The sequence below is a fragment of the Cajanus cajan genome, chromosome 10 (genome assembly GCF_000230855.2).
Source record: "Cajanus cajan strain Asha chromosome 10, NIPB_CcT2T_4, whole genome shotgun sequence".
NCBI classification, from domain to species: Eukaryota; Viridiplantae; Streptophyta; class Magnoliopsida; order Fabales; family Fabaceae; genus Cajanus; species Cajanus cajan.
The window spans coordinates 33,217,273-33,289,361 of NC_138526.1; the positions used below are offsets into that span (position 1 = coordinate 33,217,273).

The 72,089-nt window shown below is 33.8% G+C and overlaps 6 protein-coding genes and 1 pseudogene across 8 annotated transcripts in view; 5 read left to right on the forward strand and 2 right to left on the reverse strand.

Annotated features, from left to right (window-relative positions):
• The first annotated feature begins 12,295 nt into the window (after positions 1–12,295).
• On the forward strand, positions 12,296–29,201 carry LOC145952567 (uncharacterized). The gene is made up of 2 exons (XM_083065062.1): positions 12,296–15,198; positions 28,705–29,201. Exons 1-2 carry the CDS (start codon positions 14,145–14,147, stop codon positions 28,713–28,715), a joined length of 1,065 nt encoding a protein of 354 aa, XP_082921188.1. The 5' UTR covers positions 12,296–14,144; the 3' UTR covers positions 28,716–29,201.
• A 6,449-nt stretch (positions 29,202–35,650) lies between these two features.
• On the forward strand, positions 35,651–43,827 carry EMB1507 (U5 small nuclear ribonucleoprotein helicase). Of its 2 annotated transcripts, XM_029272984.2 has the most exons (7): positions 35,651–35,778; positions 35,875–38,891; positions 39,239–39,628; positions 39,744–42,937; positions 43,121–43,177; positions 43,279–43,339; positions 43,435–43,827. In XM_029272984.2, the coding sequence occupies exons 2-4, from the start codon at positions 35,910–35,912 to the stop codon at positions 42,918–42,920; spliced, it is 6,549 nt and encodes a 2,182-aa protein (XP_029128817.1). In that variant the 5' UTR covers positions 35,651–35,778; positions 35,875–35,909; the 3' UTR covers positions 42,921–42,937; positions 43,121–43,177; positions 43,279–43,339; positions 43,435–43,827. The 2 variants fall into 2 exon arrangements, with proteins under 2 accessions (XP_029128817.1, XP_029128816.1); XM_029272983.2 differs by lacking the exon at positions 43,121–43,177.
• Positions 43,828–44,794: 967 nt separating this feature from the next.
• On the reverse strand, positions 44,795–46,432 carry PSBR (photosystem II subunit R). Its single transcript, XM_020368048.2, has 5 exons — positions 46,218–46,432; positions 46,031–46,089; positions 45,412–45,467; positions 45,228–45,280; positions 44,795–45,009 (listed from the first exon to the last, which is right to left on the reverse strand). Exons 1-5 carry the CDS (start codon positions 46,372–46,374, stop codon positions 44,915–44,917), a joined length of 420 nt encoding a protein of 139 aa, XP_020223637.1. The 5' UTR covers positions 46,375–46,432; the 3' UTR covers positions 44,795–44,914.
• A 1,446-nt stretch (positions 46,433–47,878) lies between these two features.
• On the forward strand, positions 47,879–48,214 carry LOC145952442 (putative mitochondrial protein AtMg00860 pseudogene; annotated as a pseudogene).
• Positions 48,215–51,778: 3,564 nt separating this feature from the next.
• Positions 51,779–53,493, forward strand: LOC109806391 (Mitochondrial glycoprotein family protein). Its single transcript, XM_020368780.3, has 3 exons — positions 51,779–52,034; positions 52,115–52,443; positions 53,102–53,493. The coding sequence occupies exons 1-3, from the start codon at positions 51,810–51,812 to the stop codon at positions 53,259–53,261; spliced, it is 714 nt and encodes a 237-aa protein (XP_020224369.1). The 5' UTR covers positions 51,779–51,809; the 3' UTR covers positions 53,262–53,493.
• Positions 53,494–57,138: 3,645 nt separating this feature from the next.
• On the forward strand, positions 57,139–57,555 carry LOC109806168 (uncharacterized). The gene has a single exon (XM_020368549.2). It carries the CDS (start codon positions 57,139–57,141, stop codon positions 57,553–57,555), a length of 417 nt encoding a protein of 138 aa, XP_020224138.2.
• A 13,711-nt stretch (positions 57,556–71,266) lies between these two features.
• The window catches only part of LOC109806166 (uncharacterized), a 6,379-nt gene continuing 5,556 nt past the window's right edge, over positions 71,267–72,089 (reverse strand). For both annotated transcript variants that reach the window (XM_083065457.1, XM_083065456.1), the window contains exon 9: positions 71,267–71,633. In XM_083065457.1, the coding sequence (XP_082921583.1) occupies positions 71,462–71,633 (172 nt within the window). In that variant the 3' untranslated portion in view covers positions 71,267–71,461. The remainder of the gene's footprint in view (positions 71,634–72,089) is intronic.

Below are 72,089 nucleotides of genomic sequence, written 5' to 3' on the forward strand. Positions count from 1 at the left end.
TGTTCTATTAGTCCAATTATTGAAAACCCATCTTAAGAAGTTAATTCTTGAAATGAAGTATTGAGTCTTCTCTAAAAAGATTAGTTGATGTGATATATGGGCGAGATTGAATCATGTTTATAAGTGATCACAATATAGGGGTCAAGTCAAGTTACACTGATTATAAAGCGACCAATATAAATTCGTATGGGGAAAAATCGAGCCATACATGTATAAAGCGATTGAATGTTGATCCATACGAGAGCCAAGTTGAGCCATACTTGTGTAAAGTGACCAAACCGAATAAGATACATGGTATTTGGAAGATAGTCGACAAACTAATTCCATAGGAAGCTTAGTTATACATGCTATGGTTGTTTGTAGACTTATATCCAATTTGTTCTACCCTGATAGAAATATCAAATCTTCTTAGTTTAAGTAGTGAAATTCGAGAAACCATGTTGTGGTGAGAATTATATCCAAATTAACTATGGATTTAGCTAGCCCAAAAAGATTGAGTTATTAGTTGATTCAGTAAGGTCAAACTACTTAGACCGTTCATCTATGTTATAAGAGATCTCTTAGTTGAAATGTGTGATAATGCATTTAGTTGTTATGTTGTGCATATGATGTTTAGTTGATAAATTATATTGTGCATATGCTATAATGTTGTGTGGATAAGTTATGGTTTGGTTGTGTTTTTCAAGTTGAATTTTGAGTGGTTTAAGTTTTCGTACGACTAATTTAATATTTTTATGCCTTGTTATTTTTGAATGTTAACTTACCATTGCATATTTTTCGGTGGTTGAATTGCGATAATCATATTTTTATATGAAAATAGAGTAAGGATAAGCCTAAAGATGAGTTTGAATTGAAAATCATATTAGATGGCGATGTAGCTTAGTGTTACTTTTTAGCCATTTTAGTATAATTGCTTGATCGATAATCTATGTTTACTTTTCAATTTTAAGGTTACTATAAATATATATATCTATACAATATATATATCTATACATGATATGATGCAATTCCATCAAAGGACATTTATAAATTTCAGTTGATTTTTCATTACAAGGATATGTTAGTGGTTTAATTGTTTGCATGTTAATGTAGGTGGTTATATCTATATTTTTCATTATAAGTAGGTAAGTTGGTGGACAGTGGAAAGGAGTTTCGTCACCTTATTAAACCCAAAAAAATAGAATGAAAATATTTTTATTTCAAATTTGCTAATTAATATGATTGTATTTATTCTACAATAACAAAAACCACATATTTTTTCAACACATGCGTAATCCAAGTCTCATCATGCATGTACAAGTTAGCGAATGCCCCCAAGTGTTTTATTCTAAAGTTAGCGATTGTTAGAGCCTCTGTAATGGAGGTTGCATATAAGCAACTTCCATTACAGATGCTCTTATCAGATATACTGTACATAGTTTGAAAAACAAAAGGTAACATGCTCATACCTCCAAAAGAATAACATTATTTGAGATGTTCTGTGTCCATACAGGATAGAATAGACCAAGCAAAATGTTAATTATGTTTTTTTTTTCTTGAAAAAGATATTTGTCTAGTTTTGATCTTTCAAAAATCATTCTATTATGTTTTAAGTCTCATTTTTTTTTTACTGATATTAGCTTTTAAAAAATTATTTCATTATTTTTTAGTCTCTCATTCCTGTCAATTTTAATTTAGTCTCTCAAAAAACATTAGTCCATGTATTTTTTCTAATTGCTCTAAAATTTAGAATTTTTATTTTTAGTTTGTATTATTTTGTCATATTTTTAATTATTTATTTGTTTAAAAATTGTTATCTTATCCACAATTAACTACATTTAATTAATTAAACATTTTTTACTGACTAAAATGAATTTGAAGGAGTAAAACACAACTGAGATAAAAATAGCTGTTTTGTCGTACAGTGCCTAACTCCTAAGATCTAGGCACCTGTAAAAGACAACACACTGAAGTTAGGTCCGAATTTGTATGCCGCAGAAACTTTGGTTCTGCTGCGAAAATCAAAATACGATGAATCAAGTCACTTTGCTTTGTTGAGTTAGGACTTGAAATTTCATTCTCAATTATTAATTATTAAACACACTAAAATGAATGTGAGGGCCATTGTTGCTTTTGTTTGTACAGATCCATCATACATTGGTTCTTCCTTCAATTTGGTGATAAATCGAAATATCCATCATTTTATGAGCACATTTTCTAAGGTGTTGCATCTTACAGGGTCACGCATGGTGCCAATAATTGATGTTTGTCTTGCGTCATTGTTGGAATGATTGATTGCTCCATTTTGAACTTGCCTCCTCTTATAAAATTATAGATATATGTTTTTCTATCCATATTTAGAGATATACTTGCATTATCAAGTAGTTCATATCGGGGAAAATGGAAATCAAAACCAGGTATGTTCACAAGTGCTTTTATACTTTGTTTGGTTGATAAAAAAATTTTGAGGAAAAAAAAAAAAGAAGTAGTAGAGAAGAGAGAATTAGTAGAAAGTAAATAGATTTTTAAATTGGATGGACTGAGATAAGTAGAAAAGAAGTAAGAAAGAAATGTGTTAAAGATATATATTATATCAATATAAGTGATCTAGTTGATAAGGAAATATCTCATCTTAAAAAGGATATGTATTTGATATTTATGATGTGAGAACTAAGAATAATTTGATCTGATCTAACTCATCATGGGTTGGATAATAACTAATAAGTAGGTTAACCCAACTTGACTTACTTTTCGGTGAACTTTAAAAAAAATCAATTTGGCTTGGTGCATCATAAATTAGTGGGTTAAACGAATTGACTCACTTAAATTAAAAAAAATAATGAACTTTATAAAAAAAAATATAAGAATATATATTACAGTATTATATTTTAGAGTTACAATTATGTTAACAATAAGACAAAAAAATATTGAAAAAAAATAGACATCAACCATAATCAACTTATAATATTAAATAATATTAGTGTTGTTATAAAAAATATTAATAAATAATATCAAATTGATACTAATTAACATAATTCATAACTAGTATAATACAAAATTTAATCAATACTATACATATATAATCACAAAAATTAATATATTACTAGGTGGGTAACATGAGAGCCAACCCGACTCATCATGGATTGCCCTATGGGCTAGTCCAAATATTTCTAACTATAATCAGACTCAAACTTGTAATGGGTTGAATTGACTTACATGTCTCAACTCATTTTGATAATTCAAAGCAGGGTCAACCTAACTTTAAAGCCAATCAAACCCTTACTTTAGGCCTCACAAGAAATTATATAGAATTACTATTTATACAATTTTTACTATTAGTTAATTTAGTGTAATAATAATTAGGGTGTATTTTTTCTTGATAAATAATGTTTGAACATTCCCCAAACAAAAATTATTTTATTTTTTATAAGAGTCTAATTTTTTTTTATTACTTTGATTAATTTTATAAAGACTTCAGATCAAAATTTGTTTTAGGCCTAAAAATATGTTAGATCAATTAAGTTAGTGAGAATCTTATTAGTAGATAATTTATAAATACTTTTATAAGTTCTCGTAGAGTTTTTAAGCCTACCTCAACCTTAATAAATCTTTGAAACCCAATTCACCTAAATTTTTATTTTTATCACAAAAAAAAACATTTACCTTTAAAAATATTTATATAATCTAAAATAAAAGGGTAAACATATAATTTCACTGCTCTCACTCCAAATCTCTTCAATTTATGAGAGATTTTATTTAACATGGATCTCAAAAAAAAAAATTATCCCTTCTCCCAAATAAAAAAACATACTTTTCTCTCACACTTCTTCACCTACTTCTCTCATTCCAAAATCATCTAAAACAAACAATAGGTTAAATCTTTATTTTAAGTTTTAATAAATTTGAAATTTAAAACTGATTTTTAATTTATGTATTATTCAATTTTAAAATTTTAATATTAATTTTTTGCATTTGATTTCTATACATTTTTAGTATAAACAAAATTTACATCATCAGTCAATAAAAAATGAACAAGATATTATAAGAACAACAAAAAGTTGTAAAAAGATTTGGTCACTTAAATTTTGTTTAACTTTTGGTTTGAATTCAATAAAATTTGAGGATGAGTCATGATTTAATTTTTTTTCTTATTTCAGATATTTGATCCATCTATGATGATGTTTTTATTAAAAAAGTAATATTATATATACAATAAAAATTGTATAATAATTTATATAACATCACTTTTACATTTATCTCTCTATCATTTCATTTGTTATCAGAGGAATACTTATTAAGAATGGAGAGAGAGATTGAAAAGTAATGAGTGTTTGGAAGCCTAAACTTCGTCTCCATAAGGCATTTAGTATATGAAATTGGAAAGTGGTTCTTCCTGGTGGTGACTCCATGAAACTAAAAGGTTTTTTTTATATATTTTTTTTATGGTATTTGAGAGAAAGAACAAAGAAGTTACAACACTCTGAACCACAACATGAATATCATACTCCACGTATTTCTTGTGTGAAAAATCTAGCATGGAGTAACAAAACAAGTGAAACACGATTCATAATTGTGAAAAACACTTTATGACCATCAGATATGTTATCTAAAAATGTATAGCCTCAGATTTTTTATCGACTACATGGTCAAGATATAAAACAACAATGATATATTTTTACTCATAAAAATGTGAAAAATAATTCATTATCTTCTGAATATTGTTTTTTTTTTTTTATAATTATAAACCTGTTAAAAATAACACTTAATAATATTTTTTTTTCCAACTAATCTCCCATTGTTGGAAAACCCCCAATATTGGTGTTAACATCACTAAACTGACTTGAAAATCAGATTGAATCGGTGACTTTGATTCCAATCATACCAAATTGTGTTGACATTTGACAAAGCTGTTGTTTTCCCACAATCCAAGAGATGTAACAAATTAAGTTGTTTTTACATGGGCCAAGGTTTGTTGCTGGCAATTTTTGCTTAGCCCAAGAGATGTTACAAAGTTGTTTTGCATGGGTGACAAAGATGTTGCTGCTTTTGATTGTTCTGAGTAGTTGTGTGTTCCAAGGTGTTGTGGGTGGCATGAATATGTTGTGCATCGTTAAAAGGAATTTAAGCATAAAATGATATTACAAGGGATTGAAGACAGGCCTTTCCCTTATTTAGTCACTAATCCTTTGTTTGGTTCATTAGAAAATAAGAAGAGAGAAAATGAAAAAGAGAAAAACGAGTGAGAAAAAAGTTGTTTTTATGTTGTTTGTTTAGGGGGAAAAATAGGGAAGAGAGAAAAAAAAAAAATTTGGTGCGACCCTCTAAAAAATAAATCTCTTCTAATATGAAGAGAAAAAAAATATTTAAAAAAATATATAAAACTCAAAAAATTACAGTACTACCCTTATTATTATTTCTCTACAAAGTTGTCTTTTAAAGAAATTTCATTTTCTTTGTTTTCACTTTTCTATTCAACCAAACAAGTGAAAAGAAAATCTATTTTAGTTTTCTATTCTACTTCTTTCAATTAAAACATTCTCAATATTTAGCTTTTTTTTCTCATTTTCTATTCTCTTACTTTTTTTTGCTTCTTTATTTTTTTGTGTGTTCTTGGAATATTAATATTGTTGGATGTCCTAATCTTGTAGTGATACTTTATAGTGATACTTTACATGTCAATAGTTTCTATTAAAAAAAACCTTCTTTCTACCTTGCTTCTTTGTTTCTCATTTTCTTTTATTATCCAAACAAAACATAAAACTTAGTAAGATACCATTAAACTAAATGCACATAATATTATAAATTTCCAATACAATGTTTAATTACATTATTAGATAATTTTAGTATTCTCAATTTAGTTTTCTTATAACATTTTAGTAGATTAAATACATCTAAATAATATCTAATCATATTATTTTAATAATTTTAAACTATTTAAATTTTTTTGTTGTAAAAAAATATAAATAAAATAAATATATATATAAATTAACATCAATAATGATTAATCATTATGAAATATTAATATTGTTTTATAAATATATCAATATATAAGAATATATATAACTATTAAAATAGAAATTATTAATATAGTAATAATAACAACAATAATAATAATAATAATAGAATTCTATAGAAAAATTTATGCCACAAGATTGTTTCAGAAGAATAAGATAATGCTTATTCAAAGCATTTAATGTAGAGTAACTAACTCACGTAAATATGAAGTAATTAAACATATATAATTAAAATTCAACTAATGATAATCATTACAAAATTGCCTGTAAATAGACATGGGTGGAGGACCACCAAATAATAGAAATGAATGAATGAATAAGAAAACGTGAGAGAGAGTGAAAGAGAATTAAGAAAGAAGAGAGAGAAAGAACAAGGCGAAGAAAAAATGGGAAAAATTTTCTTTTACTTGGTTTCACTTTTCTATTAAGGTATTTGAGAAGAGGCTTTTATCTCTTTTAAAATTTTACATTATTTTAGTTGTTTACTTTAAGTCATTCTTATCTATATTTATTGGGTGAGGTGTCCCTAACCTCATCTTATTTGTTCAATATATGTTAATTTTAACTTTAATTAATTAATGAGGTGTTTATAATTTATTTTGTTTAATTGTTTTCTATTAATCTTAACTATCATTTATTTAGTTTAATTATCTTTCTAACTTTATTATCTAGTTACTATTATTTTTTTAGAGTACTATTATTTAATTGATTATATATATATATATATATATATATATATATATATATCTTTAAATAGTAGTAAATGTAAATTTTAATTCTTTATAATAAATTATCAATAAGTTTGAATTAATTTGTAGTTGAAAGTTTAATATTGGAAATTTAAATGAGTAAATACTTTGGGTGAAATATTCTTATATTATTTAGTACCATGATTAAGTTCATTTATCCTAACCAGTCATTACAAAAACAATTCAAATCCCTCCTCTAATATTCTGAAACTTTAATACAATATTATAAATTTTATTATCATTATCTTATTCTTAAAGTGATAGTCAAAATTTTTAGTTATCATATTTCTAAAATAATTACAGATTAAGTATAATGTTTTTATTTTTAATACTTTAAATTTTTTATATTTTTAGTAAACTAAAATGGAAATATATAATATTCAATTACATTATAATTACTTTTTTTAGAAGAACTCTATTTATAATATTTTTCAAAATAATACTTTAATTATATTATTATTATAAAGTCTATATATATATTTAAATTGTTACATTTTAAGTGTTTAATGAAATTATTTTAAATTTTTATATATATTTATGGTTAGAAAAAAAAAAATCTATAGCTGATTTTATCTATTGCGTACAGAAGCTTATCCTTTAATTAAGGAACCTTATTCCTTAGTAAAAAGAATTGCAATTGCAATTTGATTTCAACTAGCAATGAAATGAGAGAAAAAAAATAATCATTATAAACTTTCTTATAAATACGCAAAGGGGGAGGGGGACAGCAGGGAAGAGAGAAAAAGAAAAGAGAAAATGTGAAAAAAGAATTGAGAAGGAAGAGAAAGAAAGAGTAAGAAGAAGGAAAGTGAACAAAAATTCTTGTAGCTATTTTAGGTTATCTCCAAAACAATTTTACTTTTCTATTAAGGTAAGGGAGAGAAAACCTTTATCTTTTTAAATTTTATATATTATTATGTTTGTTTATTTTATGTTATATTTGTGTATATTTAATTAGTGAGGTGTCTCTAACGTCATTTACTTGCTTACTTTATAATACATTTTACTCTAAATAATTAATAAGGTGTTGCTTGTTTATGTTGTTTAATTATTTTATGATGTTTATTACTGTCATTTAATAAATTTATATTCTTTAATACATTTCATTTTTGCAAACTATATTATATTAATTTTAAATAATTAAAATATTTAAACTTATTTAGCTTAATCATTTTTATATTAATTCTAACTATAATATAGTTTGTTAAATATCCTAAGCTTGTTATTATTTCTTCATGCATTTATAAAGATAAATATTATTCTATGGTTATAAGAATAAAAATTTGAATTAATTTGTAGTTGGAGGTCTACCTTGGGAATTTAAATGAGTAAACCTTAAGGTGAAATAATCTTTAGTTATTTGTTATTATAATGCTCATTTATCCTGACTAGTCACTACAAGTATAATTCAAATTTTTATATCAAGAAGAATTAATATATATTTATTAGTATTAGTTAAAAATATTTCTATGCATATTGTTTAATTATTGATATTTATTGAATAATTGTTCTCAATACCTGACCCTTTTCTTTTTGTCATATCAGCAGTATTTTCTGGGACCAGTTGGAGTGTGGATGTCGTTGTTAATTCAATTACTTTCCATGGAGTGACATTGTCGACCTTCACATTTTCTCCGACCCAAGAAGTCCCTATAGTTATTGATGACCTTATAGTAGTTACCTTCTACCTATCCCGGCTAATCACGTCAATCCCATAGTTAATCTATATTAACCTAATATGTAAATACTATATAAGAAGTGTGAGAAATAAGTAGTTTATAATTATGTACGTTGTTGTAAATATTTTTAGAATAGTATGTAATGTAATTATAAGCTAACTATACGTAAACAAGTTCATAAAATCTTCCTTTATTTTTATGTACAATATTATTAATGATATACTTATGTTAAAAACCTATAAGATATATATATATATATATATATATATATATATATATATATATATAAATATATATAATATCATGCTTAATATTTTATAAATTGGGTGTTACACCTCCATGGAGTAAAAATATAAATTTGTGATTAATAATGATATGCAAATATTTATATATATTCTTAATTAATTGATTTTATTTGATAAATGTTCTCACTCTTTTCTTTTGGGTTTCTTGTTTATTAGTTCTTAATATATGTACGTATCTTTTAAAATATTAAAGAGATGGATCTACTAGATATACCTGGGCCTTTCACCACGCTTACTTCGGCTGTATTTCTTGGTACCAGTTGGACGGTAGATGTTGTTGAAAATTCAGTGACGTTCCAATGCATCAGATTATCTTCCTTTGTATTTGCACCAAATCAACAAGTTCCAATATATATTGATGGTCCTATAGTGGTCACATACTACCTACCTCCTACTAATCATATTAATCCTATAGTAACTCTATATCAACCTAGGATGTGTGTAACGCCCGATTTATATAAGAAAATATATAATTATTATTATATAAATCGGGCGTCTGGAGTACATTTTTACACGAATTGACCTTAATCGGAAGGCCCAGTTTCTAACTCAACTTTTTAGGCATTTTTAGAATTTCGAAACGGCCCGTTCCGGAAAAACCCAAATAGGCCATATTACACATTTGGAACGGCCCATTCCGCTTTTTGAAAACGGGCCGTTCCAATTTTGGAACGGGCTGTTCCAGTTGAAAAATTTGCATATATTCGAAGGATCCGGAACGGGCCGTTCCGAAATAAGTACGAGTCGTTCCGGGTACGCCTGAATGCCTATAAATAGGAGGCTTGGGCTGTGAAAAATTTATAACTTAGTGAGAAGGTGAAAATCTTAGAGAGAGAGAGAGAAAGAGAGAGAAAGAGAGAGAAAGAGAAAGAAAGAGAGGGAAAGAAAAAAGGAATCCAGAGGGGGAGGTCCTGCCCAAGTTTTAGCTCCTACTTATCCAGGTAAGGTGTAACATCCCAAATTTTTTTAAAGGGTATTGTTGTAATTAATGGCATTTTCGTAATTTTAATAAAGGAATAAGGTTATTTTTGTAATTTTATTATTAATGGCATTTTCGCAATTTTATTAAAGATTGAGGGGTAAATGGGTAACTTGGAACGGGTTGTTCCAAAATTGGAACGGGCCGTTCCAAGCAACAAAAAGATACTGAAATTTTAAGTTGGGAACGGGCCCAGAACGGGCAATTCTGGAAGGAGAACGGGCCGTTCCGGAAGGAGAACGGGTCGTTCCGTAGGGAGAACGGGCCGTTCCGTAGGGAGAACGGGCCGTTCTGCTGAGATTGAGAACGACCCGTTCTGATTTTAGAACGGGCCGTTCTGCTTTTTGGGAACGGGCCGTTCCGATTTTAGAACGGGTCGTTCCAGTTCAAAAATTTACGTGCATTTGAAGGATTCGGAACGGGCCGTTCCGAGTCCAGTACGGCCGTTCCGGGTGCGTCAGATTTCCTATAAATAGGAGGCAGGGGGTGAAAAATCATAACTTGGAGAAGAGGTCCTAGAGAGAGAAAGGGAGAGAGAGAGAAGAGGGGAAGGAAAAGAGGAGAGAGAAGAAGAAGAAGCCAGTAGAGGAGGTTGTGCCTAGGGAGAGAAAAGAGGAGGAAGATAGAGGAAGTTCTGCTCTAGTTCTTGTCCCGATTTAAGAAAAAGAGGAGGAGATTCTGCCCGAGTTCCTATTCATCCAGGTACGGGGGAAAATGGGATTATTTATATAAAGAGTACATGAGAGAATTGGGTAGAGGAAAAATTTCTTAGGATTATAATTAATTTTATAATTATTTAATTTGGAGAATTATTGGTTCTATTAAAATTATCTGTATTGAGGTTTATAGATATGCCTAAGTGTAGGAATGATGATCTGAGAAGAAGAATGAATTATAAAGGAAATGTGGTGAGCTAGATTTTGGAATAATTTGGGGTTTTACTGTTTATACTAATTATTCTATTGATTATTATATTAATGAAAATTATTGCTATATTACTTGTTAAGAATGAATGATATTGATGTGAATTGCTTGAGGGGTATGTAAACCCTATTTTGTTGAGCTTATCTGTTATGAATGTGATTTTGATTTTGATTGTGGTGCCTCACATCGATGACTAGGGACGGCACGACCCCTAGGTAAGTGGTGCTACAGGGAGGGCGTGACCCTAGCATGGTGTGGGATGAGTAAGACAATTAACACACACCACTTATGTCGTTTATGGCAGCCCTGACATAGGGTTAATTGCAAGAGATTGTATTGATTGTAATGTGATTGTGTTTCCTCACACCAAATGATTAGGGATGGCATGACCCCTGGGTAAGTGATGCTACAGGGAGGGCATGACCCTGGTCTGGTGTGGGTTGAGTGAGGCAATTAACCTGTATCACTTGTGTCAGATGTGGCGAGGTCTTGGCATAGTGTTAATTGTGAGATTGACATGAATTATAGATGTTGAAATGATTGTTATATTGATGTGAATGAGGAAAGGTAAAAATGATAATCTAAATGGATTGTGATGGATTGATAAATTATGGTACATGCTTGTAAATATTTTATTAAATAAAAGAAATATGATGAGATTTTAATATGGTGTGTTTGGATGTACTTTGCATATAGATATATTCTTTTCTCACCGTACAAATTGTGGATATTTTAGGTGGAGAAGATCCGGCTACGAGTGACATCTAGAATGCCAACAGTTAAATTTTGGGAATGCTCTGATAGTGTGGCATCCGGGCAGAGGATTTCTAGGATAGAATATTTATATGGATTTGGTATCGTAATGAATGTAATTTTCTTTGAAAATCTGTAAACTCTTAAATTTTACCTTTCAAGTTTTATTTTTCAGTCATTGAGAAAGAACAGTTATAAAGTTTTATGTGACCTTTTTTTTTCAATTTGATCAAGTTTATTCTTCTAATTTTTATTATATTATTTCGATGTATGTGTTGGGGTAGTAAGGGTGTCACATTTAGTGGTATCAGAGCAGGTCGATTCAATCGGCCGTGAATTATGAGTTTGCTATGCTTGTTTGGTAGATGAGTGTAACATCTCAGTTTTCAACATGATTATTACTATTATTATTATTATTATTGTCATTATTACTATGTGGTATTTGGTCATAATTTGGTGGTTATATTTTACTTTAAATATAGATAATTCACACTCCATTTATGCTTAGAAAGATATGTGTGTTGTTGGATCTAATTAGATAGCTGTGAAATTTTTTTAAGAATCATTTCTCGCTGGACTGACTGACAAGTCTCGGTTTTTGGGGCATAACTTGGGTTGTAGTGGTCCAAATGATGAAACATTCGTGTCAATGGAAATCTAAGAGAAAAACGCACAACTTTTGCAGAAATAGCCATTTGCAAAATCGGTCGTTTAGGAGGTCAAAATTGGACTTTTATTGATACAATTGTTTCTCGTTGGGCTGATTGGCAAGCCTCGGTTTTTGGGGTATAACTTGGTCGGTGGTTGTTCAAATGATACAAACTTGGTGGCTATGAAAAAATAAGAGAAAATCCTACAACTTTCATGAAGGAAATATTTTCAGATTCGGCTGTCTATAAGGTCCAAATCAGTAGCCAAAGTCGATGCGGAAAAGAACATGGCACCAACTCCATTAATTCACACCAACTCCATTAATTCATCCCACCAACTTCTATAATTCATTCCACTAATTCATTCCACTTAGTTTTTTCTATCTTTTTCTCCATTATTTTACATTTTTTTAATGTGTTTTGGAGGCTATAAATAGGCCTTCACTTCTCCATTGCAAACCATCCCAAGAAATACTTCTCATCCCTCAATTCTCATTCTCTCTTCTCTTATACTCTCTTCTTTCCCTCTTCTTCTCTTTGAAGACCAAGAGAAATCCAGAGGAAGAGGTTCTGTCCTAATTTTAGCTTCGGTCCCTGTTTTAGACGGAAGGAGCCTTGGGGAGGCAGCTGTGCTATAGTCTCAGTTTCTGCCCGAGTTTCAGTTCAGGATTATCCAAGTAAGGGTGGTATTTATAAAATTAATCTAGTATACTAAGTAAGGGTGGTATTTATAAAATTAATCTAGTATGCTAAGTAAGGGTGGCATTTATAAAATTAATCTAGTATGCTAAGTAAGGGTAGTACTTATAAGACTTAATCTAGTATACATGAGCATGATAGGAGTAGTATAACTTTTAATATGCTATTTTGTTTGTATGAAGGTTGTTATTTATTTAAGTTGATGGTTGTTATTTATTCAAGTTGGTGGTTGTTTTGGATATTTAATTTGGCATGGTTATGATTATATTTATATATATAATTATGAAGTATGTTATGTGTATGTGGTTTGGAAAAGTAAATAGAACTGAGAGGAGTAAGGTTATGGATGGGAGATCTCTTGGTGAGATCAAGGATATAATCTTTGGAGAAAATATGGAATTTCGGAATCCCATTGTGAGGATTTCCAATTTGGAACTTTTCCAAGGATTATATAGTAAACCACTTCAGATGTTAGGTGGATTCTGAAGTACTCCTCTAAGTATCTATTTGCTACCGGTATGGGTCTGGGTCGAGTCATACCGATGGATGAGGTGACCCCACCAGGGTTATGTGACGACGTAATCCAACTGTATACTTTCCATGAGAGGTTAGGCGTGAGACATGGGTTGCTGACATGTTTCACCGTATCAACACTTGGTTTGGATAGGTGTTGAGGCCAACATTTGGTTTGGATGTGTTGGTTACATCATGGATTATACAGTGGTGTGACTTTGCTTTGGATGTGGATTATGTATACATATGGTATGGATTGTATACTAGGGTTATGGATTTCTTTAATTAATATGTATGCTATTGGTTTATATCTATCTTGGAAATACATGTTGGTTTGAACAAATAATTGTTAAATGATATTTATACTATGGTTGGTTTTATACGTGCTAACCCTTATGTTTCCATGTGGTGGAACTGTGATGATCTCACTATGTGGGGGAGCAGATCAGGTGTGAAGCCATAGGATAGCAAGGAGTCTTCTGGGTAGCTGCTTCGAGAAGTGGCTAGGCTTAGAGCTTGACCAGCACCTAGGGTGTTTCTGTTAATGGTTAATGTTAATATTTTTTGGATGACTGTATGATTTTACTGAGAATGACTAATATACTTATGTTTGCTATTATGAAAACAATTTTTACACTCTAGCGTAGCTGGCTTTTGCTCTATTTTTTTTTTATTATAAATGCTCTTTTATTTTGGTTGGTTATTGATGTGATGACCTAAGGTGGGTCGTTACAATTTTGGTATCAAAGCTGGTCAAGTCTCTTTAGGGTTTGTGGGAAATGGTCTTGTTGCATTTCCGTTGTGTGGAAATGAAAGGAACTTCATGAGTTTCTTGATCTTGATTAGGAATTTCTTATGAGTTTTAGTGTAAACTCATAAAATTCCTTGATTTTTTTTAGGATGGTTGGTAGGGGAAATCATTCTAATTCTTCTTCAAGCATGGATGAGCGGCAAATTGCTCAAGCTATGGAGTTAATTGCTGCTGCTATTGGACAACAGAATACTTTGTTGGCTCAGATGGAGGCCAATCGGGCTGCAGCTGAGACAGCTAGGACTAACGTACCTGATGAGTATAGGGGCTTGTCAGAGTTTAGAAAAGGGAATCCTCCTCAATTCACAGGTGTTGATGGACCAGAAGTTGCTGTCCAATGGATTGAAGAAATAGAGAAAATTTTCATGGTGATGCAATGCCCCGAGGAGAGGAAGCTTGTTTATGCTACTTATATGTTGGTGGGTGAGGCTAGCTGCTGGTGGAAAGGTGCTCAGGTTATGATGAAGGCCAGAGGGGAGGCGGTGAATTGGGAGAATTTTAAAAAGGTATTTCTGGAGAAATATTTTCCAGATAGCGCCAGATATGCTAAGGAAGCCGAGTTTTTGAGACTGCAACAAGGGAACATGTCAGTACAGGAGTACGTGGTCAAGTTTGAACTCTTGGCTAGATACTATTCTCAAGCTATCACTGAAGCATGGAGATGCAGGAAGTTCAGTGAAGGTCTAAGATTTGAGCTGAAGAAAACCATTGTTCCTATGGGAATTATGGAATTCCCAATGCTGGTTGAAAAGGCAAAAACGGTTGAAAGATTTGAGGGAGGGAATAAAATGGTGAAAGGACCAGAAGGATCATCTGGAAGGGGGAAACAATCTCAAAAGAGACCATCCCAATTTCAGATTGGGAATGCTAATAAGAAACCCATGGGGACTACTACTACAGGAGTTGTTAGATGCTATACGTGTGGAGGCCCACATATGATGAGGGACTGTCCTACAAAGAATTATGCGTGTTTTAAATGTGGCAAGGTGGGTCACATGGCTAAAGATTGCAATATCAGAAATGCTCCAGCTAGAGAGAACCAAAAGGTGGATCGACCTACTGCAGCAGGACGTGTTTTTGCCTTAACAAGTGTTGAAGCTGAAACATCATCTGAGCTAGTAAAGGGGAAGGGCAAAATTGATGGTAATGATATTTCTATTCTATTTGATTCTGGTGCATCACATTCTTTTATTTCTTACGAATGTGTGAGGAGATCAAAATTAGTTGTGAATTCCTTGAGTGTGGATCTAGTTGTTTCTACCCCAGCTTCAGGGTCTGTTTTGACTTCTGAGGTTTGTTTAGGATGTACAATAGAAGTAGAAGGGCGTTGTTATAAGGTGAACTTGTTTTGTTTACCTTTATCGGATTTGGATGTGATTTTAGGGATGGACTGGCTTTCTATCAATAAGATTTTGATAGATTGTTCAGAGAAGAGATTAATCTTTCCTGCTGTTAAACAGGAAAGGTTTATTTCTAATAGACAGGTGGATGGGTTGTTGAAGGATGGAGCTCTAGGGTTTATGATCCTATCCTTTATTAGTGTAGAGAATGAAAAATTGTTGAATAGTATTGAGGTTGTTAGAGAGTTTCCAGAAGTTTTTCCAGATGATATTCCTGGATTACCACCTGTGACACCCTCTACCCCAACATTATTAATAAACCTAAACTATATTTATAAAAGATTATCATAGAATGATATAAAACAATAAGTATCATAAGGTAGAAGATGCACATTCATAATTCATACACATAAATATTAAACTCAAGAAGTTATTATAAAACAAAGATTATAAATCAATCCCAGTAAAGGTGGCAGTGCCTCCTAGTTAGGAATCAATTTATAATTTATTAAATTACACAAGAAAAGAAAATATTTTTAGAACAAGAAATACATAAGAGAAATCCTAGCTAAACCCGATGTCACATCCTATCAGAGCATGCCCCAAGAAGCCTTTAGGCCTCATCACCAACATCCTCATGATGATGATCACCTGCAACATAAATTTAAACATATACAAAAAAAATAACAAGGGAGTGAGAAACATCTCACTCAGTTGTAGATGAAGAAATAAAAGTTAAATAGCACACACACATAATCATTATCATATGTAATAATTATTTATCATGCAATGATGTCATAGACTCAACTCATAAATATATGCATGTGGCGCCATACGGAAGTTCACATATCATCATTGGTGACCCTAAGGCACACCTAGTTAGCATATCGTGGGTGACCCAAAGGAACACCTGGTTACATCATTGGTGACCCAAAGGCACACCTTGTTAGTCGTGGGTATGCGGCCTCAGCGGCACACCTGGAGTATATATGCATATGATGCATGTCATACAATTATAAACTTAACATTTCACATGTTACAGAATTTCCTATAATATACCATATCATAAGCTTAATTCATACTTATATTATATTTTATTAATCCAATAGTCCAAAGGTCCAATAATTCAATAGTCCCATAGTCCAAAGGTTCAATAGTCCAATAGTCCATTGTCCAACAGTCCAACAGTTCAATAGTCCAAGGTCATTAAGTCAAGGGTCCAATAGTTCAAAGGTCTTTAGGGATCATATAATTTATATTTCCTGGTATAATTATATCCTTAAGTAAAATAGGAAGCTTAATGAAAATAAGGAGGCTCGGCCTTCCATTTAGATAATAAAGTCTAAATTTATAAGTTAATAGGAGACTTAGTCTTCCATTCAATGAATATTTTAGAATAGTAAAAGTGAAATTATCCATTAATTATAATTATTAATTACCGCAACAAGAAAATCAAGTAGTACAAACAAAACACAGTAATAATGTATATTCAAATAATCAAACAACAGACAAGGGATCGGGAGCCAATCCAACAAACAGACTATTTAACAATTATTTCTACACCCCCAAGCAAGGTTTCCCACTCCCCCCTTACCTGGATAAATAGGAATTTGGGCAGAATCTCCTCTCTTTCTCCTTAAACCGGAACCGGAACTAGAGCAGAACCTTCTCTATTCTCCTCCTCTTTTCACAACCTAGGCAGAACCTTCTCTCTTACTTTCTCTCTCTATTTCTCTAGAATTTCCTTCTCTCTAGAATTCTAAATTTTCCAAAACCTTAGGCCCCTATTTATAGAAATTTTGAAGTTACTATGCACTATGCACTATTCATTAAAATAATATTATAAATTACTATGCACTATTCATTAAAATAATAATATAATTACTATTCATGAATAGTAAAATACTATTCATCCAAATAATTTTGAGTTTTGCGTAAGCGCTTACGTTTTTTTTTCAAAATTACTATTCATATGAATAGTAAAATACTATTCATAAATACGTATACATAAATAGTAAAATACGTATACATAAATAGTAAAATACGTATACATGAATAGTAAAATACGGGAATAAAATACTTATTCACATAATAAATAACTCTTTTCATTTGAATAAAATTTTGGGATATTACATTTCTCTCCTCCTTTAAGAAATTTCGTCCCCGAAATTTTCCTGAAATAGAAAAGGATAATCTTCACGCATCTTGCTTTCTAACTCCCAAGTAGCACTTTCTTCAAAATGTCCTCCCCAAACGACCTTAACCAAAGGAATTTCCTTTCCTCTTAGTTGTTTCACCCTCGTATCATCAATTCTTAAAGGAACTGTTTCATAGGTGAGATTATCTTTCAATTGAACATTGTCAGACTCGATGATATGGGAAGGATCATGGACATATTTTCTGAGTTGGGAAACATGAAAGACATTATGAAGATTTGAAAGAGATGGGGGTAAGGCAATTTGATAGGCTACTTCACCAATTCTTTTAAGGATTTGATAAGGACCAATGAAACGTGGAGTAAGCTTACGCGATTTTAGTGCTCTGCCTACTCCTGTCCAAGGAGTAACTTTAAGGAATACATGATCACCTTCATTAAACTCAAGGTCCTTTCTCCTCTTATCACTGTAACTCTTCTGCCTACTCTGAGCTGCTCTCATTCTCTCCTGGATCATCTTAACTTGTTCAGTAGTTTGTTGAACTATCTCAGGTCCTAAGATAGCATTCTCTCCAGGTTCTACCCAACACAAGGGTGTTCTACATCTCCTACCATATAGAGCTTCATAGGGTGCCATCCCAATACTGGAATGGTAGCTATTGTTGTAGGTAAATTCTATCAAAGGTAGGAAACTATCCCAACTACCCCCATGTTCTAAGATGCAAGCTCTCAACAAGTCTTCCAAAGATTGAATAGTTCTTTCGGTTTGACCATCTGTTTGGGGATGGTAGGCTGAACTCAATCTAAGCTTAGTGCCTAGAGCCTCATGTAAACTGTCCCAAAATCTAGAAGTAAACCTAGGATCTCTGTCAGAAACTATACTAGTAGGAACCCCATGTAATCTCACAATCTCACTTATGTACAACTTGGTTAGTCTCTCCAAAGAGTATCTAATGTTAATGGAAATAAAATGGGCAGACTTAGTCAATCTATCTACAATAACCCATATAGCATCTAAGTTTTTCGTAGTTTTAGGTAATCCAACTATGAAATCCATAGAGATGCTATCCCATTTCCATACAGGCACATCCAAAGGTTGCATCAAACCTGAAGGTTTTTGGTGTTCTACCTTAGCTTTTTGACATACTAGGCAGGCATACACAAATTCCTCCACTTCCTTCTTCATCTTAGGCCACCAAAACATCTTCTTAAGGTCTTGGTACATCTTAGTGGCTCCAGGATGAATACTAAGGCTACTCCTATGTCCTTCTTCAAGAATTGCTCTCTTAAGTTCAGGCACACTAGGAATACACAACCTATCTCTAAACCTCAATACTCCATCTATTCCAATTTTAAATTCACTTTCCACACCTTGATTTAACTTCTCAACTTGACTCAATAAGAAAGGATCTACCTTCTGACCTTTTCTAATTTCATCTATCAAGTTATTAGTCACCTTCAAGGTTCCCAACCTAATACTCTTAGAGGTTAGTTCACACCCTAAACTCATATCCCTAAATTCCTCAATCATGTGCAATTCCCTCATCATTAAAGAAGAAATTCTCAAGGATTTCCTACTCAAAGCGTCAGCTACCACATTAGCTTTGCCTGGGTGATAGTTCAACTGAAAGTCATAATCCTTAAGAAACTCTAACCATCTTCTCTGTCTCATATTTAATTCCTTTTGGTCAAACAAGTACTTAAGGCTTTTATGATCACTAAACACCTCAAATCTAGATCCAAACAAGTAGTGTCTCCACAACTTAAGCACAAATACTATTGCAGCTAACTCAAGATCATGGGTAGGATAGTTTTGCTCATGGGTTTTAAGTTGTCTAGACGCATAGGCTACTACCCTTCTCTCCTGCATAAGTACTCCACCTAAACCTGATTTGGAAGCATCACAAAATACCTCAAAAGTCTTGCTAGGGTCAGGTAATACTAACACAGGGGCACTAGTTAGTCTTCTCTTAAGTTCTTGAAAACTCTCTTCACACTTAGAGTCCCACACAAAAGGTTGGTTTTTCCTAGTCAATTTGGTCAAAGGTAAAGCTAATTTAGAAAAACCCTCTATAAATCTCCTATAATACCCAGCTAGTCCTAGAAAACTCCTAATCTCAAAAACTGACTTAGGTGTTTTCCATTCAAGAACTGCCTCTACCTTAGAAGGATCTACAGCTATCCCATCCTTGGATATCACATGCCCTAGAAAATTTACACTCTCCAACCAAAATTCACATTTTGCCAATTTAGCATACAACTGTTTCTCCTTAAGGGTTTGAAGAACGATCCTAAGGTGCTCAGCATGCTCCTCCCTATTCTTAGAATACACTAGGATATCATCTATGAAGACCACTACAAATCTATCCAAGTAAGGGTGAAAGATCCTATTCATGTAGTCCATGAAAACACTAGGTGCATTAGTCACACCAAAAGGCATCACTAAATACTCATAGTGCCCATAGCGGGTCCTAAAAGCAGTCTTTGGGATATCCTCAGATTTCACTCGGATTTGGTGATAACCTGATCTCAAATCTATCTTACTAAACACACAAGCCCCAACTAGCTGGTCCATAAGGTCATCTATTCTAGGCAATGGATACTTATTCTTAATGGTTACCTTATTCAATTGTCTATAATCTATGCACAATCTCATGCTCCCATCTTTCTTCTTGACCAATAGAACAGGCGCTCCCCAAGGTGAAACACTAGGCCTAATGAATTGTTTCTCTTGTAGTTCCTCTATCTGTTTCTTAAGCTCAACTAACTCTTTAGGAGACATCCTATAGGGTGCTATAGATATGGGTGCGGTACCTGGCACTAAGTCTATACTGAACTCAATCTCTCTCTCAGGTGGTAAACTAGACACATCCTTAGGAAATACTTCTGGAAATTCTCTCACTAAGGGAATCTCATCTAGCTTATTCTCAGTCTCAACTGTTAATGAAGATAAGATCATGTATACCCTTTCATTTTCCTTTAAACAAGTTTTAATGTCAGAAGCACTAAGAAATTCCGTACTCTTACATTCACCAAATGAAATGGATTTATCAAAGCAATTTAAAAGAACATGGTGAGAAGATAGCCAATCCATACCAAGGATTACATCTAATTGACTAAGAGGCAGACAGATTAAGTCAACTAGAAACTGTTTATCAGAAATTGTCAAAGGGCATTTTAAACACACTAGGGATGTAGTTACTGAACCATTAGTAGGGGTTTCAACAACTAAATCAAAATTTAACAAAGACACAGGCAATTTCAGTTTTTGGACACAAGAGATGGAAATAAAGGAATGAGTTGCACCAGAATCAAATAGTACAACAAAAGGAGTCTCAGCTATGAAACAAGTACCTTGTATCAAATTTTCTGACTGAGCAGCTTCAACACCACTAAGAGCAAATACTCTTCCTACAGTCTTTGGTCGTTCGGTTTGCGATCCTGATCCAACGACACGTGTTCTTGGTGGTTCAGAACATTGAGTGCTAATATGTCCTTTACCACTACAGTTGAAACAGGTAATCTCCTTGTCACGACATTCTGACTTGTTATGACCAACACGTCCACACTTCCCACATCTCCCTGAAAAAGTAGATCCTCCAACACTTCCAGTAGTATTTACAGTGGTTCCTCTAGTAAAGGAATTACTTCTATTATTAGTAGTCATATTCCCTTGAAATCTTGTAGGGTTGGAATAAGGCTTACTTCTACCAGAAGTATTAGAATTCACTGTACGAGCAGGGCCTCCAGCTCCTTTATAGAAAGCAGCACGAGCACGGTTGTCACGATCATAAATACTGCACTTATTGACCAGAGTGGGAAAATGATATATCTCCTGATAATTGATTGCTGTTTTCACTTCAGGACGCAGACCATTTACAAACTTTATGCATTTGGCCCTTTCCCCACCTTCACCATGATAGTGTGTACAGTAGCGGACCAAAGCATCAAACTTTGCAGCATATACCTCTACCGTATCGTTTCCTTGTTTTAGTTCAAGAAATTCCATTTCCTTCCTACTCCTTACATCATCTGGAAAATATTTTTCAAGAAAGACCCTCTTGAAATTCTCCCAATTCAAATGTACGCCTCCATCAATTATCCTCCGAAGTGCTCCTTCCCACCAAAAGTAAGCATCAGCTGTCAGCATGAAGGTGGCTAGCTTCACTCTCTCTGTAAGGGGACAATCCATAACATTAAAGATTTTCTCGATCTCTGATAACCAATTCATGGCGGCATCTGGGTCATAACCTCCTTTGAAAGTGGGTGGATTATTCCTCTGAAATTGCTCCAACCAGTTAGGAGCAACTCCATTCATATTATTGTTGTTCATAGCTTGGGCTAATGCTTGGAGAGCATCAGCAATCGCACGATCATTTCTACCAGCCATATTCTAAAGAAATAATACAATTAATAGACATAGGCAAGCATCATATCAACATAATAGATCTCACAATCAATTCATTTATCAATAAATATAGTAGACACATAACTCACGGCCGATAAAACCGACCTGCTCTGATACCACTAAATGTGACACCCTCTACCCCAACATTATTAATAAACCTAAACTATATTTATAAAAGATTATCATAGAATGATATAAAACAATAAGTATCATAAGGTAGAAGATGCACATTCATAATTCATACACATAAATATTAAACTCAAGAAGTTATTATAAAACAAAGATTATAAATCAATCCCAGTAAAGGTGGCAGTGCCTCCTAGTTAGGAATCAATTTATAATTTATTAAATTACACAAGAAAAGAAAATATTTTTAGAACAAGAAATACATAAGAGAAATCCTAGCTAAACCCGATGTCACATCCTATCAGAGCATGCCCCAAGAAGCCTTTAGGCCTCATCACCAACATCTTCATGATGATGATCACCTGCAACATAAATTTAAACATATACAAAAAAAATAACAAGGGAGTGAGAAACATCTCACTCAGTTGTAGATGAAGAAATAAAAGTTAAATAGCACACACACATAATCATTATCATATGTAATAATTATTTATCATGCAATGATGTCATAGACTCAACTCATAAATATATGCATGTGGCGCCATACGGAAGTTCACATATCATCATTGGTGACCCTAAGGCACACCTAGTTAGCATATCGTGGGTGACCCAAAGGAACACCTGGTTACATCATTGGTGACCCAAAGGCACACCTTGTTAGTCGTGGGTATGCGGCCTCAGCGGCACACCTGGAGTATATATGCATATGATGCATGTCATACAATTATAAACTTAACATTTCACATGTTACAGAATTTCCTATAATATACCATATCATAAGCTTAATTCATACTTATATTATATTTTATTAATCCAATAGTCCAAAGGTCCAATAATTCAATAGTCCCATAGTCCAAAGGTTCAATAGTCCAATAGTCCATTGTCCAACAGTCCAACAGTTCAATAGTCCAAGGTCATTAAGTCAAGGGTCCAATAGTTCAAAGGTCTTTAGGGATCATATAATTTATATTTCCTGGTATAATTATATCCTTAAGTAAAATAGGAAGCTTAATGAAAATAAGGAGGCTCGGCCTTCCATTTAGATAATAAAGTCTAAATTTATAAGTTAATAGGAGACTTAGTCTTCCATTCAATGAATATTTTAGAATAGTAAAAGTGAAATTATCCATTAATTATAATTATTAATTACCGCAACAAGAAAATCAAGTAGTACAAACAAAACACAGTAATAATGTATATTCAAATAATCAAACAACAGACAAGGGATCGGGAGCCAATCCAACAAACAGACTATTTAACAATTATTTCTACACCCCCAAGCAAGGTTTCCCACTCCCCCCTTACCTGGATAAATAGGAATTTGGGCAGAATCTCCTCTCTTTCTCCTTAAACCGGAACCGGAACTAGAGCAGAACCTTCTCTATTCTCCTCCTCTTTTCACAACCTAGGCAGAACCTTCTCTCTTACTTTCTCTCTCTATTTCTCTAGAATTTCCTTCTCTCTAGAATTCTAAATTTTCCAAAACCTTAGGCCCCTATTTATAGAAATTTTGAAGTTACTATGCACTATGCACTATTCATTAAAATAATATTATAAATTACTATGCACTATTCATTAAAATAATAATATAATTACTATTCATGAATAGTAAAATACTATTCATCCAAATAATTTTGAGTTTTGCGTAAGCGCTTACGTTTTTTTTTTCAAAATTACTATTCATATGAATAGTAAAATACTATTCATAAATACGTATACATAAATAGTAAAATACGTATACATAAATAGTAAAATACGTATACATGAATAGTAAAATACGGGAATAAAATACTTATTCACATAATAAATAACTCTTTTCATTTGAATAAAATTTTGGGATATTACACCACCAAAGCGAGAGTTGGAGTTTAGTATTGATCTTATACCAGGGGCGGGACCAGTATCCATTTCTCCTTATAGAATGGCACCAGCAGAGTTGTCAGAATTGAAAAAGCAGATTGAAGAACTTTTGGAGAAGCAGATGATCAGACCTAGTGTCTCTCCGTGGGGAGCACCCGTGTTATTAGTAAAGAAGAAGGATGGTAGTATGAGGTTATGTGTAGATTATAGGCAGTTAAATAAACTGACAATCAAGAATAAGTACCCATTGCCAAGGATCGATGATTTGATGGATCAGTTAAAAGGAGCTTCTGTTTTCTCCAAGATTGATTTGAGGTCTGGGTATCACCAGATACGGGTAAATGAGGAGGACATACCAAAGACTGCTTTCAGGACTCGGTATGGTCATTATGAGTATATTGTCATGCCTTTTGGAGTGACGAATGCTCCAGCTGTTTTCATGGATTATATGAATAGGATTTTCAGACCTTTTTTGGATAAGTTTGTTGTAGTATTCATTGATGATATTCTAGTTTACTCTAGATCTGTAGAAGAACATAGAGAACATTTGAGGATAGTTTTGCAAGTATTGAAGGAGAAACAATTATTTGCAAAATTATCAAAATGTGAGTTTTGGCTATCTGAAGTTAAGTTCTTGGGCCATGTAATATCTGGACAAGGAATTGCAGTTGATCCTACTAAGGTGGAAGCAGTTTTGAGGTGGGAGCGTCCGAAATCAGTTACTGAAGTTAGAGGTTTTGTGGGATTGGCTGGCTATTATAGAAGATTCATAGAAGGATTTTCTAAAATAGTTATGCCTTTAACACAGCTAACCAGGAAGGATCATCCCTTTGTATGGACGGAGGAGTGTGAAAGGAGTTTTCAAGAGTTAAAGGAAAAGCTGACGTCGTCTCCAGTGTTGATTTTGCCAGATCCTAATAAATCTTTTGAGGTTTATTGTGATGCATCTCATCAAGGTTTAGGATGAGTTCTTATGCAAGATAGGCAGGTTGTGGCCTATGCATCTAGGCAGTTAAAGACTCATGAACGGAATTATCCTACGCATGATCTAGAGTTGGCGGCGGTAGTTTTTGCTTTGAAGATTTGGAGGCATTATCTCTATGGGGCAAAGTTTGATGTGTTTAGTGATCATAAGAGTCTGAAATATTTGTTTGATCAGAAAGAGTTAAATATGAGGCAAAGGAGGTGGATTGAATTTTTGAAAGATTATGATTTTCAGTTAATGTACCATCCAGGTAAAGCAAATGTAGTGGCAGATGCTTTGAGTAGAAAATCTCTCCATATGTCTTACATGATGGTTAAAGAGATGGAGTTGGTAGAGAAATTCAGGGATATGAATCTTAACGTGGTGGTTGCCCCAAATTTCATTAGTTGTGGTATGACTACCATTACTAGTGATTTCTTAGAGATGGTGAAACAAAAACAAGTTCAGGATGCGAGTTTGAACAAGGTTAAGGAGTTGATGAGTTCTGGGAAAGCTGAAGGATTTGAACAAGGTACAGATGGAATTTTGAGGTACAAGAGTAGAATTTGTATTCCACAGGATGAGGAGTTGAAGAAATTGATATTTGAGGAAGCTCATAAAAGCAAATTGAGTATACATCCAGGTATGACAAAAATGTATCAAGATTTGAAGAAAATGTTTTGGTGGAATGGAATGAAAAGGGAGATAGCTGAGTATGTTGCATCTTGCATTGTGTGTCAAAAAGCTAAAGTGGAACATAAAAAACCAGGAGGTTTGTTACAAATGATGGAGATCCCTGAATGGAAATGGGATAGTATAACCATGGATTTTGTTGTTGGATTACCAAGGTCTGCTAAGAATTGTAATTCTATTTGGGTGATCGTGGATAGATTAACTAAGTGTGCTCATTTTCTTCCGGTGAATATAAAGTGGTCCTTAGAAAGGTTAACTCAATTGTATATTAAGGAGATTGTTAGATTACATGGTGTGCCCTCTAGTATCATCTCTGATAGGGATCCTCGTTTTACATCCCGATTTTGGCAGAGTTTGCATCAGGCGTTAGGAACTAAGTTAAGACTCAGTTCTGCTTATCACCCACAAACTGATGGGCAGTCTGAGAGGACTATTCAATCTTTGGAGGACTTGTTGAGGGCTTGTATTTTGGATCATCTAGGGAGTTGGGAAGAGATGTTGCCTTTGGTTGAGTTCACTTATAATAACAGTTTTCACGCAAGTATAGAAATGGCACCATTTGAGGCTCTGTATGGGAGGAAGTGTCGAACACTTTTGTGTTGGTTTAAAGAAGGAGAATCAATGATGGTGGGACCAGAGATTATCTTGCAAACTACTGAAAAAGTGAAACAAATTCAGGGAAGAATGAGAGCTACTCAGAGTCGACAAAAGTCTTATGCAGACAAGAGGAGGAAACCTTTGGAATTTTCAGAGGGAGAACATGTATTTTTGAAGGTAACTCCTACCACAGGTGTGGGAAGAGCTATCAAAGCGAAGAAGTTGAATCCTAAATTTATTGGACCGTATCAAATTCTCAAGAGGATTGGACCAGTGGCATATCAGATTGCATTACCTCCATTTCTATCTAATCTGCATGATGTATTCCATGTGTCACAACTGAGGAAGTATATTCACGATCCGAGTCATGTCTTGGAATCAGAGGCAGTGCAAGTGAAGGAGAATTTAACTTTTGAGAAACAACCAGTTTCAGTGGCAGACAAGAGAGTTAAGAAGTTGCGAGGTAAATCTATCAATTTGGTGAAGGTTATTTGGGATGCAGACACTAATGAAGCCACTTGGGAGTTGGAAGACAATATGAAGGATCAATACCCATATCTCTTTTGAGTAAGTGAATTTTCGAGGACGAAAATTTTTGTTGTTGGGGAGAATTGTAACATCTCAGTTTTCAACATGATTATTACTATTATTATTATTATTGTCATTATTACTATGTGGTATTTGGTCATAATTTGGTGGTTATATTTTACTTTAAATATAGATAATTCACACTCCATTTATGCTTAGAAAGATATGTGTGTTGTTGGATCTAATTAGATAGCTGTGAAATTTTTTTAAGAATCATTTCTCGCTGGACTGACTGACAAGTCTCGGTTTTTGGGGTATAACTTGGGTTGTAGTGGTCCAAATGATGAAACATTGGTGTCAATGGAAATCTAAGAGAAAAACGCACAACTTTTGCAGAAATAGCCATTTGCAAAATCGGTCGTTTAGGAGGTCAAAATTGGACTTTTATTGATACAATTGTTTCTCGTTGGGCTGATTGGCAAGCCTCGGTTTTTGGGGTATAACTTGGTCGGTGGTTGTTAAAATGATACAAACTTGGTGGCTATGAAAAAATAAGAGAAAATCCTACAACTTTCATGAAGGAAATATTTTCAGATTCGGCTGTCTATAAGGTCCAAATCAGTAGCCAAAGTCGATGCGGAAAAGAACATGGCACCAACTCCATTAATTCACACCAACTCCATTAATTCATCCCACCAACTTCTATAATTCATTCCACTAATTCATTCCACTTAGTTTTGTCTATCTTTTTCTCCATTATTTTACATTTTTTTAATGTGTTTTGGAGGCTATAAATAGGCCTTCACTTCTCCATTGCAAACCATCCCAAGAAATACTTCTCATCCCTCAATTCTCATTCTCTCTTCTCTTATACTCTCTTCTTTCCCTCTTCTTCTCTTTGAAGACCAAGAGAAATCCAGAGGAAGAGGTTCTGTCCTAATTTTAGCTCCGGTCCCTATTTTAGACGGAAGGAGCCTTGGGGAGGCAGCTGTGCTATAGTCTCAGTTTCTGCCCGAGTTTCAGTTCAGGATTATCCAAGTAAGGGTGGTATTTATAAAATTAATCTAGTATACTAAGTAAGGGTGGTATTTATAAAATTAATCTAGTATGCTAAGTAAGGGTGGCATTTATAAAATTAATCTAGTATGCTAAGTAAGGGTAGTACTTATAAGACTTAATCTAGTATACATGAGCATGATAGGAGTAGTATAACTTTTAATATGCTATTTTGTTTGTATGAAGGTTGTTATTTATTTAAGTTGATGGTTGTTATTTATTCAAGTTGGTGGTTGTTTTGGATATTTAATTTGGCATGGTTATGATTATATTTATATATATAATTATGAAGTATGTTATGTGTATGTGGTTTGGAAAAGTAAATAGAACTGAGAGGAGTAAGGTTATGGATGGGAGATCTCTTGGTGAGATCAAGGATATAATCTTTGGAGAAAATATGGAATTTCGGAATCCCATTGTGAGGATTTCCAATTTGGAACTTTTCCAAGGATTATATAGTAAACCACTTCAGATGTTAGGTGGATTCTGAAGTACTCCTCTAAGTATCTATTTGCTACCGGTATGGGTCTGGGTCGAGTCATACCGATGGATGAGGTGACCCCACCAGGGTTATGTGACGACGTAATCCAACTGTATACTTTCCATGAGAGGTTAGGCGTGAGACATGGGTTGCTGACATGTTTCACCGTATCAACACTTGGTTTGGATAGGTGTTGAGGCCAACATTTGGTTTGGATGTGTTGGTTACATCATGGATTATACGGTGGTGTGACTTTGCTTTGGATGTGGATTATGTATACATATGGTATGGATTGTATACTAGGGTTATGGATTTCTTTAATTAATATGTATGCTATTGGTTTATATCTATCTTGGAAATACATATGGTTGGTTTTATACGTGCTAACCCTTATGTTTCCATGTGGTGGAACTGTGATGATCTCACTATGTGGGGGAGCAGATCAGGTGTGAAGCCATAGGATAGCAAGGAGTCTTCTGGGTAGCTGCTTCGAGAAGTGGCTAGGCTTAGAGCTTGACCAGCACCTAGGGTGTTTCTGTTAATGGTTAATGTTAATATTTTTTGGATGACTGTATGATTTTACTGAGAATGACTAATATACTTATGTTTGCTATTATGAAAACAATTTTTACACTCTAGCGTAGCTGGCTTTTGCTCTATTTTTTTATTATTATAAATGCTCTTTTATTTTGGTTGGTTATTGATGTGATGACCTAAGGTGGGTCGTTACAATGAGTAATGTGATTTGATTGTAACTTATTGATGTGCTAATGTGATGATTGATTTTCTTTATTTATTTGTGTGCATTGTGTTCTTAGGATTTATCTGATAGACGTGATATAAATTGATGATGCTATTTTTGATTGCTCTTGTTATAAATAATTTTGTATATTCTTTTGAATTATTGTATTTATTGGATATTGTTCTTACTTATCTCTTTTCTTTGTTTTTAAAATTAAATATATTATAAAATAGATGGATCTACTTGGGATTCTAGATCATTTTACAGTTGTTATAGCTGTTGTCTTTTTTGGAAGGAATTGAAATGTGGAGGCTATTTGATGAATCTATTATAATTTTATTTGTTATTGCAAATTTATTCCCACTGTCAATGTAAATATTGTAATAGATGTGAAAGAAAGAAATATTGTGTAAAATAATATATTATTGTAAATATTTTAGAACGATATGTCATGTATTAAATTCACAAAATATTATTTTTCTTTACCTTTATCTTTATTAAAAAAAATATTGTTCATGATATAATTGCGAAAATATCATATAAGAAAATATATAATTATTATTATATAAATCGGGCGTTACATTAAATGCTCTCAATTGTAATTTTCTTTTCACTATCGATGTAATTATTGTAATAGAAGTGGAAGAAATAAATAGCGTGTAAAATAGTAAATTATTGTAAATATTTTAGAAAAATATGTCATGTATTAAATTCATAAAATATTCTTTTTCTTTATCTTTATCTTTTAAAAAAATATTGTTAATGATATTATTGCGAAAATATTATATAAGAAAATATATAATTATTATTATATAAATCGGGCGTTACATTAAGTGGTATCGGAGTAGGTCGATCCAATCGGCTGTGAGTTATGAGTTTACTATGCTTGTTTAGTAAATGAAGTTTGTAGCAATTGGATCCAAGGAGGATGTATGTTGAGAATTGGAGTTTTACATGTTCTTGATGGAAGGCTAAAGTTGCATTTTTGTTATTTTTTTATTTATTTGGAAGTTATAAATTATTCCTAACTAGGAGGCATTGCCACCTTTATTGGAATTAATTTATATTTCCTTTATTACTTTTAAATCTTATTATATGATTTATTAAATTTGATGCTTACCTATTGATTTTTTTATGGGTTAGGCTGTATGAGGATTTTATTTTAGTTTCTAAGTTCTTTGTGCTAAATAGGTAAGTTGTTTGGTTTAAGATTGTAGGAAGAAACTTAAATAATGGTTTGGAAGTGTTTTAAGGTATTTTTGGGGCTTTAGTTTTTGGTGCGCTCTTTTGCTAATCCATGTAGGGAATATCTTAGCTGCAGTTTTATTGTGCCAGTACAAGTATTATATTGACAGAGTATTATATTGACAGAGTTGGATTTTATGATCTTCATAAAAGTTGTAGTGTTGGATGTTAACTTGTCAAGGGCACCAAAATCAGGTACAATGGAGATATTGAACTTCCGTTATGAATATTTTAGTGAGCAAAGGTCTAGCTGTTAGCGCTGATTATATCTATTATAATTCTTGAAATTTTAGCTAAGTATATGATCATTTTAGAATTTCAAGTCTTCATAAGAGTGATAGTTCATCCTGTTAGCTTTCTTTTGGTGATAGGTTTGAGATCATTTGGATGAGTATAATTTCCTATGTATCATTTTCTTTGATAGTTGTTAAAGGGATATATATATTATCATGATGTTTGAGAGTTATTAGGAAATCGATTTTATTATGATGTTTTGAGGTATTGTCTTGTGGATCAAAAGTTTCTTTAAGGTTGTATGATGTTATGTCGTAAAGGCTGTTCATGTACAGGCTATACGGAGTAAACGATAATTGATTCATACATGCTTAAGGATGGTATATATGAAGATTTAAAGTAGGTATTCTAATATGATTTGATATGCATGTATGTTGATATGTGGATAGATGATCTTAGGGATCAATTAATGAATATTGGTGTGTCTAGTAAGATTGACCTTAGGATGTGGTATCATCGTATTGAAACTTAGGATGAAAATATATTCAAGACAGCTTTACGCCAAGCTATTTAAGTATGAATTTCTATTGTATGAAGTGAATTTTCTAGGTTTTGTAATTTCTAGTGGAGATATAATGTAGATCTATCTATGGTAGAAATTGTGTTTAAGTGGGAGATACATAAGTCAATTAGTGAGGTTAAGAGTTTTCTTGCAATAACTTATTAATATAGGAGATTTATTGAAGAAATTTATAAGATAACATTACTTTTGTTTGGATTAACCAAGAAGAGAGAGTCGCTTTTATGGAATAGTAAGTGTGAAAGTAGTTTTCAAACTCTTAAGAAATGATTGACTAGTGTTAAGACTACCAGACTCTAGTGAGTGTTATGTGTTATGTAGTGATGCTTCAAAGGCAGATTTGAGTGAATTGTTGATGCAAAAAAGAAAGGTAGTAGCTTATATTTCTAGGCATCTAGGTATGAAAAATTCATGAGAAAATTACCTTACCCATGACCTTGAATTAGAGGTTGTAATATTTATGCCTAAGATTTTGGAGACATTACTAGTATGATTCTAAGTTTGAAATATTTAGTGATCATAAGGATCTTACATATCTGTTTGATCCAAAGGAGTTGAATATGAGACAGAAGAGATAGTTGGAAACTGTTAAGGATTAAGATTTTAATCTTAGTTGTTATTTGGAAAAAGCTAATGTAGTGGTCGATACTTTGAGTAGGAAACCTCTATATATATCTCCCCTTATGGTTAAAGGGATGTATCTTTTAGCTCACATTAAAAATTTAAGTTTTTCTTGTGAAACTATTCCTAGTAGTATGAGACTAGGTATGACTCGAGTAAAGAATGGACTATTGAAGGAAATTAGAGAAACATAATTAGTTGATTCATTTTGATGGCAAGACATGAGACCATAAGACAAGGTAGTAGATATGAGGTTGCCTTTGGTATAGATAGGGTGGTAAGACTTAGAGATTAATTATACGTACCTAGTAAACTTACACTTAAGTACTTGATCCTTGGAGAGAGTCATAAAAATTAAAGTAATATGGTGACAAATGCCTTAAGTAGGATGATCATTCATCTATCATTTTTGATAATGTAAGGGTTGAATTTGATTGAGGAGATTAGAAAATTAAGCATGATGTGTGAGCTCACCCTTAGGAGCCTTAAATTGAGTATGTTGAAAGGACTAATAGATTAATAGATGTGATTCGAGGACCGTGGAGTTAAATCCTTTCTTAGTGAGCCAAGTGGAAAATATTGGTAGAGGTATAGATAGCCTTTACGCTTGGATGTTGATGGTGTTTTGAGATTCAAAGATAGAATCTATGTGCCTAGTAATCTCGAATTAAGGAAGATGATCTTAGAGGAAGAACATAAAAGTACTTTTAGTATTCATTTAGGAGATATTAAAATGTATCAGAGAGGCGCAGCGGAAGCATGGCCTAAGGAGAAAAGAGAAGTAGAGAAGTTGAATCAAGGTGTGGAGAGTGAGTTTAGATTTGGAGTGGATGGAATGTTGAGATCTAAGAATAGGTTGTGCTAGAGCTTAAGAGAGCAATCCTAAAAGAAGGTCATAGAAGTAGTCTCAGTATCCATCCAGGAGTCACTAAGATGTATCAAGACCTTAAAAAGATGTTTTGGTGGCCTAAGATGAAGAAGGAAGTGGAGGAATTTGTGTATGCTTGCTTAGTATGTCAGAAAGCTAAGGTAGAACACAAAAAACTTTCAGATTTATTGCAACCTTTAGACGTCCTAATTTGGAAATAAGATTCTGTATCTATGGACTTAGTTGTAGTTATGTATGATATTCTTAAGAAATTTGATCTTATTTGGTTAATGGATAGGCTTACCAAGTTTGCTCACCTTGTACTTATTAACATTAGACAATTCTTGGAGAGATTGATAGAGTTGTACATCAATAAGGTAGTAAGGTTATATGAGAATTAGAAAAGATGCGAGGAGCATACCTATTTCTATTTTCAAGAAAATTTCGGGGACAAAATTTCTAAAAGGAGGGGAGAATTGTAACATCCCAAATTTTATACAATGGTTAATTATTATTTTTATATTTATGAAAATTATTTTCCTATATGGTTAATTATTATTTTTGTATTTGTGAAGATTATTCCCTTATAGTTATTTTAATTAATTAAAGGGGTTTTATAAAATATTGTAAAGATTTCTAATAATTTAAATTATTTATTAAATTTTTATAAAATTCTATTTTTTTTAGGCTGGAACGGGCTGTTCCAAAAGTGGAACGGGTCGTTCCAAATGATGAAATTTAACCAATTTTGAAGTAGCAGAACGGGTCGTTCCAAAAGTGGAACGGGCCGTTCCAAAAGTGGAACGGGCCGTTCCAAATTTGTAGAAAGGCCTACTTTTCTTATCTCAGAACGGGCCGTTCCCAAAGTGAAACGGCCCGTTCCAAGAATGCAAAAATGCCTAAAAAACTTAGGTAGAAACTGCCGTTCTACTAATGGTCAATGAGTGCAAACATGAACCTCAGAACGGGCCGTTCTGCTTTTTGAAAACGGGCCGTTCCGATTTTAGAACGGGCCGTTCCAGTTGAAAAATTTGCCTATATTTGAAGGTTCCGGAACGGGCCGTTCCGAATTCAGTATGGGCCGTTCCGGGTATGCCAGGATGCCTATAAATAGGAGGCAGGGGGTGAAAAAATTTATAATTGAGTGAGAAGTTGAAAATCTTAGAGAGAGAAAGAAAGAGAAAGAGAAAGAAATAGAGGGAAAGAAAGAGGAAATCCAGAAGGGGAAGTTCTGCTCAAGTTTTAGTTCCTGCTTATCCAGGTAAGGGGGAGGAGAACCTTATCTTTTTAAAAATTTATATACTATTATGTATATTTATTTGTTATTTTTTATGTATATTTATTTAGTGGGGTGTCCCTAACCTCATTTATTTGCTTAATCTATGATTATTTTTATCCATATTAATTATTAAGGTGTTCATATTTTATATTGTTTAATTATTTTATAATGATTGTCATTTCTATTTATATCATTGATATTCTTAATATATTCTTTTTACATAAATATATTGTAAATATATTTATAATCAACTATGATATAGTTATGATATCTTGGACTCGTCTTGTTGTTATTTCTTCACGTATTTATGAAGATAAATATTGTTCTATGACCATAGAAGATAAAGTTTGAATTATTTGTAGCTGGAGGTTTGACCTTGGGGATTTAAATGAGTAAAGAATGAAGGTGAAATATCCTATTGTTGGTTAAGGTGAAATATCATTTTATTAGTTAATATTATGATGATGCTCATTTATCCTCACTAGTCACTACAAATATAATTCAAATTTTATTGTATCATGAAAATATAATATATGATCTGTATATATATTTATATATATATATATATATATATATATGTTTAATATTGATTATAAATAATTTTGTATATTCTTTTGAATTATTGTATTTATTGGATATTGTTCTTACTCCTCTCTTTCTTTGTTTTTAAAATTAAATATATTATAAAATAGATGGATCTACTTGGGATTCCAGATTATTTTAGGCCATTTTGTTTATCTGGAACGACCGTTCCGCTTTTAGGAACAGGCCGTTCCGCTTTTTGGAACGGCCTGTTCTGGGCCTGAAAAAAAAAACAGAATTTCATATTAAAAAAAATAAAATTTTCATAAATATTTAAATTATTATTAAAAAATCTAAAATCTTCTAAAAAAAATTCCTTTAATTAATTAATAACTATAAAAAAATAATTTCATAAATATAAAATAATAATTAACTATTGTATAAAATTTGCGATGTTACAATGTGAATCTGTTAGTATAAGTAAAAAGGAAAATCTGTAGTAAAATAAAACTTTTTCCTTAATCTAGATGTTATATTAGTTATATATAGTTTTGATGTACAAAAAAACCACTTTTTATACAAATATATCTAACTCTAGGGTGGTTTCTTTACTTGGTATTATTTCAAAATTTAAATTATAAATGATAAGAATTTTATAATAAAATTTGTACAATAATTTCAAATTCTATAATAGGTATACAAATATTGCTTAGCGAATAACTTGTTATATATCAACTCAATTTTATAAAAAAAAAAATCATTTTTGTACGAAAATGAATCATATAATCAAGATAATTAATTTGGTTGATTTATGAAATAAATATTAAATAATTAATTTGAAAATTAGGAGAAAGACATTTTATTTGTTTAAAATGCAATACAAATAATATATATTAACTTTAAATATTATATTATATAAATTGATTCATTTAGTTTAATGAGTGATCCAATAATTTGACTCCTATCCTTAATTAAGTCGATCACTAGTCTAATTTTATTAACATTAATTTTATCATAATATGATAAAGTTAAAAATATCTTTTGAGAGAATTTTATTAACATTAGTTTTATAATTTTAAATTTTCTACCAAAACACAATTCTAGAAAAATCATTAGATTTGCTAACAGTTTGTAGAAAAACAAAAAGCTTCTGTCAAAGTCCAAACGGGCCCATTAATCCTTGTACACAAATGCAAACGGGCCTGAGAACCTAAACCAGGCCCTCTCCTCGTTGAAACGGGTCGGGTCAGGCCCATTAACAGCACCGCCTCATTTTCCATGACGACATTACTACTGTCTCTGTCTTCGCAACCCTGAATCCATTTCTCTCCCTCTCTTTTCTTCTTCGTATCGTGGATACGTAAATCCATTAACAACACTACCGTTTTCAGTAGCAGCACAAGCATTCGCTTCTTCAAATCAGCGTAACCCTTCGCTCTCTGAACACTCTATCGTATCGCTTCGTTCTTCAATCGCTGTTTAGGGTTTCGTTTCACGTTTCTTCTTCACCTCTCGTGCAGGTTTAGCTAGGGTTTTTGCAGCTAGGGTTTCGCAAATGGCGCACCTCGGAGGCGGTGCGGAGGCGCACGCGCGGTTCAAGCAGTACGAGTACCGCGCCAACTCCAGCCTCGTCCTCACCACCGACTCGCGCCCCCGCGACACGCACGAGCCCACCGGCGAGCCCGAGTCGCTGTGGGGAAAGATCGATCCCAAGAGCTTCGGCGACCGCGCCTACCGCGGCCGCCCGCCGGAGCTCGACGAGAAGCTAGAGAAGGCGAAGAACAAGAAGAAGAAGAAGGACCGCGACGCCGCTGCCGACGCCGCCGCCGCGCTCTCCGTCCCCTCGAAGCGGCGGCGCCTCCAGCACGACAGCGTCCTCTCCGCCTCCGACGACGGCGTCTACCAGCCCAAGACGAAGGAGACTCGCGCTGCCTATGAGGCGCTCCTGAGTGTTATCCAGAACCAGCTCGGCGGCCAGCCGCTCAGCATTGTCAGCGCTGCGGCGGATGAGATCCTCGCCGTGCTGAAAAACGACGCCGTGAAGAATCCTGACAAGAAGAAGGACATTGAGAAGCTTCTGAATCCTATACCTAACCATGCTTTTGACCAGCTTGTGTCGATTGGGAAGTTAATTACTGATTTTCAGGAGGCTACTGATGTTCCCAATGGGAATTCGGCTCTGGATGGTGAGGAGGGGCTTGATGATGATGTTGGTGTTGCTGTTGAGTTTGAGGAGAATGAGGATGATGATGAGGAGAGTGATTTGGATATTGTTCAGGATGACGAGGAAGATGAGGAGGATGGCGCGGAGCAGAATGGTTCCGGGGGTATGCAGATGGGTGGTGGAATTGATGATGAGGATATGGAAGAGGGTAATGAGGGAATGAGTTTGAATGTGCAGGATATTGATGCGTATTGGCTTCAGAGGAAAATCTCCCAGGCTTTTGAGCAGCAGATTGATCCGCAGCAGTGTCAGAAGCTTGCAGAGGAGGTGCTCAAGATTCTGGCTGAGGGGGATGATAGGGAGGTGGAGAACAAGCTTTTGTTTCACCTGGAGTTTGATAAGTTCAGCCTCATTAAGTTTTTGTTGAGGAATAGGTTGAAGATTGTGTGGTGCACGCGGTTGGCGCGGGCGCAGGATCAAGAGGAGAGGGAGAGGATTGAGGAGGAGATGAAGGGGACTGAGTTGCAGCCGATTTTAGAGCAGTTGCATGCTACGAGGGCCTCTGCAAAGGAGAGGCAGAAGAACTTGGAGAAGAGCATCAGGGAGGAGGCTAGGAGGTTGAAGGATGATACTGGTGGAGATGGGGATAAGGAGAGGGATAGGAGCAGGAGGGGAGTGGCTGATAGAGATGGGGAGAGTGGATGGTTGAAGGGTCAGCGGCAGATGCTTGATCTTGATAACATTGCTTTTGCTCAAGGTGGATTTTTCATGGCTAAGAAGAAGTGTGACCTACCGGATGGGTCCTATAGACATCTCAGCAAGGGTTATGAAGAGATTCATGTGCCCGCCTTGAAGGCCAAACCGCTTGATAGTAATGAGAAGCTTGTGAAAATATCATCTATGCCGGATTGGGCACAACCAGCTTTTAAAGGAATGACGCAGTTGAATAGGGTGCAGAGCAAGGTTTATGAGACGGCCCTCTTCAAGCCTGATAATCTTCTGCTCTGTGCTCCAACTGGGGCTGGAAAAACTAATGTTGCTGTGTTAACTATACTTCAACAAATTGCACGGCACAGGAATCCTGAGGATGGTTCGATTGACCATAGTGCTTATAAAATTGTTTATGTTGCGCCTATGAAAGCTCTTGTGGCTGAGGTTGTTGGTAATTTGTCCAATAGATTGCAGGAATATGATGTTAAAGTTAGGGAGCTCAGTGGAGACCAGTCACTAACCCGGCAGCAAATAGAAGAGACTCAAATTATTGTCACAACTCCTGAGAAGTGGGATATTATCACTCGAAAGTCAGGAGACCGTACTTATACACAGCTTGTAAAGCTTCTTATCATCGATGAGATTCACCTTCTTCATGATAACAGAGGACCTGTTCTTGAAAGTATTGTTGCTAGAACAGTAAGGCAGATTGAAACAACAAAGGACTATATTCGGTTGGTGGGATTGTCTGCTACTCTTCCTAATTATGAAGATGTTGCACTGTTCTTGCGAGTTGATTTGAAGAAGGGGTTGTTTTATTTTGATAATAGTTATAGACCTGTTCCTCTTAGTCAACAGTATGTGGGAATCACGGTGAAGAAGCCACTTCAGAGGTTCCAGTTGATGAATGATATCTGCTACGAGAAAGTTATGGCTGTGGCCGGAAAACATCAGGTTCTTATCTTTGTACATTCAAGGAAAGAAACTGCCAAAACTGCTAGAGCCATCAGAGATACTGCTCTTGCAAATGATACTCTTGGTAGGTTCCTTAAAGAAGATAGTGCTAGCCGTGAGATTCTTCATACTCATACAGATCTTGTGAAGAGCAATGATCTTAAAGATCTTCTGCCATATGGTTTTGCAATTCATCATGCTGGTATGACCAGGACAGATCGTCAGCTTGTTGAGGATCTCTTTGCCGATGGACACGTGCAAGTGTTAGTATCAACTGCTACCCTTGCGTGGGGTGTGAATCTTCCAGCTCATACAGTCATAATTAAAGGGACGCAGATTTACAATCCCGAAAAGGGGGCCTGGACTGAACTGAGTCCTCTTGATGTGATGCAGATGCTGGGTCGTGCTGGAAGGCCCCAGTATGACTCATATGGTGAGGGAATAATTGTTACCGGTCATAGTGAGTTGCAGTATTACCTCTCTCTTATGAACCAACAACTTCCTATCGAGAGTCAGTTTGTGTCCAAACTGGCTGATCAGCTGAATGCAGAAATTGTTCTCGGTACTGTGCAAAATGCTAGGGAAGCCTGTAATTGGCTTGGATACACTTACTTGTATGTCCGTATGTTGAGGAATCCTTCACTATATGGTATAGCACCTGACATCCTTACAAGGGATATAACATTGGAAGAAAGGAGGGCTGATTTGGTAAGAATCTCGGGATTCTAATTTATCACTGTATAATTATCTGAACTAAAGCAAGATGTGTCTGTAGTCATTTGATTTAATTTATTAGGTGACTTACTTTCCTTTTTCTTGTTTGGTGATCATTATCCAGTGTAGTGACTTTTTTGATTTATCATTACCATGATTTATGTAGAATTGCATGATAAGGGAACCAAATCTTCATTGTCTGAAAATTACCAATTCTAATTATATATAGTTCTTGAATGGATTTAAAATGATGTTGAAATTTTGGGATATATGTTGCCTGTTCATACTGTCCTTTTTTGATTTATTGGCTAATATTAATCTGTCTTGATGTAATCTTGCAGATTCATACAGCTGCAACCATCTTGGATAGAAATAATTTGGTAAAGTATGATAGGAAGAGCGGATATTTTCAGGTCACTGACTTGGGTCGTATTGCTAGTTACTATTACATTACACACGGAACCATATCCACATATAACGAGCATTTGAAGCCTACAATGGGAGACATAGAGCTATGTCGATTGTTCTCATTGAGTGAAGAGTTCAAGTATGTAACAGTAAGGCAGGATGAGAAGATGGAGCTGGCAAAGCTTTTGGACCGAGTTCCCATTCCCATCAAGGAAAGTCTGGAAGAGCCAAGTGCCAAGATCAATGTTTTGCTGCAAGCATACATTTCACAATTAAAGCTTGAAGGACTCTCGCTGACATCTGATATGGTCTTTATAACTCAGGTTAGAATTCATTCATTCCCTTTGTTGAGTGATTAATATTGGAAACAGTAGCTGCCTTATGTCTTGTTGCTGATTCTTGTAATTTTATTTTTTATTTTTTATTTTTATATTTTAGAGTGCTGGACGCCTTCTGCGGGCTCTTTTTGAGATTGTCTTGAAACGAGGATGGGCACAGTTAGCTGAGAAGGCTTTGAACCTATGCAAAATGGTGACTAAGAGGATGTGGAGTGTCCAAACACCCCTTCGTCAGTTTAATGGAATTCCAAGTGATTTATTAACGAAGTTGGAGAAGAAAGATTTGGCTTGGGACAGGTATTATGACCTATCATCACAAGAGATAGGTGAACTTATTCGTGCACCAAAGATGGGAAGGACACTTCATAAATTTATCCACCAGTTTCCTAAACTGAATCTTGTAGCACATGTGCAGCCAATTACTCGCACAGTTTTGAGGGTTGAGCTGACAATAACTCCAGATTTTGCATGGGATGACCGGATTCATGGATATGTTGAACCATTCTGGGTTATTGTGGAGGATAATGATGGGGAATATATTCTTCACCATGAATATTTTATGCTGAAAAAGCAGTATATTGATGACGACCACACACTGAATTTCACAGTGCCAATATATGAGCCTCTTCCCCCTCAGTACTTTATCCGTGTTGTTTCAGATAGATGGCTTGGATCGCAATCTGTTTTACCTGTTTCTTTCAGGCATTTAATCTTACCTGAAAAGTATCCTCCACCAACTGAATTATTGGATCTGCAACCACTTCCTGTGACTGCCTTGCGAAATCCATCATATGAAGCACTTTATCAGGATTTTAAGCATTTTAATCCTGTTCAGACCCAAGTGTTCACAGTTCTGTATAATTCTGACGACAATGTCTTAGTTGCTGCTCCAACAGGGAGTGGTAAGACTATATGTGCAGAGTTTGCCATATTGAGGAATCATCAAAAGGGGCCTGATAGTGTTATGCGTGTTGTTTATGTTGCACCTGTTGAAGCTCTTGCCAAGGAGCGGTATCGTGATTGGGAGAGGAAATTTGGTGGTGGTCTTAAATTGAGAGTGGTTGAATTAACTGGAGAAACTGCCACTGACTTGAAGTTGCTTGAGAAAGGTCAGATTATTATTAGTACTCCTGAGAAATGGGATGCTTTATCCCGCCGCTGGAAACAGAGGAAACATGTTCAACAAGTTAGTCTTTTCATCATCGATGAGCTCCACTTGATTGGAGGTCAAGGAGGTCCCATTTTAGAGGTTGTTGTGTCCAGGATGAGATACATTGCTAGTCAGGTTGAAAACAAGATTCGAATTGTTGCTTTATCTACTTCACTTGCAAATGCAAAAGATCTGGGAGAATGGATTGGAGCTACCTCCCATGGACTTTTCAATTTCCCCCCTGGTGTACGTCCTGTGCCTTTGGAAATTCACATTCAGGGTGTAGATATTGCCAATTTTGAGGCAAGGATGCAGGCAATGACCAAGCCAACTTACACTGCAATTGTTCAACATGCCAAGAATGGGAAACCTGCTCTCATATTTGTACCTACAAGGAAGCATGTTCGGCTGACAGCTGTTGATCTGATCACATACTCTGGTGCAGACAGTGGGGAGAAGCCATTTTTATTGCGGTCCCCAGAAGAGCTTGAACCTTTCCTTGACAAGATTAGTGATGAAATGTTGAAAGTCACTTTACGTGAAGGAGTGGGGTACTTGCATGAGGGCTTGAACAGTCTTGATCATGACATCGTGTCACAGCTATATGAAGCAGGCTGGATTCAAGTCTGTGTTTTGAGCAGTTCCATGTGTTGGGGAGTGACATTGTCAGCTCATTTGGTAGTTGTGATGGGCACACAATACTATGATGGGCGGGAGAATGCACAGACAGATTACCCTGTTACTGATCTTCTGCAGATGATGGGTCATGCCAGCCGGCCCTTGGTAGACAATTCTGGAAAATGCGTTATTTTGTGCCATGCTCCTCGAAAAGAGTACTACAAGAAGTTTTTATACGAGGCATTCCCAGTTGAAAGCCATCTTCATCACTTCTTGCATGATAACCTGAATGCTGAAATTGTTGCTGGAATTATTGAAAACAAGCAAGATGCTGTAGATTATCTTACATGGACATTCATGTACAGGAGGCTCACACAGAATCCCAACTATTACAATTTGCAAGGTGTTAGTCACAGGCATCTTTCTGATCACCTCTCAGAAATGGTGGAAAGCACATTGAGTGATTTAGAAGCAAGCAAGTGCATTACTATTGAGGATGATATGGACCTTTCTCCTCTCAATCTTGGAATGATAGCATCTTATTATTACATCAGTTACACAACAATTGAAAGGTTTTCATCATCTGTGACTTCGAAAACCAAAATGAAGGGTCTTTTGGAGGTTCTATCTTCAGCTTCGGAGTATGCTCAGATTCCAATACGACCTGGAGAGGAAGAGGTCGTTCGCAAGTTAATTAACCACCAGAGGTTTTCCTTTGAAAACCCCAAGGTTACAGATCCGCATGTTAAAGCTAATGCTTTGCTTCAGGCCCATTTCTCTAGGCAATTTGTTGGTGGGAATCTTGCATTAGACCAGAAGGAGGTGCTTCTTTCTGCAAATAGACTGCTCCAAGCAATGGTAGATGTGATATCGAGCAATGGTTGGCTGAGCCTGGCTCTTCTTGCTATGGAAGTCAGTCAAATGGTGACACAGGGAATGTGGGAACGAGACTCCATGCTACTACAACTTCCTCATTTCACAAAGGATCTAGCTAAGAAATGCCAGGAGAACCCAGGGAAGAGTATAGAAACTGTGTTTGATTTATTAGAGATGGAGGATGATGAAAGGCAGGAATTGTTGGGCATGTCAGATTCACAGTTGTTGGATATTGCCCGATTTTGCAACCGTTTCCCCAATATTGATTTGTCATATGAGGTGCTGGACGGTGACAATGTACGTGCTGGGGAGGATGTCACTTTACTGGTCACTCTTGAGCGAGATCTTGAGGGCAAGACAGAACTAGGACCTGTTGATGCTCCCAGGTATCCAAAAGCCAAGGAGGAGGGATGGTGGCTTGTTGTTGGTGATACCAAAACCAATCTTTTGCTTGCCATTAAACGGGTTTCCCTGCAGCGGAAGTTAAAAGCCAAACTGGAGTTTGCTGCTCCTGCTGATGTTGGAAGGAAATCCTATGCGCTTTATTTCATGTGTGATTCATACCTGGGCTGTGATCAGGAGTATGGTTTCACTGTTGATGTGAAGGAAGCTGATGGTGATGAAGATAACTAACAGCATAGAATGAAAAGGTAGTCTTTTGTTCTGGACTCCTTAAACATAATATGCTTGGTGAACCTACTATTGACATCAATTGGCTTATTTTATCTATGATATACTTGTCAGTAAAATCTATTATGATGTTATAATAGAATGTTTAGTCAGTTTACTCTGTTTAGGGACAGTGACTAAATATTTGTTATTCAATGGCATAGGGATAATCTAAATCAAACTCTGGTGGCAGCTTGATGTGTCGTGTTACTTGAGAAATTGTGATTCTGATACTTGATTTTCTTCATGTCTGTTATTTGACACACTACATTGTCCTTGATGGATTTGCACTAAATAAATTAAATTTGTTTCCTCTTCACAGTTTGGTGACGCTTCAAATGGGAAGGACAATATAGCACTGCTGAAGATTGTGTCTTATTCTTGTATGCACGATACTTCATCCATATCATATGTATGATTTACTTGTTGATTAAGTAGTAATGAGTAATTAAATGCTTATAATTGTTCGTTGTGGCAGGCAACGGAGGTAGGAAGTAAAGTAGCATTAGGAAGTAACACTGGCGGAGCATTAGGAAGTGGATAGGTTGCTTTTTGAGGCGCTGGAAACCTATTTTTATTTTGCTTTTGGGATGAACAGTAACTATTGTCATCCAAGGACGAAAGCGCAGACAAATGCATGTTGTACGGCAGCTTGTATAGATGTATGTTTATATTGCTGTTTGGTTAACCAAAGTTGTTTATTCCCATCAACTTGCATCAGTTGCCACTATTCTCAATCATTTGATTTATGCTCAATAATGTGAACACTAGTTCTTACTGAGGATAGTTTTGGGGATTTTTATAGGTAACTTGCATGTAGTGAGATGATACGTTGAAGTTGATCTACTATTATTTTTTCTATTGTATTGTAGATTAGCTGGTTTTGTTATTGACGCAAAGGTTTACGCTTAATGTTTCTCTTTCTAATTCGTTTTTATAAGAATGCTAAACTAAATGCATCTTACCGAGTCTTTATACGAATGCGAATTACATTCTTTGAGATGAGATTTTGAAATTATTATTGTCTATGCATTTGGATATTTAGTGCAAAGGATTATGTTATTTTATAATGAAATCGGTATTTTTAAGACATTTGATTGTAAAATTTATTTTGAATGTATTTAATGATTCGAATTATTTCAGCTAATTCATGTGAACATCTGAAGAAAATCTAATACTAGCAACAACTTTTATGTGTTGGCTTTAAGTAGAAAACAAGTAAAATAAGTAATTGGTTCGATCGCAAAGAGAATTTGAGGTTGTACGAGCATCGCATCATTGTGGGTCTAGAAATTAATACAAATCTTTTACGCCATGGCTATGCAATTATAACTTGCCTTTTATTTATTTCTTTATTTTATCGTGATATAAAATTAGATAAGGGAACGTGATTTCCCTAAGAATCAATAATGCTTGAGAATACGTTTTAAAATTAGGTTACATTTGTAATAACGATTATTTCAAAATTTACGTTCTTAGAACTAAACACTCTTTAAATAAATGCACCCATAAAAATGTAGGGAAAATAGAAACATAACCTATGTATAAATCAAGCTCTTGGGTAATATTTTGTTAAATGGCAAAACTTGGGTAGTTTTTGTGTTGTGTTGAAAATACAATTATAACGTGTTTTCATTATAAAACAGCACTCGTTATTTGTCCTTGGAAAAAAGTAATTCGGCTAGTTATAACTATAAACAGTTGGCATTTTGAAACCATTCACCAGAAATGCTAAGGAGAAAGAGACCATGCCTACAAGTTAGCTATGCACAAGATTAACATATTGAGAAACAAAATGGAGACACCGATGATGATGCATGATTATACTAACAAAAAGATTTTTCAAATCCACCACGCATTTATAACAGACGGAACATATCCACAAAGTACTTGATGAAGAATTCGATTTTAGATAGTTACATGGACTAAGTTGTAACTTAAACATGGATTTGCATAGTCTATTGAGCCAAAGCACTTGTGTTGTAGACTAGAAGTGCACCACCAGCTAGAAGACCAGCTAGAGTTACAGCCCAGATAGCCAATCCAGTCGTACCTGCATAAATTAAAAAATTAAAATAAAAGTTAATTCCTACATTAACTAAAACTTATTTATAATTTCTACAAATTAATTTACACAATTAATTTATAATTTATGAAAAAATTATTTCTTTTTTTCTTTTATAAATACTTCCATAGAAGTTGATCCAATGCTACTTTTTCATGTTGAATGTCAAATTTAGGGCATTTTAAAGTTGATGAAAAGTTTGTTACCGCCAGCGTAGACATCACCGGTTGGTGACCATTCCTTGGTGTCGTAGATAGGACTGCATAATAAATCAGGCAAATGGAATTTGAATGAGAAGCTTAATTTCTATCCAAATGAATGATAATATTTAAAATTAAATCATTTATATAAAAGCTAAAATATTAATTCATATAATATAGATCTTATTACCTGTACCCATCGACATTAGCACCATATTTGTCCACATACTGGTAAACACCCTTTCCCTGAATTCATGTTTGGAAGTTAGAAGAATAGTATACTAAATTCAATACTACCTACAATCTTAAAAGTTTTATGTTTAAACTTTAAACTACTTCTATCTCCTAGAAATTCAACATCATAAGGAATGGAATTATTTTATTAGACTCCTTAATCAGAGAGACTCTAATGTTATGTATTAAACTAACTAACGAATTCAAAAGCTTAAAGCTGCTAAATATTGCCAGTGATTTTATATTATTCCATAACAAGAAAAAGAAGAAATTCCCATGTTCAATTAATTATAAGTTTATAACTATGACAATGAATTTAAATTAATATTTTTTTTCCTTATATGCCGTCAATATGATACACATACATAACAAATCATGAATATATTGAAATATTAATGGTTGATTTTCTTATCAACAACTAAAATTACTTTTTTTTTAATCATAGGAGATACATTAACATCATAAATACACATAAAATGAATATTCTCCATATGTTCCCTTACTACAACATATGTTAATTATGTAGCAAAATTTGATGCAATATGGGTAAATTAAATAGTCACAAAGGTCCAAACCTTTCCTTTCCTGCCAGATGCATCAACTCCATCCCTCAAGTTCATGCCACCATTAATTCCTGCAAACATCCACACAAAATTAACAAAAGTGCTTATAAGTCTATTTGGATATAAATTTAGAAGAGTTTCTCAAAATAAACTCTATATATGTGTATTTTTACAAGGGCATGTTTGGTTTCTAACTAACCATAAGGCTTGTCAGTCTTGATCTTCTTGCCACCACTGGCCACAACTTTGAAGGAAGAGGAGTTCCTTGAAAGGGAGGGAAGCCCTCTAACTGAGGACTTGTCAAGAGTGAAAGGGGCAGGTTTGAGGGCCACAGAAGCCATCACTGAAGAGGCCATTGATGCTGCTAATGTCGATGCTAATGCTTCCTTCTACTATGCTATGGGAAACAACAAACAAGTGCATAAGATAATAATAATAATAGTGGCCAAGGATTTGTGATTGCTTTGGTGACACGTGGCATCGAGTTTGTGGCAGAGTGGGGGATATGATAATGTAAACATTATCCGAATGAGATCAATTTTTCAGCCCTTGTTTATGAACATGAGTGTGCAAACAAAATGATGAAAGAAACTTGGATATTCCTCCCACCAAATAAAAACAAGGATTTTTTTTCTTCTATTTTTTGTGGTGAAAAAAATAAAGGGAGTTTAACTCCAACATATATGTGATTTAAATTTAAATTTTTATAAATTAATTTAAATTTTTAGTTGATGCTTGTCCGAAACCTTGATTTTAAGGTTTGCATCTCTTCATTGAATTATCAGTTTTGACTTATTCTTAAACGTTAATAATTTTTATCCTTTACAATGTTCTTTGTATTTTTTGTTATCATATCACACAAATAAGTCCTGTAAGACACTATCTTTACAAGCTTCAAATTGATTTGTTAGCTTTGTCATGACAACCTACAAAGTCATATCTGTTGGACAAAAATGTTTTCTGAAATGTGTTTTATTTGAATAAAAGAGATAATCAGATGACATGATCAACTTCACAATTACAATAGATTTGGCCACCATCGAGTGTACTCAACACGTGTTTACCTTATTTTCTTTAATAATATATCAGTTTATTTATTAAATTCAAAATTTTAGCTTAAATTCACTTCATTTGATTCATAACCAAATTCAATAAACTAATTATCAAATTCAACTTTAAATTATTTTTAAGTTGGTTTGAGTTATTCTCAATCTTACATGCATATTCTGAAAAAGCATCATTCATCATATACTATAGCAACTATTTTGTATTATCTTGAACTTGTAATTAGTGATTTAATTTCAAATTTAACATCCTTACTTCTCAACATTCACAGGTGTGACCTAAAAAACATGCAGAGATATTTCATAGATCAAAACTTTGTTAAGAAAAGGGTTTTTCATCACTGGCGAAACTTGGAGAAAATATTTGGAGTGTCAAATTTTTTTATAGACATAAATTATTATTATTTAATTAAAAAAAGAAATAACAGAATTTATCATTTCCTCTACTTAAAACAAACATGTATGCTAATGAAATCCAAGAAAAAATACTATCATTTACTAGTCATTTCATAAAATAATTATAAAAAAAACTATCATTAAATATCAAAGATTACCTGGCATGAAGTAAGCCAAAGTAGTTGAAGTAAACTCCAAGATAAATTATACATTTGTCTCCTACTATATCCATAATAGTATAATTGCATAGTCCAAGCTACCTGTATTGTTAATTACTCTTAAAAGCAATTACTTGTTTACTAGGAGGAGTAAATGTTATTTTGCTGTTCATAAAGTAGAATACCTTGGTCATTTCATCTCTGGTTTAGGGGTATCTACAGATTTGAATAAAATAGAGGCTATGCTCAATTGGCCTCTTCCACAGACTATTAAGCAACTGAGAGGGTTTCTTGGTCTTGCTGGCTATTATAGGAGGTTTGTGAAAGGATATGGAGTAGTGGCAAAACCATTGACTGACATGTTCAAAAAAGATGGATTTAGTTGGACTCAAGATGCTAAATTGGCATTTCATAGACTGAAAGAATTGCTCAGTTGCATCCTAGTTTTAGCTCTTCCAGATTTTTCTAAAGTATTTGTGGTGGAAGTTGATGCATCGAGTTGTAGGATAGGGGCAGTTCTTATGCAGGAGCAGCACCCTATAGCTTATATCAACAGAGCCCTTAATCTACAACAATAGTCACTGTCTACATATGAGAAGGAATTGTTAGTCGTTGTCTTTGTTGTTCAGAGATGGAGACATTACCTTTTGAATAGACATTTTATTATCATAATTGATCATTATAGCCTTAAATATATATTGGACCAGAGGTTGTCAACTGATTTCAAGTAGAAATGGCTAGTTAAACTCATGGAGTTTGACTTCTTAATTGAATATAGAAAAGGGCAAGAAAATGTAGTTGCTAATACTCTTTCAAGAAGAGAGGTGGTTGAGTGCAGTAGTTTATGTACTCATCAATTATAATCTAAATTGATAGATAAAATTCACTTGTCATGGGTGAACGATATTACCTTATAGAAGTTGATCAAGGAAATAGAAGAGGGATCAATTGCTCACAAACATTATAAATGGCAGTAGGGCGAATTGAGGAGAAAGGGAAAATTAGTAATTGGTAATGATCCAACATTAAGGGATGATGTATTACAATGGCTACATGCTTCTGCTGGAGGAGGACATTCAGGAATCAATGCTACCATGAAGAGGGTTAAAGATGTTGTGTATTGGAAAGGGTTGATCAAAGATGTCAAGAAGTTCATCCAACAATGTTCAATTTGTCAGCAATGTAAATATGACATTGTAGCATCTCCTGGATTACTTCAACCTCTTCCTGTTCCTGAACAAATTTAGCATCATATTACTATGGATTCATTGAGGGTTTGCCTAGTTCATTTGGCAAGCAAGTGATATTTGTGGTGGTAGATAGGTTGAGAAAAGCTGCACATTTTATGGCTTTGTCTCATCCTTATACAATTAGTGACGTGGCTCAATCTTATATGGATAATGCGTTTAAATTACATGACTTTCTTAGTACCATCACTAGTGACAGAGACTCCATTTTTGTTAGTCAGTTCTGGCAAGATTTCATGTCCTTTCATGTTCTGGCAAGATTGCATTATTGTGTGGTATGCAAGGATCCTTCCCAATGTGTTTAAGAAAAGCACAATTCTTTCCATTATTAACTTTCCTCCAACTTTTAAAACCTATAGAAAAAAAATCAACAAAGTTAGAACCTGTTTATGCTAATCAACTCATTGCCAATTAGAATTCAAACTCAATCACTTATAGCAATGAAAGCATCTGAACCAGGGTGTCCGCTTGGTTTTTTACTAAAAAGATAGCAGGGCAAGCAATATGCAACATCTTTTGAAGGTGAATACTCTAACCATGAATAAAATATTCCAAACCAAGTGTGTTGAAATCTCCTTGGATGATCATCTTTACCAAGCAAAGGATAATTTTCTAGATGCATTTGATATGGACCCTATTTTAGATAAGTCATTCGTACCTCATCTATTTGATTTGGTGGGTATTGCCAAATTTAAGGCCGTTTTCCTAGATCACGTTCCAAAGAATTTTCAAATTCATTATATGTAATTCTACGAACCTTTGGGGGTTGCTTCTAATTTTCTTCAATTCTTGGATTCTTAAGAAATTTCTCAAGTTCACTTGACATACAAGTTGCATTTTTTTCATCTTTCTCACAAGCTTTTCTCTTGGAAAAAGAATCAATTCTTTTACTCTTTACATACTTTTTCTATGGATGCATAAGCAAATGGCGTATTCTCGATCTTTCAGTAATCCAACTTGAATAATTCTGCCACGCAATAGTAAAAAAGAGCAAAAGTAATTCTAATGAGTTAAAATTCATGAAAGTCAAGGATAACCAAAGTACCGATTGCTAATTTGCTATTTATATTTTCTTAACCTAAGTCAGAAAAGAAGCATTTGAGTATGGTAACCTGAAAAGCATAAAATAGAAAATCTTGAAGAAAGAAAGGCAACATCAGAGTTGAGAAGAAAAGAAAGAAAGAAAGAAAGAAAAAGCAATAGATAGAGAGACACATACCAACTGGATTTGGGGTTACGGTGAAGGTGAGGAGTCTACTAAGTTGTTCCCAACTCCTATATGCAACCTTGCAATTAGTCCGATTTGGTGGCAGCAAGTAAAAATCATAAGTTTTTATGTTATGGGGTTTTTGGAATCGTCATAGGTACAATGGGATGTTTGTAGCGTGTTCCAGAAGGCAAACCATTTTGGAGAATGAAATTTGAAAATAATAATATAAAAAAGTATATATAAAATTAATAATACAATAATATATAATTTAAAAATATAAAAAAGTATCTATTGAAGATTCGCCATTGTTTTTCATGACCACATTTGTATATCAACATGAGTTAAAGGCAACTGAGTTTCCAAAAATGTGAAAAGATGAATGATAATTCATCGTCTAATGCTACCCTGAAAGTGAAATATACAGTAATGCTCTATAAAACAAAATATTTCTTTCAAGATACTAACATCTAAGTGTAATGCTAGATATATACATGTCTACGACATGAAGAATAATAGTCAAATTAGAACTCCTATTTACACTAATTGATATAAAAAGTTTAGATGAGTTAAGTATCGAGAATTTATTAGAGTCAGAATAGCTCTCAATGTTTTATGAGCACTAACTGAGATACTTAGAGATTATCCACTAACAAGATTCTTACATCGACAACAAAAATTGATTTCACGTCTCTAAGATATAAAATTGTCCCTTATCAATTGGATCAACTTTTGTTAGTTAAAAGTTTTAATAACATGAACTTTTGTGTATACAAATGATACATATACATAGATGTAATCAAGATTGATACACTCTTTAGAAACAAGATGGAGAGAGACCAATAATGATGAAGATCCTACATGTTAAATAAGGCTATAATAATATATAAGTGATATAATAATCATTATCTTACAAGCTAATTTTATAAGGTTGAGTTTGACTTTAATCTACTTTTTAAAAATGATATTAGAATCTATTCTAATAAGTATTATTAATTTTATAAGGTTGAGTTAGATTTTAAGTTATTTTTTTTATTTTAAACTTTAAATTTTAATAATATTAAAATAAATTATTTTTTTATCATGTAAATTAAAAAAAAACTTGTATATATATATATATATATATAAACTTAATTATTAATTTATTTAAAATTAAGTTTATTAACCTATTTAATGTTATTAATGTATTGTAAATTTTTAAATAAAGTAATAAGTCAAGTTAGACTTTTAAAAATACTAGACCATATGTATAAAATAAAGTCTATAAATAATAATAAATTAAACTTAAATTTTAATTTTAATATATTCAAATTTTGGTCTAATCTAACTTATATTTTTACTTACAATAAAAATGTATTACATAATTATTTAATGAAAATTTTATTTGAAGGGTAAAATTATCTTATTAAAAATAAAAATCAAGTAACTAAATGAGAAAATAGCTCACTTATATATTGTTATATTATATATTATATATGTACATCAAATATAAAATAAAAATTTATTAATATCGATATATCTTATATCTTTTGTTCACAAGTAGTACATTTTTGTTAAAATAAATTTCCTCAAAATTCTTAGTTCATCAAGCAAAAATTCCTGCCAGTAACTGAATTTTACATTTTCATTAATTTCCTAAAATCCCTCCATAATTCAATATTAAAAATAAAAACTGGACATTTAAAAACCCTGCTTCAAACTTTCCCAATACCCGAATCAATGGCTTCTCTTATTCGAACGGGATTTCGAAGAACATGTATCTGTTCCTCATCGCAAATTGGAACCCTAAGATCAAAAAACGCACTTTCCTCCATCTCGCGTTTGGGGAACACTACTTTTGCGTCCCAACCACAACCTCTGACCAAATCGCCTTTCCATTCCAACATGCTACGAATACTCCGAAACGAAATCGTGTACCAATACGAGTACGCTCCTCCACACCAGGTTAACAACAAAAATTTCCTAATTCGTTCCATTGTTTCTAATCATTGCTTACTAATGTAGTATTGTTATGTGTTTTTCAGCCCGAGGCTGAATTCAAATCGTTTACGGTTGAGGAGCGACGTGGGGAGCAAGTGGTTACGATAAAGGGCAAGTTTGGGGAATGTGAGGATATTAAAATTGAGGCTACCATGTTTGATGGGTGTGAACATGTTCCTGCATGTGATGATTTCAGTTCTGGGGTGAATGTGCGTCTTCACCTTAGTTTAATTGTGGATATATCAAAGGGGGAAGGTGGCAGTGAGTTAGAGTTTGTGTGCTCTGCGTGGCCGGATTGTTTGAATGTTGAAAAAGTTTACATGTTAAGGCGGGGCTGTATGCCGGCTAGGCCTTACATTGGACCTAACTTCAGGTTTGGAGAATCATATTGACCATTTGAGAAATGTTAGCAACACATTCTGTGAGACACTCGAACAAGCGCATTCTCTTTGATTGGTTGAAATTTATTGAAAAACACAAAATTTGGTGGTTGCAACTCTATTTAATGACTCTCTTGCTGGTTTTGTAGTTTTCAAAAATCTTTAACCAATGAGAGTGAGTGTGTTAGAGAGTGTGTTGCTATCACTTCTGAAACTATTTTGATTTTGTTTGTTGTTCATTGGCCAAAGGTTTCTTGTTTATTGTGTCGCTTACAAGGTTTTAAAGTGTGGTCGCGGTTTTGTCTTGATCGTGATTGTTGGTATTGTGGAAAGTTACAATCAAATGTAGCTACCATTGAGGTTGTGGAAGCCAAGGTTTTTAATTGCAGTTGCGTTTTGTCGTGATTCATATCATTGCAAGGAATTGACGACAAATGCAGCCGCAATTGCAGCTGAAATTGCAGTCGTGGACAGTTTCTTAAAACCTTGGTGGAGGCACATAAACCTTGATGTTGTGGTTGTGAACTGTTTCTTTTAACACGAGTTTGAATTGATGAGGAAAACTCGTGAAATGCCCTAGTTGATTTGATGTTATTTGGTTACTTGAAGTTGGTTTGTTAGTGATTTTTGTGTTTTGGTTTTTGATTGCAGGGACCTGAATGCTAAAGTTCAAGAAAAGTTTTATGACTACTTGGACGCAAGGGGAGTGAATGATGAGCTTGCGGATTTCTTGCACAAATATATGATGAACAAGGATAGAATTGAGCTTCTGCGTTGGATGGGTAGTCTCAAGTCTTTTGTGGAAAGATAGAGATTGATAAGCTTGGTGTTTGGTAATTAAGAATTGATATTAACACTGAGTTTTGACGTTGTAGGGATTAGTTTCTCTAGCAGCCAATCTGATTTGTATTATTTGGTATTGATTATTTATTTGATTTGAACAAACCAATGTTGAGCATTATTAGGCAAGGGTTAATAATGGACACTCTGTTTCCTTTTGTGGTTATATGATAAATGAATGATGAAAGATAGAGTTGAATTTATACAGTGGATGGATAGTTTCAGGTCTTTTGAAAAGTTGACAGGTAAATCTAGGAAACTAAGTGTTGATGTAACTAAACACTTCCAAGTTTTGCCGCAGTTGGAATTAATTTCTCCTGTAAAAGTTCATTTGATGTGCAGTGTTTGCAACATTTTCCTTGTCTGTTAACAATCGGATATAACCAGTGTTTAAAAAACCGGACCGAACCGGCCGGTCGGACCGGTTGGACCGGGAACCGGTGGTCCAGCCGGTCCGAACCTTAAGTTGGATCGGTTATGCAGTCGACCCGTTTCAAACCGGATTGAACCGGTCAATTTTCCGGTTCAACCGGTGAACCGGTGGGTCAAACCAGTTCAACCACTTTTTTTTTTTTTTATAAATTTTTTTTAAGGGACCATAAACCACAAAAATAATAATGAAAATTGAATATTTTAATGGAAGAACAAAAATTCTTATTAAATATAATAATGACTACTTGTTCTAATGTATTTGTTTATATAATATACAACTTAAATAACTTTTATAGTATATTATTAATTTTATTATATATTTAATAATATAATATATATGTAGATATTACATATATTATTTTGTGATATCAATTGCAAACATATTATATATGTACATATTATTTATATTTTTAATTTGTATTAATATACAGTTTAACATGTAATTTTTTATATATTTTTTACAAAATAAAAATAAAAATAATTTTAAATAAGATAGAAAAATTGAAATTTAAAATAAGATATGAATTTATTAAAATTTATAAGTATAAAATATATTTAATATGAATATTTTTTTAATAAAAATAAATAAAAACTGAGTCATGCGGTTCAACTAGTGACTCACCGGTTCAACCTTTAACCCATTGACCCAGTACCTTAACCGGTTCAATGACCGGTCCGGTTTTTAAAACTATGGATATAACTACTTGTCATTGCCATTGGCGCTACTGGTAGTATCAGGTTATCACCGGTTCTATCACTTTCTATTAAAAACAAATAGGAAGATCAAGAATTGCTTTTCAGTTTAGTTGCTTCTGTTTTGGAATCTTCGTCTTTTTGTTTGGGATAGTTAGTTTCAAAACACCACCATATCATCTACCTCACCACGTTAAAGCTAAAGTCGTTCCAGGTCTGAGATCTTCTTCTCAAGCCACCACTACCACATCTTTTTGTCTTGCTAAGCAAATAAGTTATTGATAATGATTGTCTTGATTGAATCCAAAGGTACTCAAACCCCTTTTGCAGGACTAGTACTTGCTAGCAATAAAAATTAATGGATGGAAAAAAAGTTTAAATAAGTTTTTCTTTCTTTAACTATTTTATAATTCAACTTTTAGCCCCCCAATTATTTCTTTTCCACTTTTAGTCTTTCATTTATTTATTTTTTTCAATAGTTTTAGTCCCTGACATTAAATTAAAATTTCAAGTAACACTACATGAAGGTGCCGGGTGATATCACATGTAGGTGACACATGTCACTCTTGTATCTATGTCACATAATTGATGTATTGTGCTGAAATATATTTTTGTTGGAACACGCTAATACTTAGAGACTAAAACTGCTGGAAAAAGTTAAATGAGAACTAAAAATGGGCAAAATTTTTTTAGGACCTATAAGCTGAATTCCGAAATAGATAAAGTACCCAAAACTTATTTAACCAAAAATTAAATTATTGCTTTGAAGAGTCGCAATTCTAGATGTAATTAAAAAGCATGAGGTTAAAGTTGATGGTCAGCTTTATTTTACTGATTGCAGAACCAGAACAGTGTGAATTCCAAGTATTTATATAAACCAGGTCTGCTAAAGGTCAAGATTTTGTATGCAATTGGCAATGATCATCACAACTTGAAGTGTGTAATTGTGCGGGAGTTCCACTATCAATTGCATAACGATGTGACTGTAATCTTTTTAAGAAATTTCTGTTTATGCTGGTGGATGGTCTTCAGATAACAATTCCTTGGTTGGAACAAAGACTTCTGATATACCTGTTCAGAAAAAGGATGCAACTGAAATTCTAGGATCTTTATGTTTTCTTAAAGGACAAAACTTAGGTACATTTCCTTAGCTAAAACTCTATGTTCAACACTACTGAACTTGTCATTAGTCATAGGATGCACAAAAACAAAGTGAAACTGATAATCAGTATAACTGTTCAGTTCCTGTTTGATATGTGTAAACTTTTGGTATTTATTTTAGACATTCTCGACAAAGAAATGAAACAAAAATTACGAATAAATCCAATGGTATATACTCCACACCAATTCTAGGATTCTAAAATAAAATTACTAAGGTGTAACATATAATATAATAGCAACACTATTACTTTAAGCAACTTCTTCAGTTTTTAATATTTGGCTTGCCTCATCTTTGTGTAGAAAGCAGTAAAATTTGTTAATTTACTTCTATCTACGGCAGTGTGTTAATGTCTCTGACGCTAGTTATATTCTTAAGATTGTTGAGTTTGTACCAATAGTACTACATTAATACATGACCTAATTATTAATTTAACCAGAATCTGTTTACTTTTAACATTTTGTATCACTTCAATAAACATAATTTCAATCTAATGAAGTATGAACGATTATTGTCTTTCACTCTCCCGCTCCTATTACCAAAACAATGTAATTCCAACACAAGCAATCTCATGGAATCACCATATTTCAAACTATATACACTTAGATAAAACGTTGTCTTAAACATTCTTTCTAATATTGTCTTTATTATTAACTGAAATTTATTGAAAAATCACAAATTTTTATAAGTCTCACCATTGAATTAGGAGAGACTTAATAAATGAAATACAGAATCCACAAAAGTTTCTGATTTTAATAAATTTCAGTTAATAATTGAAAGTGTTGAAAAAAGTGTCAGAATGTTGCTAGCGTTCCTAATGTTATTTTATGCTTGATGAACCCACATGCAGAATATCCCCAATGTTCAATACAAGAGCTCCATGCATGGGAGTTACATCAATCCATTGACTGACATGAAGAACTTGAAGGCCATCCATCTGGTCTTGCAAAAGTATTGTCATGAAGTTACCATCTGAGTGCTAGTTATTTCCCATAGTTAATTCAGGCTCATGACATGCTGGGTAATAGTGACATAGAAGAAGTATCCCTTCATCACAACCCTTTTCTTTGAGGTAAAAGTGATTAAGGCCAAGAGCCTTGACAGTAACTCAAACAAAGCATAAGCAAGAACCATTTTTTCCTTCGAGTATTCAATATTCAATCACAATATCTCTGCAAGTATATCAACTCATCAAGCACAAAGAAGTATCAAATAAGAGGGTCTTTAACTGCAAGAGAACTAAAATTTGGAAATAAGACTATTGGATTTATATGACTTGTATAGTTAGTTATTTTTGTTTATTTTCTAATTTCCTTGTCTTGTATATATATTGGCTTTGCCATTCTAAAATAAAATACATAGATGCATTTTTCAGTCATTCACTTTTCCTTTCTTCTTCCTCCTCTCATCATGATGTTCAACTTTATCATTCTTCAGTACCTTTGTGTGCATCTCTGTGCATGTATGTGAGTTCAACATGGTATTAGAAGAGATTATTCAATACAATCCAAGATCCATTCCCCAACACTCAAACTGCCACTCTGATTGATTTCCTTATCCACTCATGGCTGATCAAGCAAAAGATCCAAGCCAAGATGTCTCCAATCCTCTTTTTCTACATCATTCGGATGGGCCTGGCCTTGTTCTCACATCTCAACCTCTTGATCATAAAAATTACACCACCTGGAGCAGAGCAATGCAAGTTGCCCTTTCTGTGAAAAACAAATTGGCCTTCATTGATGGTACCCTCCCGAAACCTGCGATTACTGATTCAACCTTTGCTGCTTGGAATCGTGCCAATAACGTCGTCATCTCTTGGCTCTACAATTCTGTCTCCAAAGATATTATTACTAGCATCCTGTTTGCGTCTACTGCCCAAGAAATTTGGGACGATTTAAAAAACAAGATTCTCAAGAAAGAATGGTCCTCGCATCTTTCAACTCCGATGCCAATTGATGTCTCTCCACCAAGGCATGGATGATATCAGCACATATTATACCAAGCTCAAGTCAATCTGGGAAGAATTATCTGGCTACAAACCAACCTTCCAATGCACCTGTGGAGGACTTCAACAACTTCAATCATTTACTGAATCTGAATATGTGATGTCATTCTTGATGGGTTTGAATGACTCCTTTTCTCAAATCCGGGGTCAAATTCTCCTTTCAGACCCCTTACCCTCCATTGGAAATGTTTTCTCTCTTGTTCTTCAAGATGAAGCCCAACGTGAAATTGCTGTCACTTCTTCTCCCCCTGTTGCTAATTCAGATAACATTGCCTTTACTGTCAACTCTTCACAACCTGCAACTAGTAGGAACAGATTCACCAAGAAAGAAAGGCCCAGGTGTGCACACTGCGACATATTGGGGCACACCAAAGATACGTGTTACAAGCTGGTTGGATATCCTCCAAATTATTTCAAGAATCGTACTACCAATACTGTGAATCAGGTTACGGGTAGCCCTGATAACGTACTTACTTCTCAGTCTTCAAATTTAACTCCTGATCAGTGTCAACAATTAATCAAATTTCTAACAAATCAAATGCAAGATGATACTACCTTAGATGCAATTGCTACTAATGTGACAGGTATCTGTATGAATGTTGCTCTAGATAATAATTATCATACATGGATCATAGATTCTGGTGCAACCTCTCATATTTGATGTTTTAAACACTTATTTCATTCTTATACTGCCATACTGATAGACTATGGCCCAGCCTAAGGAATCCAAGAGGTGATACCTTAAAAGAACCAAGAGGAATGAGATTATCTTAAAGACATTTTGCATATATTTTGTACATAGTCTTTTGTATAGGTTATTTTTGCCTTTGTATTTGTGAGACACTTTACTTGCTTTTTCCTAGTGTTTGTATATTGTTTTTAAGGTAGGCTACTTGGAGAGTTTAGCTCCATTTAACCTCCTTAATTGATACATTCATTTTGTATTTTTTTAGTAAGGAAAAAGGGGTGGCATTTAGCAATGCTTGAGGGTGTGCTTAGAAATTGAGCCTGAGTTGGGCCTAGGCAAAATTTTGCATATTAGACTCATTTTGCTCCTAATTTTTCATAGATTTGATTTAGCTAGGTCTCATCATCATATGATGAACCTAACTAAACCAAATCAAGGATTTTCAAATTAATTCATGGAGCAAAATTAGTTCAAGGCCGCCTAGCTCACTTGTCTTCCTTGGCCGAAATTTCAAGCTACACTTCTTAGGTTTTGAAGCTTGCCTTGCAAGCTTCTAAACCTTAGTAGGGTAAGCTTACCTTACCATGGTTCTTAAGTGAACCATGGTCAAGGTTAGCTTCTCCTACAAGCTTGCTAAACCGTAGGAAGTTAAGCTTACCTTACCATGGTTCCTAGTGAACCATGGTTAAGGTTAGCTTCTCCTAGAAGCTACCTCTACCCTATATATTTGTAATTACCTCTCTTGTACTCACTTTTGAACAATTTGAGAATAGAAATATGTTTTTCTCTCTCACTCAAGAGTCCCAAAACCGAAGAGAACCCTCACTCTAAGGTTTCTCTCAAAAGTTCTTCTACTTTTGACTTGGTTCCTCAAGCTTCCTTCACAAGCTTAGGAAGTGGCCGAACCTCCTTCAAGGACTTCTCCTCCATTGAAGCTTCTTCAAAGGAGATTTCAGAGTTCTTAAGGTGTCAACCTCAAGAAGCATTTCGGTCCATGCATGGAAGATTGGATGAACATCAATCCTTCATCAAATACTTCCATCATTTTTGGTATCTAGAGCCTAGTTCTCTTGAGGTTTTGTTTCCAAACTTTTTCTACTTGAATCCGTGTTGTTCCTTCCTTATTTTTGTCTAAACTTGTGTTTGCTGAATGGATCTATGTCTTCTAAATTTTTTGATGGATCCTATATGTCTAATATGAAGTAATTGATTCATGTTTGCTTGTTCCTATTCTTGTGAATCAATTTCGGTTTTGGTGCTTTAGGTACTCTTGTGCTTGTGCTTTTGATTTTTGCTTGAGTTTTCTCCATTCATTCACATGTGTCCGTGATTGGACAACATGCATTGAGTATAGATTTTGTTTCTTAATCAATTGTTTTGTCTTAGAAAGTCATGTGTAGTCCTTTGTATGTTGAATCTTCCTAGACTAGCTTGTTTGACCTAATTTTTTTGTTTTGTGTTGTTGTGTCCGAAAATTTTTGTGTCTTTGCTTATTAAATCTGTACCTTACTATATGTGCTTTTATTTTACATGATTGAGTTCCTAATTTGCTATTAGTTCTAGCAAATTTCCTAGAGTTAGGTTTCTATTATGTCTTATTAAAAGTTTTGTCAAAAAAAATTGTTAACACTTCTCCTATTAGGTTTCTTTGAGTCGTGTGGCTGAAACCTATTGCAATTTTTTGAGCATTAAAATAGAGACAAAACAGAGGTGTGAGTGTTCTAAATGCATGAGAAAAACAAAAGAATGAGTGCTTAAAAATTTGACCTAAAAACAATACAAAATAGTGAAGCACTAGTTACAAAATGCATGTGAACACCTCTTGTTTTGTGTAAAATTTTTGCTGCAGTTTTTCTAACCTAAAACCGAGACTTCTAAGTGTTCAAAAGGCAATTAAACTCCTGAACATTAAAAGAAAATGAAGTGAAAAATATGTTGCCAAAAAGAAAAGAAAGAAAAAGCAAAAGAAAAAGCCAAAAAGGAGTGAAAAGTTGAAATGTGTTGCTCTCGGTTTTGGTAATCTTTTTGCCTATAAATTTTGTGACCAGCCACATCATTTGTGTCTTATTTTTGTTTCTAATCTTAGTTTTTGTTTTGTAATCCATTCTAGTGCCTTTGATAGGATTTCTATTGTGTGCTAGCTTTCCAAAATTAGCCTTATTTGTTGCTTGTCATTTTTTGTGAAACTCCTTCTAGTTTGTCTCCTTTCATTCTACCATTTGGTGTAGCTATTCTAAATTGTTCTTTTTCAGTTTTACACTAATATTCCAGTCTTGAAGGTGGTTGAGTGCTTCTTGAAAGGTGTAGGAGGCCAAGGCAAAGGACATCCACTTGAAGGCTTTGGTGGTTGCTTAGGGAGTTTGTTCTCTCTTGGTGGCTAGGCTCTTGAAAATACCTAGAAGTGACTTAAGTCAAGGTTGCTTCTAAAGTGGAGTGAAAACACCTTGTGAGGCTGCAACTTGGTGGCTGGATTGGAGCAAGAAGGAGCAAAATCATTTGTGAAAATTTTTGTAAAAAATTAGTGACTAATTTTAGTGACGGAATTTTTTGGTTTCTAAAACTTGTTTTTCCTTACAAAATCCGTTACTAAAATTTGTTTCTAATTAGTGGCTAATTTGTTTTCTTTGAAATTAAGTGCAGCCACTAATTTCATTTGAAAGTAAATTTACATTTCATTTGGAGTGTGAATTTGCATTTCATTTGAAGAAAATTTGAATTTCAATTTTCTTGTAATTTTTGTTTTCCAAATTTTTGTACAAGGCCTTTATTAAGGAGTGTCTTGGAGTGCCTTTGGTGTATCTCCATCTCTCCTTAAGAGTTCTCATAGTAAAACCGTGTAGTACTTGTGAGAGTGGTCCTTGAAGGTCTTTGGTACCTTTCAAGCTCTCACTTAGGTTTATTTGCTTTCAACGCCTAGTTTATGTTTTCTTGTCTTTAAGTTTTCAAGCCATTTATGTTTTAAGCAATTTATGTTTTCAGTCAGTTAAGTTTTCAAGCAATTTATGTTTTCTTGCTCTTTATGTTTTCAAGCATCATAGAAATTGTACACTTAGGCACTTGATTGTTATTTTTCTTTGAGAAAAGATCTTTGTGAAAATTGATTTGTGCAAGGCAAACGTACAAGGGGGTTTAGAGATTTTAACTTGAAGAGGCTTGGTTATTAAGTGGCTCTTTAGTAGCTCACCTCCCTCCAAAGTTCAATTTGTACTCTTAGACCTCCAAGTGCCAAGTCTAAGCACTTCAAAAAATTTATTTTCATAAAAACTATTTTTGTGTGAAAATATTCTTGAATTAAATGCCTCAAAACTCCTCCCATAGTGAAAGTGATGGCTCTCCAAAAGTCTTTCATATATCACTAAAGAGCTCAAATCACTTAAGCTATGGAAAAAGCAAGAGTCCATTCAAAGAGAGAAGGAAAAGATTGAAAGAGAAGGACAACTTGCTTATTTAGAGGAAGAATTGAAAATTTTAAGGCAAGAAGAAGAAAAATTGAAAGAAGATATGAGAAAACATAGAAAAAAGAGTAGGAGCTCACATTCCCAATATCCCCTAATGAAAGCATGAATCAAGGGGATCACTACCAACATACTCCTAGAAGAACCACTAGGCCAAGGGAAGTCAAAGTTGACCTCCCACAATTCTTTGGCAAAGATGATGTGGAGTCATATTTAGATTGGAAAATGAAGGTTGAGCAACTCTTTGCTTGCCACAGGGTGAGTGAAGAGAGAAAAGTCCCTCTGGCTGCCCTTAGCTTCCAAGGGCATGCCATGTATTGGTGGACAGCTCTAGAAAGAGAGAGACGCCTCCACAATGATCCTCCAATTCAATATTGGAATGATCTCAAAAGTGCTATGAGAAGGAGGCACATTCCCACCTATTATGGGAGGGAGCTTATGAATAAGCTCCAAAGGCTCCAACAAAGGGATATGTCTGTAGAACAGTACAGGCAACACTTGGAGCTTTTAATGATGAAGACATGTATTAGAGAAGAGGAAGCCACTACAGTAGCCAGATTCATGAGTGGTCTTAACTTAGAGATTAGAGACCAAGTGGAGCTACTACCCTACAGGGACCTAAATGACTTGGTCCAACTTTGTGTAAGGGTAGAACAACAAATATTGAGAAAATATTCTAAAAGAGAAAGCTCCCACTCTAGATCTCTTAAGAAAGACTACATGGAGGAAGAAAAACCTTTTTTGAAAAGAAAATTATTTCAGAACCCTCCAAAGAATTGGCTAAGAGGAAAGAGAAAAACAAAGATAAGGATAAAGATCTCATCACTCCACACACTAGCACAAAAACTAGTGATATTAAATGTTTCAAGTGTCTAGGGAGAGGCCACATTGCTTCTCAATGCCCTACAAAGAAAGTCATGATCTTAAGGGGGCATGACACTTATAGTAGTCAAGAAGAGACTACTACCTCCTCTTCTAGTGAGAGTGAGGTTGAAACAAAGCTTCAAAGGTCCAAAGTGGAGCCCATTTATCCTTATGAAGGAGAGCTTCTAATGCTTAGGAGAATCCTTCATAATCAACCTAATGGTACCCTATCACAAAGAGAGAACATCTTTCATACAAGATGTAATGTTTTAAATAATGCTTGTTCTCTCATTGTTGATAGTGGTTCATGGTGCAACTGTTGTAGCACTAGGTTGGTTAAAAAGTTGAGTCTAATTACTATGCCACATCCTCAACCTTATCATTTGCAATGGCTTAATAAGGATGGTGACATAGTAGTTGACCAACAAGTGAAGGTCAAGTTTTCCATTGGGAAGTATGAGGACCAAGCTTTATGTGATATAGTACCAATGGAAGCTTGTCATATTTTGTTAGGAAGACCATGACAATTTGAAAAGAAAACTGTACATGATGGTCTTACTAATGAAATTACCTTCACTCACAAGGAAAAGAAATTTGTACTTTATCCTCTCTCACCTCAACAAGTGGCTGAGGATCAAGCACAAATGAAAATCAAAAGAAAAAGAGAAAAGGTAGGGAAGAGTAAAGAGGAAGAAATATCCTCTAAGGTAATTATGCCTAAAGAGAATTGCTTTATCACTAAAGAACCTATGAAAACTATTCTCTTTATTTATAAAGACCTTAACTCTTACCCTCACGCTGCCACTAGTCTTGAAGAAAAGATTCACAAATCCATTATTTTTAAAGAAAAAGAATCTCAACTTCAAGATTATGTGAAAGATAAGTGGACTTCATTTAGTTCTACTTCTCATACTACTTCCTTGGTGGTGCCCAAGGAAGATAGTCTTCCTACCTTAATTGTGTCAATAATGCACCCAATTTATGGAATATATTATTTGTTGGATATAACATCTGAACCTTCAAGGTTCCTTCTGACAAATTCTTTTCATAACTATCCAACAAATAATATAATCCAAAATTGTTTAGGGAATTTCTTAGTAGTATTTTCCTTATTTTCTAGGAAATGCCTAGGTTACCACATAAGGTACTTTAGGCAAGATATTTTAGTTTTTAGGATTAAGTCTTTAGTGTGCTATAGTTTTAGTTTTAGCACATTTTTAGGATTTAGAAATATACCTAGTCTATGTTTAGGAGAGGATCCTATTCATTATATTAGTAGGTCTAGTATCATAGATTTCTTTAGGTTCCGTGAAAGGATTCCTACTAGGATATACCTTTCACATTTATTTGTTGAAAATATCACCTCTCATGAATTTTATTATATATTTGTAGGTGTGGCCAATAATCATGAAGACCCTCGAGATTTGAGGTCAAATCCTTCTCAAGAGGGAAGGGATGATAGACTATGGCCCAGTCCAAGGAATCCAAGAGGTGATACCTTAAAAAAACCAAGAGGAATGGGATGATCTTAAAGACCTTTTGCATATATTTTGTACATAGTCTTTTGTATAGGTTATTTTTGCCTTTGTATTTGTGAGACACTTTACTTGCTTTTTCCTAATGTTTATATATTGTTTTTAAGGTAGGCTACTTGGAGAGTTTAGCTTCATTTAACCTCCTTAGTTGATACATTCATTTTGTATTTTTTCAGTAAGGAAAAAGGGGTGGCATTTAGCAATGCTTGAGGGTGTGCTTAGAAATTGGGCCTGAGTTGGGCCTAGGCAAAATTTTGCATATTAGACTCATTTTGCTCCTAATTTTTCATAGATTTGATTTAGCTAGGTCTCATCATCATATGATGAACCTAACTAAACCAAATCAAGGATTTTCAAATTAATTCATGGAGCAAAATTAGTTCAAGGCCGCCTAGCTCACTTGTCTTCCTTGGCCGAAATTTCAAGCTACACTTCTTAGGTTTTGAAGCTTGCCTTGCAAGCTTTTAAACCTTAGTAGGGTAAGCTTACCTTACCATGGTTCTTAAGTGAACCATGGTCAAGGTTAGCTTCTCCTACAAGCTTGCTAAACCGTAGGAAGTTAAGCTTACCTTACCATGGTTCCTAGTGAACCATGGTTAAGGTTAGCTTCTCCTAGAAGCTACCTCTATCCTATATATTTGTAATTACCTCTCTTGTACTCACTTTTGAACAATTTGAGAATAGAAATTTGTTTTTCTCTCTCACTCAAGAGTCCCAAAACCGAAGAGAACCCTCACTCTAAGGTTTCTCTCAAAAGTTCTTCTACTTTTGACTTGGTTCCTCAAGCTTCCTTCACAAGCTTAGGAAGTGGCCGAACCTCCTTCAAGGACTTCTCCTCCATTGAAGCTTCTTCCAAGGATATTTCAGAGTTCTTAAGGTGTCAACCTCAAGAAGCATTTCGGTCCATGCATGGAAGATTGGATGAACATCAATCCTTCATCAAATACTTCCATCACATACATGATTCTCATGTCCTTTTGCCAAACTCCACAAAAGTTAAGGTAGAAGGTATTGGAAGTATCAAGATTAATGATGATATTTTCCTTCATAACATGCTTTACATACCTACATTCAGATTCAATCTTTTATCTCTTCTAACGTTAATCAATGAAAATTCCAGACCAGCAACTCCTCCGCTCCTACTCCTGATGTTTTTCACAATTACATCACACCCAATCTGATACACATCGAATCTTATGATGATCCTGATCCTACACCTACCATCATCAATCAAAACATTGCAGAACAACAACACATGATACCTCCTGCAACTCCCCCTGAACAACACCACCCAAGAAGGTCCAGCAGAGTTATCAATCCTCCTGGTTACCTCTCTGATTATCACTGCTACAATGTGACCACCAATAACAGTCCCCTCTATCCTATTCAAAACTCCATCAGCTATTCCAATTTATCCAAAAGTCATACACATTACCTCTGTCAAGTTTCAGCCAATTATGAACCCCAAACTTATAAGCAAGCCATCAAATTTCCTCACTGGAAGCAGGCAATACAAGATGAACTTACAGCTATGGAAGTAAATAACACCTGGTCCACTACCCCTCTTCCTCCTGACAAAAAGCCTATTAGCTGCAAGTGGCTCTTCAAATTAAAGCTCAATTCAGATGGCACTGTTGCCAAACATAAAGCCAGATTAGTTGCTAGAGGCTTCACTCAACAATATGGATTGGATTTTCAAGAAACTTTCTCACCAGTAGCAAAAATAACCACTCTCAGGTTACTTTTATCCCTTGCAGCATCTCAGCATTGGCACCTTGCTCAACTTGATGTCAACAATGCATTTCTAAATGGCAGCCTTGCTGAGGACATCTACATGCAAATTCCTCAAGGTTATACTCATCACATCCTTCCTACTTCCTGTGCCCCCTTAGTATGCAAGCTACACAAGTCTATATATGGCCTCAAACAAGCCTCCAGAAGTTGGTTCAATAAATTCAGCACCACACTAACATCTCAAGGATTCAACCAGTCCAAGTATGACTACACCTTGTTCACTCAAGGTACCAATTCAACATTCATTGCCATACTTGTCTATGTTGATGACATTGTTATTGCTAGTCCAAACCTTGCTGCTATCAGTTCTGTCAAAGACATGCTCCACCGACACTTCAAATTAAAGGACCTAGGTGATTTAAAATTTTTCTTGGGTTTGGAACTATCCAAATCTAAGTCAGGAATTTTCATGTGTCAAAGACATTACACTCTCTCCATTCTTGAAGACTGTGGAATGTTGGCCTGCAAACCCTCAGCTGTTCCTATGGAAGCTTCATTGAAACTACATGCTGAATCTGGCACAACACTCTCTGATCCGGGTGCATATAGAAGGCTTATAGGGAGGCTCTTATATTTAACCATTTCTAAACCAGATATTAGCTACATTGTTCACAAATTGAGTCAGTTTGTCTCTGATCCTCATTCTAGTCACATGGATGCTGCTCATATAATATTAAGATATCTTAAACACACTGCAGGTCAAGGAATTTTATTCAAGTCCAATTCTGACACTAAACTTCATGCATATGTGGATGCAGATTGGGGTTCCTACATTGATAGTAAAAGATCCACCACTGGTTTCTGTGTTTTCTTTGGAAATTCTCTTGTTTCTTGGAAAGCTAAGTGGTAGAATACTGTTAGCAAATCCTCCGCCGAAGCAGAATACAGATCTCTAGCATCTGTCTCTGCTGAGCTAACTTGGCTGAGGAATTTAATCACTGATTTCAACATACATATTCCATATGCTATCGTTTACTGTGACAACCAGGCTGCTATTCACATTGCTTCTAACCCCACATATCATGAAAGAACTAAACATCTTGAAATTGATCTTCATTATGTCAGAGAACAAGTGGACAAAGGTGCTCTCAAGTTAATCAGTGTCAGAAAACATCATCAACTAGCTGATATCTTCACTAAGTCCTTACCCCGTACTGCGTTTCTTAATATCTTGTCCAAGCTGGGAGTTGAGAACATATTCCTCCCATCTTGAAGGGGGGTATTGGATTTATATGACTTGTATAGTTAGTTATTTTTGTTTATTTTCTAATTTCCTTGTCTTGTATATATATTGGCTTTGCCATTCTAAAATAAAATACATAGATGCATTTTTCAGTCATTCACTTTTCCTTTCTTCTTCCTCCTCTCATCATGATGTTCAACTTTATCATTCTTCAATACCTTTGTGTGCATCTCTGTGCATGTATGTGAGTTCAACAAAGACATTGCATATAGAAGAATAAGAACATGTTTGAATAAAACTTTTACAAAAATACTTCTAACACAAAACAAAAATTGAAAATTGAAATAAATTTTTCCATAAATTTAAATTAACTTATGTATAAGTTAATTTGTATAAAAAATCATATTAATTTCTTTAAGAAAAATATTTTTAATTTATGTATAAACTAGTTTTATGCCTATAGCTTATAGAGAGACTTTTTTTTTCTTCATATTTTTTCTTCTAAGAGTGTTTCGGAAGATATTTATTCAAATAGGTCTTAAAGCCAATAAAAATTTCCAAATAAAGAAAATTAGGGAGAAAAACAGTAATAGATTTTACTTGGTTCCATTAACAAAAATTGTAGTCAATTACATCATGTCATCATCAACTAGGTACTTCCAAATAAATTAGTTATCCATTCATATTAAGTCCTAGCATGTGCAAAAGTGCTACTCATGTTAAAAGTAGTATTAATATTATCACAAACCTACAAACTTCAGGAAATTATTCTGCTTTGGGAGGATGAGGTGCCAAGAAAAATGCAAGTGTATCCCTCCAATCAGCAGGTGGATCTTCATAAAGTGTATAACTGGAAAATAAGAAACTTTTCTTTTGGCATCTCTAGTGTAGTACTCTTTCCTCACCTTTGCATATTGTTGGTGAAACTCACAAGTTCCTTTGATCATCTCATCCAAAACATGAGTTGGAATTCCATGATTTATAACCTGAAAAAAGCCCCACTCTTGACATGCACATCTAACTTTTACTTAGAGCTGTCAAAATGGGCTTGGCCCGGCGAGCTAACCCGGCTCACCACGGGTTCGAGCCGGGTTGGGTTAAAAAAAATTTGAAAATTTTAATACGGGTTAAATTTGAACCCGACTCACCACCAACCCGGCTCACCCGGGTTGAACCCGTGGTGAGCCGGGCTGGCCCACCAACCCGTGATTAAATTCTTTTTTTAAAAAATACAATAATTATTGGGTCATGGTGCAGTCCAATATGAGACAATAATAATTTAATGTTGGATTGTGATTTGTAATTTTTGTGATTTTGGATTGTATTTGAAGTTTAAGATAATTTTGGATTATATTTATCTATTTGAGATTATTTAGATTTGATTTGATTGTATTTAAAATTATCATTTAATGTTTGGGATGAATAATTCATTTAAGGATGTCTTAATTAAGAATCTCATATTTTTAAAATAAGTTTAAATTTTTGGGCTTTAGTTGTATATTAAGAAAAAAAAATGAATTTTTTTTTTTTTTTAAGGTGAGCCAACCCGTTTAACCCACCAACCCGTGGTGGGCCGGGTCAGGCTCGATTTTTTTGAGCTCACTAATAAATAAGCCGGGTTGGGTTGGCCCACCAAATGGCCAACCCATGGTGGGCCGGGCCGGGCCGGGTCGGGTAGCCCGTTTTGACAGCTCTAACTTTTACCACAACATTTTCTCTATTAATAATTTTAGAAATTATTCTTCGACAATTAGTATTTTTTTTTTAAATTTTTCTCGAAAGATAAAAATAAAAAATTTAGTTTGAATTTTTTACTTGTATAATTTTTTTTATCTAAATGAATTATAATAACATCTCAAAATTTGAATTTAGAATCTTGCGTATATTGTTCAAACTCTACACTACTAAATCGATTCCAATAGTTCTAATTGTACACCTTTTAATATACCATCTTTTATTTTTATCACTAAATTTCATTAAATTTTTAAATTACAAAAAGTTATAAATAATTTTATATTACAATTCAAATTTTAATTTATATAATTAAATATATTTGTTTATTTTGAATTTTAATAAGAGATAAGTAGTGTATTTAAAAATTATTTATTATTTAAATTTTAATTATATAAAGCAAAAACTTATTATGAACAATAAACAAATTAAAATAATTAAATGAGGGGTTAAGATAATATGCACATAATTTTAGGTTTGAACTTTGTTGTCATTATTGTAATTTTGATGGATAAAAAAATAAATCCAAATATAAATTTAAGTATATAACTATATATGTATTGTCCCACTACCTAAAATCTCTACATTCATCAATGATTTAGTGAATATACATGATTATATATATATATATATATATATATATATATATATATATATATATGTGTGTGTGTGTGTGTGTGTGTGTGTGTGTATTTTATAAATATCTGTGGATATTTGTTAAAGTGTAAAATTTTAAAAATATATATAAATAAAATAAATAATAAAATAAATAATTTAAAACATATATTTATATTAAAAAGATATTTTTTGTAAAATATATTTGTACTAAAAATAAATAATTATGACACATATATTTATTAAAAAAATAAATCAAACCAAAATAATTTATATATAATTAAAAATATTTTTAACATTTTTAAAATACATGTATCTGCGAGTATGAGTACCTTACTATTTATCTCACCTCATTATTAAGTAGGTACTCATTTAATTATTCATAGTGAATTTTATTCGCTGATAATCAGGAATATGAATTTTTTTGTCATCTCTACTTATGAATTATATATTAACAAGCAAAATTATATTAATATATGTGAAGTACAAGTTGTGCGACTTGTGCCATAAATACATATATGAAAAAATTGGTAGTTTTCCTATTCATTCTTATCCTCCTAAACGCAAGAGCAAAAGATTCTACCAATTGGAATCTTAGTATATAACTTTATGGTTTAGCATATAAGAAGATTCTCTTAGACACTTTCCATCTTAGAAAACTCATTCTAAATCCATATCAAACCCTCACTCTAACTCATCACACAATAAAAAGACAATTAAATATCTTGTTGCATAATGCACAAATGAGAACTTGATAGTACCTCCCTATAACAAAATGGACACATTTGTTCCTCTTTTGCAAGCTGAATCCTCCTATTAGTCAAATTGACCTTTGTTAGTAGTATATTCAACATCAATCTCCACGCAAAAAATGATGATTTTGATGACATGTTGAGCAGTCATATTATTGTAAAGATATCAATCTCTTGCGAAATATATCTTAATGATGACATTTCTTTGTATGTCAAATTAAACTTATAAGAGCTAGATCAGAGGCGGATCTTCTTGGTGACTGGGGGGAGCCATGGCTCCCCCAAATTTTTCTATAAAAAAAATTATATATATTTAATATTATATTTATATGATTATTTTATGAAATAATTAGTGAATGATAATAAATTTTTGAGATTTCATTATCATGTATGTTCAATTTGAGTAAAAAAAATGAAAAATATATTTTTAATTAATAAAAAATTTAATTTATATATAAAAAGATTAATTTGGCACCCCCAAATTTTTTATCTAAGTTCCGCCATTGGGCTATATGGATCTACATTCCACTACCACATGTTGAGAACATTTTCATTGATTCTTATTGTTGCCACCTTGATTTCCATGTCAAACAAGTTCCTCTTCCCACACAAATCTCTCCCTCCTCCAATTCAGCTCCCAAATCCACCTCTCCTACACCCACCTTCCCATACCATACACACTTTAACCTTTTTGCAAAAATAACAAATATAATCTACTAAACGAAGTCTTTAAACAATCTTCATCCATCCTAAACCCTAAACTTGTGAGATACATGCTATGCAAATCTAATAATTTTTTCTATCTACCTTGAGTGATGCAAAGAATATTTATTCTGCATTTTAATAAATCATTTTTATGAAATAAATTTAAATTTTGAGTTGAAGCTTACAAGAAACAATGATTTTAAGGTTTGGATCTCTTCACTGAATTTATCAGTTTTGACTTGGTTTTTAACGATCATTGTATTTTTGTTATCATATCACAGCATATAAGTCCTATCTTCACAAGCTTCAGAATGATTTGTTTTGGCATGGCAAACTACAAAATCATATCTGTTGGACAAAGGTGCTTTCTGAAATGTGTTTATTTGACTGAAAGAGATAATCAGATAACATGATGACATCTTCACAGAATCACAGTTACGGTAGAGATTTAGCCACATCTAGTGTACTCAACATATGTTTACCTCTTCAGTAATACATCAATGTCTCAAAGAAGTTTTGAACATGAAAGGTTTGAAGAGCTACAAATAATAATGGTCCAACTATAAAGAGCTGACACTATCTTTAAGCCTTAATGCTGCTGCCAAGCCACTATCTATGGCACCTTCGACATTCGGACTGACACAAAAGTCTCCACAGATGGCTATTCTCTTGTTCCTGTCCCAAAGACACTTTTCCTCTGGGGCAATACTAGCAGCTGGAAATGCACTCCCCCTGCAAAACCAATCAATATTTAAAATAAAAAAGATACTCATTATAAACACAACGGAAATGCAGGCATGAAGCATTATTATCATTATTGAAATTCTCTTCAGTTCCAAATTAATGTTAAAATAGATAAAGGAAAACCAAACAAAATAAAGTATACGGATGTTGTGATCCATAATGATTCTCTCTTTGCAAAGTCCATAACCTATACGTTTTTTCTAGGTTTGCACTTGCAACAATGATATCATTCGATAGATAATCGAAAACTAATTCCTTTTGAGATGTATAAATAAATGAAGTGAGATTTTTCTCTCCCAATAAAATGCATGTTTGGAATGCAATTTGCACTGATGCAAACGGGAATTCCCTCTTTCCAAAGTACAAAATCAAGAATAATTTGTTACTTTTTTGTTCAACGGCCGTTTGAAGGTTTTTGACAATAAACCAAACGCATTGAAAGTT

Excerpts from the sequence above, each read along its gene's own strand:
- PSBR (XM_020368048.2), bottom strand. The coding sequence starts at position 46,374 with ATGGCCTCTTCAGTGATGGCTTCTGTGGCCCTCAAACCTGCCCCTTTC. Across the intron at positions 45,468-46,030 it reads CATCTGGCAGGAAAGGAAAG|GGAAAGGGTGTTTACCAGTA; the intron begins GTTTGGACCTTT and ends ACATGAATTCAG. Across the intron at positions 45,010-45,227 it reads CGGTGATGTCTACGCTGGCG|GTACGACTGGATTGGCTATC; the intron begins GTAACAAACTTT and ends TAATTTATGCAG.
- LOC109806168 (XM_020368549.2), top strand. The coding sequence starts at position 57,139 with ATGGCTGATCAAGCAAAAGATCCAAGCCAAGATGTCTCCAATCCTCTT.
- EMB1507 (XM_029272984.2), top strand. The coding sequence starts at position 35,910 with ATGGCGCACCTCGGAGGCGGTGCGGAGGCGCACGCGCGGTTCAAGCAG. Across the intron at positions 38,892-39,238 it reads AAGAAAGGAGGGCTGATTTG|ATTCATACAGCTGCAACCAT; the intron begins GTAAGAATCTCG and ends GTAATCTTGCAG. Across the intron at positions 39,629-39,743 it reads ATATGGTCTTTATAACTCAG|AGTGCTGGACGCCTTCTGCG; the intron begins GTTAGAATTCAT and ends TTTATATTTTAG.
- LOC145952567 (XM_083065062.1), top strand. The coding sequence starts at position 14,145 with ATGGTTGGTAGGGGAAATCATTCTAATTCTTCTTCAAGCATGGATGAG.
- LOC109806391 (XM_020368780.3), top strand. The coding sequence starts at position 51,810 with ATGGCTTCTCTTATTCGAACGGGATTTCGAAGAACATGTATCTGTTCC. Across the intron at positions 52,035-52,114 it reads AGTACGCTCCTCCACACCAG|CCCGAGGCTGAATTCAAATC; the intron begins GTTAACAACAAA and ends TGTGTTTTTCAG. Across the intron at positions 52,444-53,101 it reads TACATTGGACCTAACTTCAG|GGACCTGAATGCTAAAGTTC; the intron begins GTTTGGAGAATC and ends TTTTGATTGCAG.